Source organism: Oryctolagus cuniculus, chromosome 13 (genome assembly GCF_051225735.1).
Source record: "Oryctolagus cuniculus isolate XC-2025 breed Fujian yellow rabbit chromosome 13, ASM5122573v1, whole genome shotgun sequence".
Taxonomy (NCBI): domain Eukaryota; kingdom Metazoa; phylum Chordata; class Mammalia; order Lagomorpha; family Leporidae; genus Oryctolagus; species Oryctolagus cuniculus.
Genome location: NC_142879.1, coordinates 95,658,898 through 95,730,986, shown reverse-complemented (window position 1 = coordinate 95,730,986; position 72,089 = coordinate 95,658,898). Strand labels below are relative to the sequence as shown.

Sequence of the window (72,089 nt, the reverse complement as noted above, 5' to 3'; positions counted from 1 at the left end):
ACAGCCTCCCGAGTAACACATAACATCCTAGACCAAGCAAGGGACTTACATAGGCATCTGGAATTACAAAATGAGATCTCCAGATGAAGTTTGAGCAAGAAATGAACTCATGACAGCCAAGCCAAAATTATAGGCATTTGTAATTTTGTAACAGTGGCTTCTTGTGAAATAGCAGGACATGGACTGAGTTCAGCCCAGCCAGAAACTCATATGCATTTGCATTTTTTTTAATTGAGCAAGAAAGGAGCCAATCACAGCTGCAAATAATCCACAGGAATTTTTTCTCGAGAATCTTTCCACTTGAATGAAAAGGCCTCCAAAAGCTCCTTGTTAAGGTTGATGATAGGGAATGTTTCCTTTTGGGTAAAGCTAAAAACACACTTGATGTTTTCCATAGCCTTTTTATTTCTAGTTTAAAAATAAGTTTTGGCTTTTGAAGATCTCCTTATGTCTACTCCGTCCAATGCAACAAGTAAATCACGCTTGCTTATGAATATGTTACAGTCGAATTAGAGTTGAATTGCTCTTGCCACCCCAAAAACGCTCCAAGAGACCTTCTCTCATGTAATTAACAAAGGGTAAAGTTTATTGATGTTCCGACATGTCGGGGCCCCCGTCCCAGTACAGGCGAGCGGCCTCGAATAGTCTTGGGTTGGGGTTTTTATACACGTTTAAACAAAATCAATCATTGCGTAGAGCAGACAGTGGTATAGAGTAAACAATTGATACAAGTTAAGTGATTTTACAATCAGTTGATTTATGAACACAGGGAGTATCAAAAAGCCTCCTATTGCCAAAAGGGAGGGCCACACAAGATTGCAGGAACTGCCTTGATGATACCTAGGAATGCAGCCGAATGGCGATAAGGGACACCTGGTGGAGTCAGGGGTCCAGGAGGCAGAGATATATGGTGACTTCTTCTATCGCACTTAGGTGAAACTGAGGTTATGCTCACATTGGGGTAATTTACTGACTAATGGCTATGCAGAGCAAGTCTAACAAGGTCAGGAAAGTTCACCAGAGGAGGTTGGGGGGGAGCAGCTTTTAACTTTTTAACCCTTCAAATACAAGAAACTGGCGTTGAGGGAGCCGAACTAGAGTATCTGTCCAACTCAACAAGTAAATGGTGCTTGCTTGTGAATACAAGAAACGCGTTGAGAGAGCCGACTGAAGTTGCAAAGTAATTTGGCCCTCCCAAGTCAGTATGACCTCAGAGGATTAAATTTACTGAAACAGAATCTAACGGGGTACAAATAACTGATGGAACAGGAAGCATGGGCTCTATGCTGAGTGAGGTTCGTCCTGGTCAATGAAACGCTGGGCTCTCAACACAATACTTCGCCTCTTTCAGACTCCAGTCAAATAACAGTTTGTAGCTGGTTCGTTGTGCCCACCAAGTAAGTTTTTCAAGAAACTTGTCTGAGATTGATAAAATACCTGGTTATCAGACCTGCAACTAGTTTTAGCACCTGATCTTCTACTCCTGACTTGCCATTACCCATGTGCTCAGCGCTCATGTCCCTTTGGCACTGCTCAAAAGCTGCCCTCACTATGCAGGACTATAGTACTCCAGACCCTCAGTCTGCTGTCGCACTAACTCACTAGTGGATCAAATCTTGTCTTCAAACCTTGACCTTGATATTCTGGTTCGGCACCATGGACAAAGACTGGACTTTCAGTAACAAGTGTGGCGTTCGGCCAGCCAGGAGTTGGCTATCACACCTGGTGGTGTGCAGACCACTAGTGACTTCCAATGGATGGTGCGATTGACTGTAACAGCATACCAGGGCTAACCTGTTCATGCTGCCTAAGTGGTGAGGGGATGACCAAGTCTCCATCTGCAGGATTTCTGCCTTCTAGTGGGGAGAATGAGGATAGTCCCAGCAGCAGACTGAGTCATTTTGTCTCTGTGGAGCTGCCTTCTCTTCCTGGTATCAGTAAACATAAGGACATGGTATCCACAGTATCTACACTGCTAAGCTTTTTGACAAAAAGGAAACAGTTTGTGCAAAAGGCAATGACAACAAGGCCATCTGGGTAAGTCCAGTGTGTACAAAATGACCCTTTGTTCCACACTGATGGGGACTAGGGGATGAGGTTGTGAATTACCTGCAGGCCTTCTCCCTTATGGCCCTCTGAGGGGTATCTGTGCTGCCATGTACATGGTAATTGTGGTTAAGAGCGGCTGGGAGCTGAGAATTCTTGGAAATTACAATCAGGTTGGCCTTGGTTGAGCAAAATTTGTGCATTTTAGGGACTGGCAGATTTGTTTCTGCTGTTTGGTTGTGCCTTTCAATATGGGCGTGGATATGGTACCACCTCAGTACTACACGGATGTCCCCATAGGGAGAATTTTTGCTAATTGGGCTACTCATAGCCAAAATCCCACTACTAAGGCAAAAAAATGGTGAATATGGCATGACTTATGTAAATATTACATTCTAATGAATGAGGAGGTGTGAGGACTCCCTTTTATCTCTTGAAGCCAATTGTAATTCACCAAGGAAAACCCTGGAACAATTGACAGGGAGGAATAAGAGTCACAAAGAATAATACAACAAACTTAGAGAAATGTTTTCTTTTCTGTCTCTTGAGGTATGTTATATATGTGTCACATATCTGTACATGTTGTATGTGCTGTGTACAAGGTTAAGTAAATAAGCTTGAGGTTTCTGGGTAAGAGGAAATAAATGCCTTTAATTTTGTTAACACATTTTGTTCCTGGGTTTGCTGGCACAGCAGGATTTGTGTCTTCAATATTTAAGGTCATAAATATATGAATATGACCTGCAGCCAGCTAGAGATGTTGTGTGTATCAAGTATAGCAATTCACCTGTTGAATGATAACTGTACTGGTCTAAGATCTAAGTTTTTTTTAGTATATAAGTTAGCATGAATCAGATAAATGCCAATGAAACCAAATGTTTTAAAGCTTTTCATATCTTTGACAGAATTTTTTTGAGAATCAAGGTTTCAAATTAAGTCCTTTGACCATGGGATTTCCAACTGGGCCTCTGGGAATTCTACAGGTATGTAACTCTTAGTGCGTAGAGAGATGGCTAATTAGACTCAATTGAAATTGAACAGAAACTTTTCTCAGGTTATAAAATTGTAATCTTTAAATTGCATTTATATAGATATGTTATTGATATAAATTTTCTAGAGGTTGTTTAATATTTGAATCTAGTGTTACTGAGTTGATGCCACAAGCTGTAATTGTTGTCTTAATGATTAAAAGCACTGGGGGCCTTCAGCAAGTCTTTAAGAGTGATCCTCAAGTCAATGTCCTGGAAGTTTGAAAGGACAAAATAGTTTGTGAAGCTGAACTGTGCTTTTTAAAATGCAGTACCCAGTCTCCTTGTTAATTGCTAAACTGTCAGCGACCTAGATTTTAATCATGGTAAATTTAAGTCTTTTGTCTTAGAACTTGTCATCCGCGGTTCTGGTTTTTTCCCTGGAAACACAATCAAGGAAGCCTCTAACAGATATTTGGGAACACTGGTTCCTGACAAAGGGTCGATGGACTAACTAAAATTTTCAAGAACTCTGAGAAGGAACCCAAGCAATTCATGAAACTTCTAATGAAGATCAAACAAGGTGAAAGAATAATTACACAAGACTTAAGGAACTAATAAAATTTGTGGGTTTCTATGTCTTTTACTTAAAGCCTTACTGATTCTATATTTAAATGTTTTGTCTTCTAGGCTTAAATATTTTCCAGAGATTTGTAGAGTTTGCAAAACTTTGGCACTATAACATGCCTGCTATTAGATTGTAACTCTCTTCTTGAGATAACAGATCTGATTTGTTGTAATCTAATTGGTTTTGGACTTTATGCTTGCTGTGTCTCAGAATTCTACATCTTATATCAGTACAATATATTTGCCACAATTAATCACATCCACTTTCCCTATTTTTTTTTTTAATATAAACTCCCTCTACCCCTCCCTGCCTCTAGTAATATATATTCTATTTTCATAATGACACTTTTGGGGTTTTTGTTTTGTTTTGCTTCTGTTTTAGCTTCCACATATAAGAGTGAACAAGTGGTATTTGTTGCTGTATCTGACTAATGTGAAGCATTCTAGTTCCATTCATTATGAAGTGAATGACAGATTTCATTCCATTTATGGCTGAATAGTATTCCATTGTGTCTATGTGATCCATTTTCTCTGTCTGTTCACCTAAGTTATATAGTTTTTTTTTTTTGCTGCGCATTAGATTCTACTTGTCCGACTATAAGCGTTTGAAAATAGACATTTTTGTTTGAGTCTCAGCCTTACCACCTGCTGTGTGTTTTAGACATTCCATTACCTCATGAATTTGTGGAAATCAAAGAAGATTGGCCTGAAAGAGTTTTATAAACTGTGAAAGATTGAACAATGTATGCATATGTTGTTTAATCCTTTTATTTTGCATGTATACCATCTGAGAAGTCACAACGATACAACACAGTACATCAGCAGAGAGAAAATCTAACCCCTGGTAGTGGGTAGCAGAGTTCTGAAGCGAGGAGAAAGCCTGCTTTTACTTTTCCCATTGAGTGATCTATTAAAGTCTGAGAATCAGATTTGACTTTTTATTTTTTTCTCTTCCTCAAGCAATTTCTGTTTCTTTTGTCTCATTGCTTAAATTCTCTGTTCCAGAGAATCAGGAGCAGAGGAATTCAGATCCTACAATTCTATATATACTGAAGCATTTAGGAACCTTAGAATGGTATCATTAAGATAAATACATCATTTTACTCACCATGTATTGAGCATCTGCAACATCACCAAGACTTTAGTATGCTTGCTTGTACTCTAACACATCTCTCCCAAAAGAGAAGTTTGTAGAGCCCTTCTTGACACTTGACTGTGGTCTTCCTGCACAGGGAAGGTGGCATTACCTTTGCAGAGGAAGAGTTCTAGGGGGCTACAGACTGCAAGTACTTAAACTATAAAGGCACTTCTTTTATGAATGTTACGAGAGAAACTTCTTTAATCCTATATGGATTTAAAAGAATGAGGTTCATTCAAGAATCACGGAAAATGAAATTAACATTATTTTGCTGCAAAAGCTTTTTAAAATTCATGAACAGATTTTTCATGATACACAATTGTCATTAACTTTCTCAAGATCCCCTTGTATCCATTTTAGCAGCTTTTGTACCAAAGCTAACTTATCTTTTACTTCTAGTTTTCATTCACTTTTTGAAGTATCCTCATCTCTCTCTCTATATATATAAATATAGATGTATAAATATCTGCATTAAACTCAATCAATAGTGATATCGCTGGTTTATAGCACACAGCCAGCAAAGACAAGGCTTCAACTTACTGAACTATTCCCTCCCTCCACCTGCACACTTTCCTATCCTACTGTAGTTTTTATGACAGAACCCAGGGAAGCAGGGGAATTCAGAGGCTGGCTGTGGAGTGGTGGTGGAGCAGGTGATGCTGCCACTGTAGTAGTGGCTGACACTGGGAACTGAGCAAAGTAGGATCCAGAGAAGAGAGAGGCAATGGAAAGTGTTTCTCCTCATGTGTGGTAGAGTTGTCAGCTTGGAGAAATGTCTTCTGGTGTCAAAATAGTTTTTCACTCTTATTTACTTCTTTTGAAACTAGACTGCTCACCTGCCAAACATAATTGTTTGTACTTTTACCCGCAGTGTTGACATCCCATTTGGACACAAGTTTGTGCCTTGGCTGCTCCACTTCTTATTCAGCTCCCTGCTACTGCGCCTGAGAAAGAAGAAGATGGTCCAATATTTGGGCCCCTGGCAGCCCCTGGAAGACCAGATTTGGAGTTCTTGGCTCCTGGTTTCCAAGTGGCCCATTCTGGGCTGAATCAACAGACTCTCTCTCTCTCTCTCTGTCTCTTCTCTCTAACTCATATCATTGTAAAAATTTAAGAAACAATGAGGAAGGAGGAGGAAGGGTAAGGTGGGAAATGTCATGTTTTCTAGACTGTGTATATGAAATTTGTTCCCTTTCAATAAATAAGAAAAAAAGACATTCCCCTGCATAACTTTTAACACAACCTTAAATATAGAAGTTTCAGAACACTAACATTACTACCATCCAATTAACCTCACTTATTTCATCAATTGGACCAATACTCTCCCAATAATAAAATAGTTCATGTCTATATCAAGCATTATTGCTGGGTATGCTTTTTAGTCATTTTTAGTCTGGAATAGAATCCCTTTCTTGACTTTTCATGGCACTGACACTTTTTAGGATTAAATGATAGAGTTTTTTTTTTTTTTCCCTAAAATGTCCCATGATTGGACTTTCCTGATTTTTTTTTTTCATAATTGTCAAGTTTGGAGTCTTTGATAGGAAAAATCACAGCAGTAATGTTGTCATCTCACTGCCTCTTCTCAGGTGACATCCAAATTCAATTATTCCCATTAATGATTGCCACCTGTCACTTCATAAATATGGGGTCTACTAAGGTTTACTGTGAGATTACTCATTTATTCTTGTAATTAATTTTTTGAGGGGAAACACTTCAAACTTTGGGAACTTACCATCCGTCTTTTCATCCATCTGTCCATCCATCCATCCGTTCATGACTCTATAGAATAAAAACTTCCAATGTTTTTAAATGGGAATTTATTTCATTTATAATTTCTTCTTTGATCCCGATTTGTCCAGTAGGATCTCATGTAAGTGATATTTTTCTGTGTTCTTTTCAAAGAACTGATAGCTTTTCATTCTTTCCGGCACAGTGAGAATGTGCTAGGCTTCATGGAGCTGTAGAATGAGACATGATCAAGCAGCTCTGCTTCCAGTCAGAGGCCCGTGTTGGGGTCCAGGTCTCAGTTATTTGGATTTTAGACCTCTTGGGTCCTCTCAGTGTACACTGCCAGACAAGAGTATAATTACACAAACACACATGTGTGTGTCTGTGTGTGCATGCACATTGACACAATCTTGAGTTTGTGACAATTCCACATCTACCTAAATAACACAAGGTGTATTGCTTTCCTCCTTTGCATATCTAAAATTTTTCTTAACAGAAATCTGTCATTGGCAACATATTAGCATATTTTATCAATCCCTATATTTCACCAAACCTCCAGCTCTGTTACAAGTAAATCCCACACCCCCACCTGAACTCATTCCAACCCAATGGTAACATTTCTCATCCTATTCAGGCTGTCATCATTGGCTGCCTGTAGTCATGAGGGTCTGTCTCATTACTCGGTCACAGGGATTTTTATTATGTTAAAGGTCCATGCACACACAAACACACACACGTACACACAGAGAAATCTGCCATCTGATGGTTCATTTCCCAAAAGCACACTGCAGAAGGGATTGAACCAGCTTGAAAGCAGGAGCCAGGAACTCATTCCCGGTCTCCCACGTGAGCTGCTTGAGCATTCATTACCTGGTGCCTCCTAGAGTGTGCCTTGGCTGGAAACTGCAATTGGGAGTGACGCTGGGACTCCAGACCTAAGCACTCTAAGGGCCTGGGATTTTGCACAATACCTGTTGTGAGCAATTGAATGATGATGGCCAAAGCTATGGCTGTGGAACATTAACACAGCTCTCACCTCTGACTCTCCACATGCAAGCACACTGGCCCACACACATTCATGTTCCCACATGTCCTCCCCGCCCTTTCAGAGTCAGAGATGCTACACTGATTATCTCAGTTTCCACCATAACCCCAGCCCTGCTGAACACTGGCACCACAGGTTAGGCCTTCCTAGTCCTTCACCTAATGCTTTAAGTTTTAGCCAATAGTGAAGGGAAAGACAGGCTAAGAGGGGAGTTTTTAACATAAATTTACTTTACTTTTACAGTTGAATAACACTCTATAAACAAACATACACACACACATGGATTTTGTGTACAATTTTTAATAAACCTTGGTATAATTTTTTTTTCTTTTTCAGTATTTTTGTGTGATGTTTTTAAAAAGAAAACTTTAAGTTTAGGTCAAAAGAGTTTTTTTCCCATTTATTTTTGTTTTTAAAGATTTATCTGTTTGAAAGGCAGAGTTGGAGAGAGGTAAGGAAGGAGGGAGACAGACATACACACACACAGAAAGAGAGAGAGAGAGACTGAGAGAGACTGAGAGATAGAACTCTAATCTACTGGCTTGCTGCTGAAGCCAGGAGCCTGGAACTCCGTCTGGGTCTCTTACATGTGTTCAGGGGTCCCAGTACTTGGGCCATCTTCCACTGCTCTCCAGGCCCATTAGCAGGGAGCTGAACTGGCAATTCATCTTCTGGGACTCGAAGCAGTACCCTTGAGGGATGCAAGCATTGCAGATGGCTACTTAACCTGCTGTGCCGCAATGCTGACCCCTGTTTTTAAAATATAGAATACCTGTATATAATTTTTTTGACAGGCAGAGTGGACAGTGAGAGAGAGACAGAGAGAAAGGTCTTCCTTTACCTTTGGTTCACCCTTCAATGGCCACTGCGGCTGGCCCGCTGCGGCCGGCGCACCGCGCTGATCCAAAGCCAGGAGCCAGGTGCTTCTCCTGGTCTCCCATGGGATGCAGGGCCCAAGCACTTGGGCCATCCTCCACTGCACTCCCTGGCCACAACAGAGAGCTGGCCTGGAAGAGAGGCAACTGGGACAGAATCCAGTGCCCCGACCGGGACTAGAATCGGGTGTGCCGGCGCCGCAGGTGGAGGATTAGCCTAGTGAGCCACGGCGCTGGCCCCAATACCTGTATATTTTTAAGATTAAAAAAAGAAACTTGTCTAGGGAACTGATAAATTTATTGTTTATCTTTACTTACTGAGGTAGTTTTGGGGGTATTTTCTAAGGTTGAGAACCAACTATCAAAAATTGATTTATTTTGCCAACAGTAAATGTGAAAAGCCAACCTAAGCCTTTCTGTAGATATGTAATGTGTTTGTGTGCCAGGTAAGGTGTGGATGTTGGTTATGCATGAAGGTTTTAAAACATGTCTTATAGGCTATTATAGGTGAGAAGGAGGAAGAGGAGGAGGAGGGGCAGAGGACAAGGAGGTAGAGTAGGATGAGCAATAAGACAATACAACTATTGAAAACTTGTTATTAAGTGGTTTGTGATGGTAGATTAGTCTGTAACATGAACTTTTCTCCCTTCCTAGGTTTCTTTTGAATTTGCTATGTAACACGGCACAATGTTTGTGCTGGCCCCTGATATTTAATTTGGTAATAATGTGCAAGCTGTCCTCTACCTTGCCAATATATCATTACAAGAGCAGGGTTTCCTCCTGAGGGACTCTTGGCTGCAAATGAGCAAGAACATGAAATATTCAAGTCAGGCTCAGCCCACATAATAAAGGAAGGCAATCAACTATTCAGGCAGATGAGGAAGTAGCAAGGTGGAAAGACAGACGCCTTACGTGGCCCAGGTGATGCTAAATTACCTGTCAACACACTTAGTCCAATAGATAGACACACACACACACACACACACAATCCTCATAAGAAGAAAACTAATCTCTGATGAGAAAGACTTCTAGCTGTAAAATGCTATGAATTAAATAAGTGCGTGTGAAATCAGATATTTGATCCTTTCTTGTTAAGGCCCAGATAATCAGGAATGTGTATGCATACCTCTAGTATTGAAACATTAAAATAATTTGAAATATTCCAGGGTAGGTTTGCAATATTCAATGATGTGCTTTTAGTTCTCATTATTGGGAACATTTTGCTATGAGCAGCTCAAGACAAACTAAAATGATATTTCTTACAGCAAGCATTAGCATACCTGCAATATTTAATGACAATAGGACCCTTGACAGAACTTTATAATAGAATAATATGAATTATTGGAATGTCCTGGAATGTTCTTCTTTTAAAAAATCCATCCATCTTCTAACTAACTAACTAACTATATATATATATATATATATACACACATACAGCTGGACAATTGAATTATGACTCTGACCAAATGCTATACAGAAGAAATGATACACAGGGAGCCAGCTCTATGTTGCAGTGGGTTAAACCATTATCTATCTGGTCTGCAAGGCCAACATCCCATATTGGCCCCAATTTGTGTCCAGCTTATCCATTTCTGATTCAGCCCTCTGCTAATGATCTGGGAAAGCGGCAGAATATGGCCAGGTCTTTGGGCTTCTGCACCTAGATGAGAGATCTGGAAGAAACCCTTTGTTCCTGGCTTTGGCTGTGTTGTGGCCATTTGAGGATGAAACCAGCAGATGGAAGATTTCTCTCCCTCTCTCTCTCTGTAACTCTGACTTTCAAAATGACTAATTTAATTTTTAAAAAGGAAATGATACACGGGCTTTTGATATAAAATATTTTTACCTTACCAGAATTCCATTAGATAAATTATTATAATTATCATAATTTGCACAAGAAATATGGAACGGGCTCATATAAGTTTATATTGGAAATCATTTTCCACCAAAATCTATCTCCAAATAAACTCAAGGGGAACTGTGATGCAGTTTGTAGATATTTGCAAAATATTGTAATTTCATCATTTTAATTCATTTGCTGGACAGGAGGCAGATATCAAGTTATGTTTATAGAAAACCACGATGGTATTTAAAATTAACATCTGAAACAAGGAAAAATGCATGAAGCTACACTATGAGATTTTGGTGAAGTATCACTTGCATAGCCTGCAATACCAGGAATGGGACCTATTTGATTAGCTCCAAGACATTTTGTTGATTAAACCATTTTACAGTAAAGAACTATTTTGCTAAGTCCTAAAATCCAACCATTTCTTTATATTCTCCTAGGGTGTACTTTCTATAATATTAACCCAAAATAAGTAGTTAGATTGAAATTTCTGATATCAATTGGCCATTTATTAGACAGGCACCACACAAACTAAGATTGCAGACAATAACAACTTTCACACAAAAATGGCAGCATAAGCCACAAACTTTGCAATATTTATTTTTATGAGAAAATAAATAGTAACCTTGAGCAAAGGGATGGCAAGCTGACACAATGCAAATATTCTTGAATACCCTTAGCTCCCTTGCTATATTTTTATCTTGTTTCCTGATAAGATGGGTAAATAGTAAAGCTGATAATGCTTAAATTGAAGCTATGAAGTGATGGGCAATGACTGGCAGGATACCCATGCTTAACACCAATTAAGGATAATGAAAATTTATCTGCAGTCGAAACAAGGCAGCACTGCCTGTGACTGTCAAGAAATCTGACTAGCTCTTCCAAATTGAAATATCAGGAGCACAAATTGCCTTGATAATCACAGCTCTCAAGTTCTTGGTTCAGTTTTTGGGCAATTATCCACAGAGTGCTTGCTTACAGTTATTATTTACTTATGGTTCAGAAGTCCTGAGTAGTGACAGTAACCTTTCTATGCATGGAGGTTTATCTTTTGGGAGTGTATGCACCATCATGTATTTCCAAGTAGAAGTTAAAATGTAAGCTTGAAAATTTGACATTTGGGTTCAATTTTTTGTTTCACCAAAAAAGAAAACCAAGGAAGACAACTGGAAACTTAAAATCTATATGTAGGGAGTATAAGACAAAAACTTAATATTAAGAATGATCTGGGGCTGGTGCTGTGGCCTAGTGGGTAAAGCTGCTACCTGCAGTGCTAGCATCCCATATGGGCTCCAGTTCAAGTCCCGGCTACTCCACTTCCGATCCAGCTCTCCCCTATGGCCTGGGAAACAGTAGAAGATGGCCCGAGGTTTTGGGCCCCTGCACCTGCCACATGGAAGACCTGGAGGAAGCTCCTAGCTCCTGGCTTCAGCCCAGCCCAGATCCGGCCATTGTAGCCAACTGGGGAGTGAACCAGCCTCTCCTGTCTCTCCTTCTCTCTCTTCGTAAATCTGACTTTCAAATAAATAAATAAATGTTAAAAAAAAAAAGAATGATCTATGCAGAGTGCCTTACCCAGAGCTAGTTCCTCTGTGCAAGGCAAGGCATTTGCTTGTTTACCCTCAGTTTATGATTTACAGTAAAAGCTAGGATTTCAATGACACCTAATTCTTAAGAGTAATGGGCAATGCATGCTTACTTAGTATTATATTTAAATTTTTCATAGACTGTGTTTTTAGAGCAGTTTTATATTCATAGAAAATCAAGTCCCCTAACTGCACATTCACAGTTTCTCAAGTATAAACATCCCCGACCAGGAAGGTATTTCTTATATCCATGAGTACACACTGATGGATCATTATCACCCAAAGTCAACAGTTTACATTAGGGTTCACTCTTGTTGTTGGACATTGTATTGGTTTGGGCAAATAGATCAAGATTTGTATCTATCATTATAGTGTCATTCAGAGTAGTTTCATTGCCTTTTTTATCCTTTTCTTTCTGTTCATCCCTTTCCCTTCTAGTAGCTGGAAGTCGGGGATATTTTTACTGTCTCCATGATTTTGTATTTTACAGAACATCACATACTTGGAATTAAAGTATATAGGGTTTTCATACTGGCATCTTTCACTTAGTAATAGCCATTTAATCTTTTTCTGTGACTTTGCAGGGCTTGATAGCTCATTTATTTTTAGCTCTGATTAATATAGCCCATTGCCTGGATATTCACCGTTTATGTATTCTTCTACTAAAGGACATAACTGTTGTTTCCAGCTTTCAGCAAGATTATGAATAAAGCTACTGTGAACATCCTTGGATAGGACTGTATGTGTCCATAAGTTTCCACTCATTTGGGTTAATACTCAGTAATGAAATTACTGGATAATACAGAAAAAATGTTTCATTTTATGAGAAACTGTAAAACGTTCTGAAAAAGTCCAAGGTCACGTTTTACATTCCCAGGAGCAATAAATGACAGTTTCTATGACTACCTATTCTTGTTAGCATTTGCTGTTGTTAGTATTCTGAATTGTGACCATTCTCTTAGGTGTGTTGAGGTAACTCATTTTTGCTTTAACGGGCAATTCCCTAATGCCATGTGTTGTTGTCCATCTTTTCACATTTGTCTCCCATCTGTATATCTTCTTTGGTGAAATGTGAGACCATATATGACATTCTTTTTTATTCTCAAGTTTTTTAAAACCTGAAGAGGTAAATACAAATGTTGGAACTAATTCAGGGGTATAAGTTTACATCAATTAGGTTTGGCTAGAGTCCTGGATTAAATAGTGGTTTCTGCAAAAGCAAGTCCAAGATCTAAACCTTGGCACTTGTGAATGTGACCTTATCTGGATCTAGGATCTAGGCCGATGTAATCATATTGAGCATCTGAAGATGAGCTCATCCTAGGTCACCCGGGTAAATGCAGCAACCAGTGTACTTAGGAAAAAGAGGAAGATTTGAGGAGAGACACACAAAAAAAGGAAAGTCCCTATAAAGAAGGAGATAATGGCTGAAATCATGTGTCTATATACTGTACAATAATTACTTTCTGTAAGTTGCCGGACAGTTAAACGCCAGGGGAAAAGAAACAAATCAAAACTAGACTTGAACATTTGGAAGATCAAGATCAGATTGGTGGCTGTCTAGCCTGTGCAGTCACACAGATTCCTCCCCCAGAAGTTCTTCATGTTTGGTGTAGTGTTCTGCTGTTGCTGTCTTGAAATTCTTAACAGGTTTTGAGCAAGGGACTCCAAATTTTCATTTTCCACTGGGTCCTGGAAATTATGTCATCAGTCTTCCTAACGCCAACTGCTGGCAACGTGCTAATAAGAAAAACAAAACAAAGGAAAAATAATCTTGGGGAAGAGGTGTATTTGGACTAGTGGTTCATTGACATCCCCCTTGGGTTACACACATTCCATATAGGAATCTCTGGGTTCTAGTCCCAACTCTGTTTTTGATTAAGCTCCCTGCTTATGTGCATGCTGGGAAACAATGGAGATGGCTCAAGTAGTTGGAGCCTGCCACCCAAGGAAGAGCCTCAGACTGAGTTCCTGGTTCCCAGCTGTATGCTAGTTCTGCTCTGGAGGTTGCAGGAATTTGTAGAGTGAATCACAGATGGTAGATCTCTCTCTCTCTCTCTCTCTCTCCCCCCCCATTTCTCTCTTTCTCTTTGTCTCTGCCTATCAATTTTTTAAAAGAAGTTTTTAAATAAAGAATAAATAAAAGAAAAAATTAAAAATGTAATCCCTCAAAAAAATCTCTAACTTTCATGAAATATTTGAGGTTTTGAATTATTCCCAAATCAAAGAGAAATGAAGTGAGTGTAACATGTATTCCAACTCATACCAGTACAAGCAAAAATATTTTTGGTTACTGCAAAAATATATATTCTACTTCAAGTAATTGTTAATGACTAGAAAATTGGTTTTGTTTTTAAATTTTGTTGCTTTATTCTCAAGGGAATTTAGAGTGGTTCCAGAACTTCTACATACAGAAAGTAGGATAAAGGAAAATAAAGGGGAAAGTCCACTTAGAGAAATACATTCTGAAAAATCTCATACGATTGTTATTGTAGGACTATAAATATAGCTGAGAACATCCTAATACCCAACACGAGAAAAAAGTTTCATTATTCTCACAGCTCACACTGGGGTACGAAGCTGACGGGGTTGCAAGGACGGAAGCCCTGTGAAAGAAGAGGTCTCCTTCTGTGCTGTCCTGTCTGGGATCCTCAGTCAGAGGTAGAACGTGTATTGCTGCCTGATTTCAACAATGATACACTGAAGGAATGGCTGCCCGTGATACAACAGGGATAGCTGCCTTTATATCTCAATATGAAACACAATTCTTGTTTGTAGTCGACCCAACTTTATTTAAAAATTTCCACATCATAAAAGTTTCATCTATGTGATCCTTTCATGAGAAGTTGTACACTTAAAGTTCATGATAGGGTAAAGCACAAAACACAACTCAGTAAAAGGGATTTTTTTTTGTGGACAGACATAATCTATAAGTGACTTTTTCTAACCTTTGAGAACCTGTTAATCCCTTCTCATGGGAGTAACAATTAAATACTTTCAAATCTTACAGAGCATTTTGGGGATGATGCTTCTAACTTAATGTAGATACCCAATTCTGCTTTCTTGCAATAATTTCTGCCTACTACTTGATTTAAACAATGAGATTAACCACAGAGCTTAAAGAAATTCAACAGCTGAAGGCATTTTTACAATCAGTATTCTATTAGAATAGTTTGTAAGGCACATATCTGACTATCATGTTGAACAGGTTGATAGGTGTATTTAATTCATGCTATCCATTAAGAAAAAATCCCTAATGATAAAATTCATTAAATTTAAGATTTGCTATTATCCAACAAATTAATTATATTAATTAACTATATTTTCCAGTCAATACATTGGCTCTGAATTTGGTGGTAATTAAAGAATCTCAATATCTACATAGGCATATGTGTGTGTTTATAGCTACCTAAATATATACCTGTCATATCTCTCATATGACTATCACCTTCATTTTTCAGAAAAAAATTTATGTGATTAAATCAAAGAGCCAGAGGTTACAACTCAATCTCTGTATACTGGTCTTATGTATTTATAAAAGTGCAAGGAGAAATCTTCAAATGGGTGCTAAAATGTTTAGAAAAGTATTCATTCTAAATAGTACTCATTCTAAGAAGCAGTCACTTTTCTTGACTACAGATCAGCATTATCTCTCATCAAAAGCATCATAAATGTGAGTATTAAAGTAAATTTGATTTTATAACTAGAAAAGAGGGGATTATTGTAACCAGTAGCCTTTATTTATTAAATTAATACTCTCATTTTAAAATATGCTAGTTTTATTAACATAATAACTGAAAATATGATGCTTATGCTGTAAGAGCACTCAATATAAGAATTACATTTTCTACTTTATACCTAGGGTGAAAAAGTTTAAAATAGATTACATTTATAATGTCTTCAATTTCTGAGATGATGTGAAACCATTTTACAGGGTCAGAAAATTGATTTGGTCCTCCGCTTTTCCTTAGCCTCAATCATGAAAAATAGGAATTCTGATATATTCAATTCTCATCCCTAGTAGCATTATTCTGCCGGCCTGTAGTGAAAATATCTTATTCTAGCAGAATATTGTGGGCTTTGCCAGTGGGTTCCAATAAGTCAAAGCATTCATGGCATTGGATAAGTAACTCTAAGTGTTGCAATTGGATTTAACTCACACTCCTTAAGTTTGACTGAATTCACAGGTCTAGTTGATGTCATCATTATGTGTCAACTTCGTTCAGGAATGAACAGGACAGATTCATCATATAAATAATATGAAATGTTTCCTATTAATATTATGTATTTGTGATAACTTGAGAGGTGTGTGTGCTTCTTAATATTGAACATTGTCCATATCACATTTATTTTGAATAACAATCACCACAATAGAAATTTACATGTCCAAAGACATTAAATTCATAGTGTCTTTGAGTTTGAATATAAATGCATGTTATTAAAAAGGGGTACTTAGACAGGAAGAACTCTAATTTGGAGTCAGAATTTCTGCGTTCAAGACAAAGTTCTGCCACTATATATATTCATAAGTAACTGATTTATGTTGCTTGTTTGTTAATGAAGAAGAGGCCAGTATTGTGACATAGTTGATTAAACCAGTGCTTGCAACACTAGCATCCCATATCAGAGCACTTGTTCAAGTCTCAGCTCCTCTGCTTCCAGTCCAGCTTCCTGCTAATGCACCTAGAAAAGCATCTTAATTGGCCCAAGTGCTTGGGCGCCTGCCACCCATGTGGGAGACTTGGATGGAGTTCTGGGTTCCTGGCTTCCACTTGGCCCAGGCCTGCACATTGAGAACATCAAGGGAGTGATCCAAAAGATGGAAGATCCATCTCTCTCTCTCTCTCTCTCTCCCTCTCTCTCTCTGTCCCCCCTCCCTTTCTGTCATGCTACCATTCCAATAAAGAAAATAAATCTCAACAAATGTAAAAAGTTTGAGTTTTATTTGTCATGAATGAAGATGAAATAGCAGTAAGTCATCAAATTTAAATTTTTTTTGTTTATTACATAGCTTGAATGGAGCATTTATGTACTTTCATGTTATTTTAGTCAAGATTTTAGACATCAGTTTTTTCCTTTGAATTGAAATTCACCAACCAGTGGTGACCACAAAATGCCTGCAGCCATAGCCTAAAGGTAGGTCCCTTTGCATCATTAAAGTCAAAGATAAAGGGCCTCTGGGCCCCAGTAGGTTAATCCTCTGCGTGCAGTGCTGGCATCCCATACCATGCCGGTTCTAGTCCAGGCTGCTCCTCTTCCAATCCAGCCCTCCACTGTAGCCTGGGAAAGCAGTAGAAGATGGCTCAAGTGCTTGGGACCCTGAACCCCCAAAGAATCTCCTGGCCCGTGGCTTCTGATCTGTGCAGCTCTGGCAGTTGCTGCCACTAGGGGAGTGAATCAGCAGTTGGAAGTCCTCTCTCAGTCTCTTCTCCCTCTCACTCTCTGTAACTCTACCTCTCAAATAAATCAATAAAATCTTTAAAAAAATGATAAAGGGCCTCACAGGAGCCTTAGGAATGAGAGGAATGTGAGGCAGAGTTGTTCTTAGGGTGAATTTGAAGGGAGACTGAAGCAGATGAGGCAGGCTCTGCATTGCAGGTGTTCACAAAGTGAAAGCAATTGGAGGATCTAAGATCTCAATAATCTGGTTTTCTAGGAGTTGAGAATAGTAATGCAGGGCTGGAGTTTCATTAGTAAGAGAACACCAATCACCCAGCAACGACATATCAATTGCTTCCACAGTTGTCTATATTCGACAACAGTAGAATAATAAAAAAAAAAAAGTTATACCTGGCAAAAGAGGACGGGAACCTTTTAGAGGAGGAAGTAGACAAATTTCTGTTCTCCTGTCTGGATGTTTTTCTTTAACTCACAGGGGCAATGTTTTAGAGCCAGTGACGTGCATTAGATTACTAGAGCAGTAAGACATTTTTGCTGCAAATCGCTGTCACCACCTCAGTCCAATTAAGGTCGAAGAAGAGACTTCTTAAAATATTTTTCTAAGGTGTGCAAATTTCATATATATAGATATAGGGACACTTCCCACCATTCCATCCCTCCCACCCATGCTCCTACACTTCTGCCTCCTTCCTCTCTCATTCTCTCCCTTAAGTCTAGCAATGATCTATTCTCAGTTTACTTTATACCCATAAGATGAACTCGACACTAAGTGAAGAGTTTAACAGATAGTAAGAAGAAGAAAAAAAAAAAAAAACACTAGAACAAGAGATTTTTGAAAGAACTTTAAGGAGACCTTTAATTTTGCTGAAGAAATTTTTTAAAATATTTATTTCTTTATTTGAAAGGCAGAGCCACAGAGAGGCAGAGGCAGACAGACAGACACAGAGAGAGGTCTTCCATCTGCTGGCCCACTCCCCAGATGGCCACAACAGCTGGAGTTGCGCCAATCTGAAGCAAGGAGCCAGGAGCCTCTTCTGGGTCTCCCACAGGGGGCGCAGAGGCCTAAGCACTTGGGCCATCTTCCACTGCTTTCCCAGGCCACAGCAGAGAGCTGGATTGGAAGTGGAGCAACTGGGACTCGAAGTGGAGCAACTGGGACTCACATAGGATGCCGGCACAGCAGGCAGTGGCTTCACCTGCTAAGTCAAAGCGCTGGCCCCCATCTTACCTTTTCTGTTCACTTGCTCACTCTACCTGGAGGATATCGGGGTGCCTTCACCTCTCTTCCAAGTTACAACAGCTGATCTAACCTCATATTCTTGTATTTTTATCACACTCAGACACACATGCACACATGCAAATAGAGAGGGAAACAAATGCAAACACTGAAACTGAAGCGCTCAGGAAAGAGGCCTCCAGACTGTTAACCCACTGACAGGTGTATCAGGCTGAAACCTCCTTCATGAGAGCACTCATTCTTTGTTCTCTGCCTCACGTCAACAGTTCTCAAGGTGCAGTACCTTTTCGATCAGCATCAGAGTCCTTAGGGCTGTGATTAAAGAAGGCAACTCTGGAGCACCGCTTCCAACCCCAGAATCAGAGTGTCTGGGAGAACCTCAACAACCTGGCTTGAGCAAGTTCTCTGGGCAGTTCTGACTCAGGTTCATGTGCGAGTCACTGCTGCCAACGAGCAGCAGACAGACACCGAGGCCTGCCATCTTCTCGGCCTTTATTTGATGCCCTTCCCAAGTCCTGCGGGTGTTCTGTTTCTCTGTCCAGTTCAGCACGTTCTTCAACAGGACTGGCTAGGAAATTTATAGGCCCCAATGCAAAATGTGTACAAAATGACAGGACTTTCATACAAAAAAACAAATGGAAGGATGCCAAAAATATGCAAAATACAGTTAATTTTTTTCTTCTGTTGTCTCTCTGCTGGCTTAGCAGTCATGTAGTTATGCGTCAATTTATGCAATGTGAAGCTATATTCACTGATATTATAACAAGAGTGTCATATAAGCCCACAAACTAAATACTTTAATAACTTTGTTCCTACAGGGGTGGGCACTGTGGAGTAGCAGGTAAAGCTGAGGCCTGCAGTGCCAGCATCCCATATGGGCGCAGATTTGAGTCCCTGCTGCTCCATTTCCTATCCAATTCTCTGGGAAGGCTGTGGAAGATGGGCAAGTCCTTGGGCCCCTGCACCTGCATGGGAGACCTGGAAGAAGCTCCTGGCTCCTGGCTTTGGGTCAGTGCTGCTCCAGCCATGTGGCCATCTGTGGAGTGGAAGATCTCTCTCTCTCTCTGCCTCACTTACTCTCTCTGTATAACTCTGATTTTCAAATAAATAAATAAATCTTTAAAAAAAACTTTGTTCCTATAATTTATTCAACAACTATAACATTCTTTTATTAAATTTTTATTTATATAAAGGGAACAATTTTCATATATATAGTTTTAAGGTTATGGTACTTCCCACCATCCTCACTCCCACCATACCTCCTTCTTTTTATATTTCTTTTAATTTTTGCAATGACATACTTTCAATTTACTTGGTAATAACAAGCTTAACTCTCCACTATTAACGAATTCAACAAGTGGTAAGCATGGGCAAGGTCTGTAAACAACAATCAAATCTCAAAATGTAAATAATGGAACTCATATACATTATTTTCTATACTCAATATTTATTACTACAAATCAGGGATCACCTATGATATTTGTCTTTTGGGGACTGACTTATTTCACCAAGTATGGATTTTGTTTAATGACACTTTCCATAAACTATTTTTAAGCTACATTTATTTATTTATTTGAAAGACAGAGTTATGGAGGAAGAAAGAAAGAAAGAGAGAGAGAAACAGAGAGAGAGAGAGAATGAATCTTCTCTCCACTTGTTCACTTCCCAAGTGGCCAGGACAGCAGGGGCTGGACCAGGCCAAAGTCAAGAGCTAAAAGTCTCATCTGGTTCTTCTATGTGGAGGCAGGAGCCTAATAGGTGGGTCATCTTCTATTGCTTTTCCAGACACATTAACAAGGTACTGGATTAGAAGTGGAGCATTCAGGACTTGAATCAGCACCCATATGGGGTGCCAGAGCTGCAGGTGGCACTATAGCTCCCAGATGTTAACATTCAATTCTGTGGAGTACAATAGGCAATAAGCCAAAGCTCTCTGTAAACCCTATTCCTGAAGTTGGGCTTAGATGTGCAATTCTGGAGTATTCTAATGGTAGATAAACTAACAACCTTCCAATGTCTGATTTCCTATTTTGTATTTATGAAGGTCAATTAATTATTGCAATTAATCCAACTGAAATAATATATTACTCAGACTTGATTATTGGTAGATGCAGTTTTATAATTAAATTTTTACATATAATTTAGGAGAAAATGCCCTCCAATATATTAAGAAAAACCCCTTCAAGTGAGGGATATAGGGTATATACAACGCTGCCCCTCTAGAATCCTAATACATAAAAATGAATGTAATTTGCAAGCATCCTGGCTATCAAGACTGTGGCCACATGTTAGAAACCATAGAATGGAGTTCAGGAAGGATTCATTAGATATCATTGAACTACCACAGTGTCCCTGGCAGACATTCTTCTTGACTCGCTCTGGATGGGAGATAAAGCTCTGGTGCTGGTTTGGGTTTCCAATAACATGCAGCTGTATTGATGGTACACATCCTGAGACATTATTCTTAACTGCCACGGTTCTCCAGAACACACAACTTGTTCTGAACATTTTCAGATCAGTTGCAGATGAAAATACCTTTGAACGGCAAAGCTCAATAAAACCAAGCAGAAGAGGGATTTGACTAGCTTAGTCATTCCTTCTAATCGTGTTATGGGGGGTAATTGTGGGAATAATATGTGACTACTATTTTTTCCTTTCCTTGAGACAGTAGGAGCTAAATCTATATTTAAAAACAGGTGGGCTCTTATATAGAAATTTAACTTCTTGAGAGTTAGATAAAGGATTGAAGCATGTGACTTTATTACAACTTGAGTAAAAGATGCCTCTGATCATTTACTTGTAGATATCTGAAGTGAAGGACCTGTGCTGTGGCACAGCAGATTAAGCTGTGGGCTTTGGTGCTGGCTTCCTATATAGGTGCTGGTTTGAGTCCCAGCTGCTCTGCTTCTGATCTAGCTCCCTGCTAATGCACCTGGGAAAGCAGTACAAGAAGGCCAAGTCCCTGGACCCCTGCCACCCACATGGGAGACACAGAGGAAGCTCTTGGTTCCTGGATTCCACCAGGCCCTACCCCAGTCGTCGCGACCATTTGGGGAGTGAACCAGCAGTTGGAAGATCTCTCTCTCACTGTCTCTCCTTCTCTCTCTTTGTAACTCTAACTTTCAAAATCAATAAATCAATCTTAAAACAAAGAAATCTGAAGAAATTGGTTACTCTGATTTTCTTAGTTGTATAGGTACATACAATATCATTGAAACTCCCTAATATTCTTCAAGATTGAAATTGTCATCATTTTTCTTAAAAGTTATAAAACTTGAATTCAGGAGACAATTGAGATTTTTGGGGTGGGGGTGTAGTTCACAAGTTATCCTGTGTTTCATGTAGATATTTGCCAAGATTTATTTGTTTTGACAGGCAGAGTTAGACAGTGAGAGAGAGAGAGACAGAGAGAAAGGTCTTCCTTCCATTGGTTCAACCCCCAAATGGCTGCCATGGCCAGTGTGCTGTTCCAATCCAAAGCCAGGAGCCAGGTGCTTCTTCCTGGTCTCCCATGTGGGTGCAGGGACCCAAGCACTTGGGCCATCCTCCACTGCACTCCCGGGCCACAGCAGAGAGCTGGACAGGTAGAGGAGCAACCGGGCAACTGGGACAGAATCTGGCGTCCCAACCAAGACTAAAACCCGGGATGCCATCGCTGCAGGCGGAGGATTAGCCTAGTGCGCCGTGGTGCCATCCAAAATTTGTTGTAATTCATATTAATATTCAGTTCTTAATTCATTTTATATTTTGATGAATAAATTTAGTTGTGTACTATTTTTAGTGTTATTGCTTATTAGTGTAATCATGTTGGTCTTAGTTTTACAGACTGAAATAGCAGTATCCATCCATGCTTTAATGTTCATTTATAATTTAAAAATCTGTGATTCATACTGTTTAGACAAGAAATTCAGTCAAGCCTTTTTTAGAATGCCTATTGGAAATGTTGATTCTATATTGTCGATTTCATTATCGTGTTAGAGACACTTTTGCCCCAAGTGCTTCTCCTGGTCCTGATTCTTAATTGTTGTTATTTTGCAGTGTAAAATATTGATGACATTGGTCAAAAAGATTGACAGCTGCGTGAATTGTTATTAACCAGACCGTTGGTTGCAGCTCACATTTCAATACACAGTAAGATGAAGCACAAGCCCTCAGGGAGTCTCTTTTTCATTCTCTTTTCCACATAGGCAGATATTAACCCATTTGTAACTATCTTTGTAGCTTTTTTCTCGCCTTCCTTTTCCTTTGAGTAATGAAAATGATGTCTATAGATTTCAACTATGACACTTCAAAGGACGAATCATTTATCAAGTTATAATTGGAAATTATCGAGAAAGCTGCAAGTAACAAAGGACTCGATAGCTCTCATTTAAGGATCTACGCGTAAGACTATAACACTACCTGGACAGCACATATATAGCTCCTCAAACCTTAAGAAAGATCAAAAAAGAAAATCATAGTCGTAGAAAGAAAGACTGCTTCAACATGCAAAGGATGCTCTCGTTCCACACACGAACAGATAGATAGATGCAGACACCAAGATGCACATCCTTGTTTAGCAGAATGAATCTGATGACTAGAGCTTCTTGTGAATGATGTTGTCATGCATGGCTAATACAAAAAGTTCATCTATCTGATTTATTTATTTATAAAGATTTGTTTATAAAGATTTATTCATTTGAAAGAGTTACGCAGAAAGAGGAGAGGCAGAGACAAAGAGGTCTTCCATCTGCTCGTTCTCTCCCCAATTGGCTGCAATAGTCGGAGCTCTGCCACTCCAAAGCCAAGAGCCAGGAGCTTCCTCTGGGTTTTCCCATGTGGGTGCAGGGGCCCAAGGACTTGGACCATCTTCTACTGCTTTCCCTGGCCATGGCAGAGAGCTGGATAGGAAGTGGAGCAGCCGGGTCTCGAACCGGAGCCTCTGTGGGATGCTGGCACTGCTGGCAGTGGCTTTACCTGCTACGCCACAGCGCTGGCCCCTGGTTTATTTACTTTTTAAACTTTATTCATTTTTCATTTATTTGAAAGGGAGACTGGCAGAGGGCAAAAGTGAGAATTTTCATTCACTGGTTCATTCTTCAAATGGTCACAAAATCTTTAGCTGGGCTAGGAAAAAGCCAGGATCCTGTAACTCAATCCAGGTCTCCCACATGTGTGTCAGCGACCCAAATACTTGAGTCATCACCTGCTTCTTCCAAAGATACCTTTGAGTAGAAAGCTACAATTAGAAGCAAAGCTGGTTGAACCTGTGCCCTCCAGTGTGCGATGCCAGTATCCTAAGCAGCTTCTTAATCACTGTGATAACTCCCTGCTCCAGAACATGGTGATTTTTTGAGCTGCTTACTTTCTTAGTGAATATTAAAGTTTTCATCTAGTTGGAATTGTAGGTGGAAAACACTTCACATGGTTATTGGTACAAATTGGGCAGTAAAATAATCTCTAAAGTATGTTTTAAAATGCAAATTCCCATGGCCCGCATTGTGGCAAAGCAAAGCTATCACCTGCAATACCAGCATCCTAAAGTGGTGGCATTTCATGTCCCAGCTGATCCACTTCTGATTCAGCTCCCTGCTAATGGCCTGAGAACAGCAGTGGAGATGGCCCAAGTGTTTGGGCGCCTGCTACCCGTGTAAGACCTGGAAGATGGGGCCGGCATGGTGGCGCACTAGGTTAACCCTCTGCCTGCTGCGCTGGCATCCCATATGGGTGCTGGGTTCCAGTCCTGGTTGCTCCTCTTCCAGTCCAGCTCTCTGCTGTGGCCTGGGAGTGCAGTGGAGGATGGCCCAAGTGCTTGGGCCCTGTACCTGCATGGGAGACCAGGAGGGAGCACCTGGCTTCTGGCTTCATATTGGCACAGAGCATCAGCCGTGGTGGCCATTTGTGGGGTGAACCAATGGAAGGAAGACCTTTCTCTCTGTCTCTCTCTCTCACTATCTGTAACTCTACCTGTCAAATAAATAAATAATAAATCTTTAAAAAAAAGACCTGGAAGAAGCTCCCAGATCCTATCTTAATACTGACCCAACCCTTGCTGTTGTGGCCATCTGGGGAGTGAATCAGCAGATGGAAGATTTCTCTCTCTTTCTCTCTCTCTCCCCTCATCTCAAATAATTTTATATTTTTTAAAAAATAATTTCCTAAGAATGTGTGACTGTGACATTTTCTAATTCTTCACACTTAGTTCACTCTTACACTGGTTCATGTTGATATTTAATGCCCTTAGCTTTACTGGCTGAGATGTATCTTCCTTCCTCGGAGATAGCTGATACTTCTTATTGGATACAGTTTCTAATGATAGTTCTATACATCCTGTGACTGTCTTTGTTAGGGTAGTTCTAAAGGATCTCTGTATAGCAAACATTCTGGGAGGAGAGATAGTTTCTTCTTCCAAGCAGAAAGCTGACTTGTTCACTGCCTAGTAAAATAAAGACAATGTCTTGTTAGTGCGGAAAGCTTCAACAGGTTCAGTAGCGACTCCTTTTGAATCTGCACGCCGCTAAGCTTGAGGTTTCTCAGCTGGGTCACAGAACTTTTGCAGGTGTGGCATCCACCTGGTTACCCCCCAAAGCTCATATTGCACTGGAAGAGCAAAGGTAACCTCTTTGAGCAAAAGATCATGCTGCGTCTACATCAAGAATAATACAACTTTTTGAATATGACTCAGAAGTTTCCTGTCATTCTATCCCCCATGGGAACGATGGTAGGCTATCACATTATACTGCAAATAAGATGACCTTGGTAGGGACTTCCACCCTCATGTCAAATCAGGGTTAGGGTCAGTGTTGGAGTTAGGGTTAGGGTTGCAGTTAGGGCTAGGGTTAGGGTTCCACCCTGATTTGGCACTTCTAACCCTGATTTGCTGATTTGGTGCAATTTAAATATATTGAAGATTCTTCATTTCCTCATTCTGCACCACACTGAATTACATGAGATTTCAGGTTCCAGCTAGGTATGAGTATTTTTTTTTTCCTGATTACCCCTAATACTATTATTCCTAATCCTATTTCAGTAGAGTCTCTTATACAGAATTCTATTTACAAAAGTACTCTTTCCTCAGAACTTCGAGTGCATTTTTTATTGTCTCCTAGGACTAATTCTGCTTATGAGAGTGTGATTCCAGACATCTGACTTTTTTTTTCTGATGTCCTTTTTGTTTGTTAATGTTTTTGCTGATTTTCCTCCTAGCTGTTGTTCTGGTCTTCTGTTTTATACATTGTTTAATAAAATCTGCAAGTGATGTATCCATGTGTTAGACCATGGTCAGCTCTGATCCCTGTACAGCTTTGGATAAAACTCTCCTGCTACATACAGAATGGTCTTACTGTAAGGAATCTTAGGCTGCTGCGAATGTTCTTCCTACAAGAAACTAAGGGCTTTGGCAGGTACAGGATGCATAAACTGTTGGGCGTCAAAGGTACTGGTGTCAAGAAATAAGTGATGTGGCTTCTTAAAATTAGGGGAATAAAAGATGAAGAAAATTTTCAGAGTTCTTCTGATCTAGCATGATACTTCCCATTTACTAATGATTCCAATGAAAGCTGGGAAGAGCAGTGGGGAAGGCAGGTTCTACGATCCTTGTGGACTTTGATAATAGCTCTTGCTTGCCTTTTCTTATTGCAACAAACTGTGCATCTAAAAACCTCTCAGCCTAGGTGTGGGTCTTTCATTCATCCCACCCCACAATCTAACATTCTTGTGGTAACTTATGATATCACCAAGTCTTCTAACTCTGGTTTTAGTTGTAAGCACTGATCCCACACTGCATTTTCAGAAGTCGGACTGTTATGAAATATTCTTTCACCCAAGAGCCAAGGATGACCCATTTTATAATTCTAAAAGACACAGAATGATTTTCTAGAGCCAAAGTTCCCCAAAGAGTTGGGGGTCTATCATCAGCAGTCTTTTTCACTTGCAGTCGTATGCCCTGTTCTCTCTCCTTGTATGCCCATCGGAGTAAACGTAAAGAATAGAATCATGTGTCAAGAAGAATTGCCAAGTAATTTATTTGAACAATGCTTACAATTGTGCTTTCTCCATTTGTGTGTCTCTAGCAATTTAACCTACAGCATTTCATTCATGACATTTAATCAATACATGCAAATCACCTCAGGGACCTATTATGTCCTGAATTCATTAATCTACACAGGCAAGACACAAGCATGTAAGTAGGTTTCCTTGGTTGAGGTCAAAGAGGAGGATGGATACTATCAAGTTTCACAATCTTAAGTCCTTCTGAGACTGTAATACCCCAAAGGGTATGTGTTCCATTTGACACATTTTCTTTTTTTTTTCTTAAATTCAAGCAATTTTCAATAAGTTACATGAGACATAACTCGAGCACATCTGTTAGTGTTTATTGTTAGTGGTACTGTTGGCATTTCAAACACTAAATTATGATAAGAAATTCAAAACTAAGCATATTTATCAATTTTAGGGGTCCAAATGTTTTATTTATCATCAGATAAAAGGCTGAAAGAATGGCAGTAAAAGTTCACTTGTTTCAGTCATAAATAGGAATTTAGTTTATGATTGCAGTGTAAGAAATCAGTAGGATCAGGTATTCTCTTATTATGTATCATAAAACAAACCTTAATATTTCAGCTTTTGTGAAGAGCTGATTTGTCAGAAGTCTGAGACAAAAGCAAATTAACTTTATCATAATGTGATGCAAGTCAATCAGACTGCAACTGGATTCAGTTGACATATGTTTCAAATATTTTGTTTTTATTAATAGTAGAAAAAAATGCAGTGAGACATTTTATGATTTTCAATTTTTTTGCTACTTGATGCCTAGTTCGTCTATTGGACTATTTTAAATTTCATAAAGGTTTTAACATTAGTTCCTTAATAAATAAAATTAAAATATGAATTTTCATGGATATGCCTAAATCACATGTATCTGATTTCAAAACATGCAGTTAATGTAGTCAGCATATTAATACTTTGCATATATTATGAGCTTACTTCATTTACCTGCCGCTTCACTAACAGGTCTCTGCTAAAGCAAAACTACATAGCACGTTCAAATGAAGGTGGTTCTACTAACCTGGATGAATTCATCTCTCTTAATGAGTGTCTAGGAAGAGATTATTGTCTGGATGATTTATGCTTTATTGAGACGGTGCTGTGGTGTTAAACCAGCCAATTTTAGCACTGGCACCAGTTCATGTCCTGGCCACTCCACTTTTGAGCCAGTTTCCTTCTGATGCTCCCAGGAAAGCAGTGGATGAAGGTGCAAGTGCTAGGTCCCTGCTCCCACATGGAAGGCCTGGATGAGGCTCCTGGTTCCTGGCTTTGTCTTGGCCCATCTCTGGCTGTTGTGGTAATTTAGGAAGTGAACCAGAGGATAGAAGACCTCTCTCCCTGTTTCTGTCTCGGTCTCTCTCTCTCTCTCTACCTTTCCCTCTCTCTTGGTAACTCTGCCTTCCAAATAAATAAATAAAGTTTTTGAAAAAAAAATGATGTTTCATCAGCACAATGAATTTCTATACAAGTGAAATAATTTGGAGGATATCAATGTGTTAATAAGCACAGACTTCTAATACATAAAATAAGTGAGAAAACAATGAACTATGTATTCTTAAATACACATTATTGTAGATTGTGCATATATGAAAAGCACAGAATACAATACATAGATATTTTCTTATTATATAAAGAAATTTGGGAGGAAAAAGAAACAATAAAACCGATAAGAGTAAAACACTCAAAAATATGGTGAGCGTTTAACTTAGTGACTAAGAAATTGGTAAGGAAACACAACCCATATCGGAGTCCAGTTCTGGCTCCTGATTCCAGATTCCTGCTATTTCCTACCTTGGAACTCATAAATGATTGCTCAACCAGTTGGATTTCTGCACCTGCATGGGAAATCTCTATTGAGTTTTCAGTTTCTTGTTTCAATCTGACTTAGTCCCGACTGAGACAAGCATTCAGGGAGTGAACTAGAGGATGGGACACTTTATCTCTGTCTGCCTCTCTGTGTCTCTGTCTCTCAATAAATTAAAAAAAATAAAAACAAAAATAAATGGAATATCTTTGGAAAGGGGAATAAATGAAACTTACTAGTCAATTTTTTGAAATATCCCCTTTATATTTAGACCCTATAAACATGTACTGTTTCTACAAAAGCAACGTGCCATGAATTCTGTACCAAATGTTTTAGTGACCTGCCCTGATCCCCTCCAAGTGGTCTGCACTTCAGCCCTCCTCTGCCATGAGTTTTGGGTGCTAATCACTCATAATTCCATCATCATCATCATCATTATTATTTTTAAGAGAAAGTTACACTCAACTTACCTTGGACCATCTCCGCAGAAATGTCTGAGAGTTATGTCCTTTTCCAGTCAGAAGTGTTCCATATCTCATAATTATCTGCGGTGGAAGTAAAAGTCTCCCTTCCTTCCAAGTGAGACAGCTCTGTGATGCTGTGTTTCTCCAGGAATCCCTGTGGGACAGGCTCAGGCTAGAATATAATCCATACCACATGGTAACTATTGCCTTCCATGATCTATCCTACGTCACTGCCTTCCTTGTAGGTTTGTCCTAGGAGCACTCCTACAATCCAACATTTATATAAGGACCTCCATGTCAAACTCTGCTTCTTAGGAATCTGTCCTAAGCCAAATTTTATGGAGCAAAATAAAGAATCAGAGCATAGAGAAGTAGCCTTAAAATTAAAGGACCTCCACTGGAGTTAAATTGTTAACAATCCTTTTAAATGTATTCCACTATTCTCACCAGATCATCTAGTTTCTAAATTACCACATTTTATTCCTAATTTTCTAAGGAAACCCAAGGAAAGCATGTGAGTAGAATAATGCCATGAGTTCCTCCTCATTGGCAAGGGATAAAATGATGACTATGCATAGATCTATTTGAAGTCCACATATTTCTATTTACCTTAACTGTGACAATAAATTATATGGCAATTTATTTTATATACTGCTTGCCTTTCGAATTTAAATACCATTTTCCAGCAATGAGAATTGTCTTGAACAATAATAATGTTGTGGGGCTAACTCAAATTAAAGAATTTCCCTAAATAAATGAAACATCAACACTTGATTATTTTCAGGGTATGCAGGAGAGTTCAAGATCAATGACTCTATCTCTTAGTGTTGTCAGGGAAAGGAGATGACTGTCGGCGTTTTGAGCAGTGAGGACTCTAATATAGGAAATGTAGTGCCTAGCAAACCAGCAGAAGAGATTGGAAATCTCACAGGAAGAAAGGCACTGCCTTCCGCACACTGATCACTTGCAGACAGTCAGGAAATCGCAGAAGCTGCACCAGAAGGGCAGAGATCGTTTTCCCTCCGAAAGCGAAGTCTGAACTTGCTCCAGAATCATATGTCTGTGGAATTTCATCTTTTTTTTTTTTTTCTCCCGAGGAGAAACAGGATGGCTTCTGATTCTCTTAGCTTTTAAAATTTCTGACAATCTTCTCATTGGTGAGCTGTAATCATTACCTCAATGGCCAATGGATTCAGAAGAAGCAGTTCCTATTTCTCCAACCCTTTTACTGCAGGGGAGATTATAGAAATGAGTTCCTTAGGCCACACTCATAACTAAGCCCCTAAAGACAGACGGCCTCTCTTATGCAAATCAAGAAAACACATCATAGTCCTCAGATATAATGTCCCAGAATCCACCACACCCACTTGGAATTTGAGTAGCTATGTCTCTAGAGGGTTTAATAGACAGGTCCTCAAGTTCAGAATTTTATTGATGTGCATCCTTGAGATCTGATTTGATTGCATTTAGTGGCATGGAATTGACTGTTCTTCTGTTGATGACTGTGATTGCTTCTTTAAAAAGTACTTAACATTTTCCCTCTGCTGTAGAGTGCTTCACACCTTTAAATTAAGTCCTGAATGTCCTGTTTCCCATGTAAAATGTTTATTGATTTAATTTTATTCAGATGGTTACACTATCTCTTATCCAGAATCCAATGCTTTACAGAGTGAACTCTCAGAAACTGATAGGATGGGATTGGTGCTGTGGCACAGTGGGTTAACGCCCTGGCCTGAAGCGTCTGCATCTCATATAGGGGCCAGTTCGAGTCCTGGCTGCTCCACCTCCGATCCAGCTCTCTGCTATGGCCTGGGAAAGTAGTAGAAGATGTCCAAGTCCTTAGGCCCCTGCACCCAAGGGGGGGACCTGGAAGAAGTTCCTGGTTCCTGGCTGTGGATCAGCATAGCTCAGGCCATTGGGGAGTGAACTATCGAACAGAAGACCTTTCTCTCTCTCTTTCTCTCTCTGCTTCTCCTCTCTCTGTGTAACTCTTTCAAATATATAAATAAATCTTTTTAAAAAAAGAAACTGATAGGATGGCACTTATTTCCAATTAAGTGGAATATACCCCACTTTATGAGGTACTGTTTGGGGATTATTATCATGGATTTGTGCCTAAAAATACCTCTAAAAGTATTAAAGTAATTGAGATTCACTTAATTTTAAAGACACATTATTTAAAATATCTACATGTAATAGTGAACCACTTTGCCTTAACATTTTAGTAACAAAATAATATGCTTTTGTAATGGCAAGAGAATCCCAAGAAGCAACACAAATAAAATATGACAAAACGAATTTGATAACTGAGGTAGGAGTAAAGTGTTCTGTAGAGGAGGTAGGGAATTTCAAAGAATATTTTATGACTTTTTTTTTTGACAGGCAGATTTAGACAGTGAAAGAGAGAGAGACAGAGAAAAAGATATTCAATTTGTATATTACAAATAGAGTCTCAATTGCAATGCACTCTTCCAAGTTTGTTCTACTTTTTATCTAGGGTTGGTTTCTTGTCAGCTATTAACTATTGGAAAAATATGTTACAACATAATATGCTGTCATTTGGAAAGAACTGTTCCTGTTAAACCTAGTCAATTCTCCATTTTAGGCTTTCTATTTTTTTCCAGAATCCCTGAAACGTCCTAACACTTATGACATTATAAGAAGCTAGAGGGGCTGGAACTGTGACTCAGTAGGTTAATCCTCTGCTTGCGGTGCCAGCATCCCTTGTGGGTGCCAATCCTAGTCCCAGCTGCTCCTCTCTGCTCTGCTAAGGCTTGGGGAAGCAGTAGAAGATGGCCCAAGTGCTTGGGTCCCTGCACACACGTGGGAGACCCAGAAAAAGCCTCTTGCTCTTGGTTTCGGGTCGACCCAGCTGTGACCATTGTGGCCATTTGGGGAGTGAACCAGTAGATGGAAGACTTTTCTCTCTGTCTCTTCCTCTCACTCTATCTCTGAAACACATAAATTAAAAAAATAATTTTTTAAAAGGAGTCTAGAATCTTTTAAATGTGCTAATATCATGAGAAAAGGCAGTTCTGGGAAAGATCTACATGGTTTCCATTTTCTAAATTTATTTATGCTTGTGAAAATCAACAAGACATTGTAATAGATAGAGCACTAGCTACATCTAAGAAATAGTTGCCATAAAAAATATGGTGCTTTATTGTCATAATTTGCTGTGGTTCTTGGGAAAGAAGTCTCAGTCTCAAATGAGACAGCATTCTCTGTGTAATCATCACTGAATTAGCTTCTCCTAAAGTAGAATCCATGTAAATAAAGTTGTTATAGGGACAAAAACAGGATGAGTTATGGTATAAAACTCTATGGGCAGTTCAAAAGACATGAAAAGTTGAATGTGCTTATTTTATTAAATATATGAAAAGTTGAGTGTGTTTGTTTTACTAAATAGAGATTTATTCACTCCTTGAGCCATAAGGAGATTGATCTATAGATAAAATGTCAATAGAGAGCTATTCATTTTAAACAATGCTATACCCAGTGTTAGCCATGCTGTGATATTAAGGCCACATTTCTCCAGATTACCAAGTCTGCCTGAGACTTCCAACACATACACATTTCTGAAGTTTCTCAAAACCACCCTGAAGTTCAATAATTTGCTAGAAAAAATGTTCAGTTCTCACCAACAGCTATTATGATCACGCTCTACTTATTACAAAGATAGAATACAAATTAGAACTAGCCAAGTGCAGATGCACTTGCAGCAGAGTCTAATAGAGTTCCCAACATGACACATTACCCTCTCAAATTTCCTTACAGGCACTGGGTGTGTGCTTGCCTGTGGGACAGCATGCATAGGGCACGCATAGATCACCTATGCAGGCTGGTGCCGCGGCTCACTTGGCTAATCCTCCACCTGCGGTGCTGGCACCCCAGGTTCTGGTCCCGGTTGGGGCACTGGATTCTGTCCCGGTTGCTCCTCTTCCAGTCCAGCTCTCTGTTGTGGCCCGGGAAGGCAGTGGAGGATGGCCCAGGTGCTTGGACCCAGTACCCGCATGGGAGACCAGGAGAAGCACCTGGCTCCTGGCTTCGGATCAATGCAGCGCCGGCCATAGCAGCCATTTGGGGGTTGAACCAACGGAAAGAAAGACCTTTCTCTCTCTCTCTCTTTCTCTCTCTCTCTCACTGTCTAAATCTGCCTTTAAAAAAAATATCACCTATGCATTGACATCCAGGCCTTTAGTAATGCTTCATTTTTTGGAGTATGATCCATTGATTGATAGCCCAAGAGGTTGAACTCAGTCTCTAAGTCAAGAGACACCACATAAATCCAAATCATCATTGTGAATCATATGCTAGCTCTTTTTTGGCACTCCCAGCTCTCTCCCTCAGTATTCACTTAGCTTAAATTATCAGGTGTGGTCACAGTACTCAACTGTGTACAACAAAGGCAGTACTATAATCTGAGAAACTCCAAGGGCTTAGAGTAAAGCTGGCAGAAGACAAGGACAGTGGTAGACCTTCCCTTGGACACACTTAAATTCTTTACTACATAGTTAGCCTTTAAAAATATGAAGTCTTGAAATACAGAGGAGATTTAAGAAAGAATTACTCTATCATTCTACTCCAAATGCATGTGGATCACATTTAATCTTTAACATGAGTAAGCCAGGCTAAACAGAATGTCCATTTACACAACATTTTCTTCCCCAAGATGGTTCTGAAAGTTAGCTGGGTTATCACACAACTGTGGCTAATCAAAGATGAAAGGAGAATTTGACCTGAAGAAGGTGATGGGTATCGGGTGGAAACGAGCCTCCTTTCTGTTTGTCAGGCATAATACGAAAATGAACAATGCTCTAACAGTCCTCATGGTGGATGGCAGGTAGTACCGTGGGTAAAGCAGAAGTGAGGATGCACCCCAACAGGGACTGTCTGAAATGGAGATGGTATGCTTATGGAAGGAGAAAACTTTTCTTTGTCTTACCTATTATTTTAGTGAATTTCCGATTGCACTATTTACATAACATCTCTAGCCATATTTCTCTTTTAGTTTCATATGTGACAGAATCAGTCACCTGCAACCATAAAGCTATCTTTGCCAGCTTAATTCAGATCAACATAGAAAAATATTGATTTTAACATTAAAGAAACGACATCAAAAAACATTCCCGAACACCTTGCTTAGAATTCTTATTGGAAATCTCGCTTAAAATTCTTTTTGGAAAACTAAATTGTAATTCTAAATGTTCTCTTTCAAAACCAGTTTAAAAATGTGAAATTAGGAATTTTCCAGCCTCATATTATCTCCCAGACTTATAAACATAATTTCCATTGTTTTTCTATTTGTTTTCTATTTAAAATGAATGCAAATTAATTTTGGTGTATTTTCTTAAAAAATGTATTCCAGAGACAGGCATTGTGCCAAGCAGGTTAAGGTGCCACTTGGGAAACCTGTTTTCCCTATTAGAGTGACTGAGTTCGAGCCCCAGCTCTGCTTCCTATCCTGCTTCCCAGTAATGCACACTCTGGAAGTCGTCAGGTGATTGCTCAAGTACTTGGATTCCTGCCACTCATGTGGGAGATATGGATAGACTTATTGACTCCTGGCTTTGGGCCAGCCCAGCAGCAGCTGTTGCAGGCATTTGGGGAGTAAATAAGCAGAGGAGAGATCCCTCCCTCTCTCTTTCTGTGTGTGTGTGTGTTTCTGTCTCTCTTTCCCCATTTCAATTTTTTTTTAAGGGAAAGGGTTTATTGGGGAACACCCAACAGACCGGAGTGAAGGGGCAGCGAAGGGAAAGAGAGAAAAGGAGACTGTAAGAGAGAGAGACAGAGAGGAGAGAGAAGAGGGATGAGAGGAGGAGAGGAGCCAAGAGAGCAGAGAGAATCCAAGAGAGAAGAACCAAGAGAGCGCAGGAGAGAAGGGCCAAGAGAGCACGTGTTCAGGAACAGGCCCTTTTAACACTGCCCGAGGGTGGGCAGGGAAGCAGGATGGGGGTGGAGCTGGACCACAGAGGTTGGGCCATGTGACCACCTGGCTAAAACTGCACCAGTTTCCTAACATTCCCTCCTTTTGTTTTTTATAAAGCAGGATTTGTATGGGATTACATTAGTCCCAAAAGTCCAGAAGGGGTAGAGGGACAATGATCTGTCTTTAGAGCTACTTACTGCTGACATAGGGCAACGAGGTACTCTTTGCTGGCATGGAGTGATGTCTCAGGCACTGTCTCCTGGGTGGGAGCCAAGTATATTCCCGTAGCAGCATTTGGTTGACCGCCTGGTTGCTGAAGGCCTTGGTTCATTCCATTATCACCTGCTGTAAACACTTACACACTTTAGTATAAAAGACAGGGTTGAGAATAGTAACCAATGATCCTAAGAGTAGCATTAACCAGGTAATGAGAGGATTTTATAGAGGAGAGGAAATGGAGGGGGGGCGGTCTCTGGACCCTTATGGGGACAGTTTGATGGATGTGGTTTAAGCTGATTCCAGCCAAGACTGGGAAAAAAGGCCACTCAACTTTTGCAGGTAATAGGGTTTGTCTGTAGAGAAATTCTGAACAATCATACAACATTAAGTGGGGGAGAGGACCATCAGTACACACAGGTTGGGAGTAGGGCCATTGGTGGTAGAGTAGAGGTTATGATTACAAAGGAATGAAGCCCAAGTGGGCCAGACAGGGTCTAGAACAAAGGACAGAGTCATTATTAGAGGAGCTAAGAAAGGTGCTGTCTAAGCTACAGATAAATTTTCTGATTGAGAGACAAATAGAACCTGACAGAAGGGGCTTGATAATAATCAGGAGGGCTTTAAAGCCTTGTAAATTATGAGGCCCAGACTTATCTATCTCTTCATATGGTACATCCTAAGGGAGGTGTGAACCTCCTTGGGGAAGGCACCCTGTTGACTTCCATTACCTAGCTGGCCTGGGAGGAGAGCTGGCCAGGTAAAGGCAGGTGGCATCTCTAACAGGAAATTTACAGTTCTGCCTGCAATGTTACTGACCCTACTTGGCCATTTCCTCAGTTGCAGTGGTTACTTTGGAAGCCGGGCTGAGTGAAGGGCTTTTCAGCTTAGAGTCAATAAAATCTGTGGCTCTGACCTGGGCAACCTTCGACTCCAGGGCAGGTCCATTTCCAGTGATCCAACTCTTGCCAGAGCTGCCAGAGCTCTCCACAAGCTGACTTCTGCTGAAGCCCAGGCTTGCCACGTTGAAAGCCACTGCAGTGGACTGGCCTGTTGGGTCTCCTTGAGGGCAGATCACTGTACAGGGCAGCCTGTAATAGGCCTGCCACCTATCTTTACATTGCTTCTGATGCCTAGCTTTCTTTTCCTCCTGGTTTTTGTTAAAGCAGACCAGAGGATGCAAGTCAAGGGGGTGCTCAAGTCCCATCTCTAATCTTTGTGGCCTAAACTAGAAGCCTACAGTCACAGGCATGTTCTGTAGTAGTTTTTCTGTGGTAGACAATGCCCATGAGGAAAGCTATGTCCTTATTTTAAAACTTACTTTTCCTTTGGTCTGAAAGGGAGGTCTTTTCTATTTACTGTTTACTTCACTGATACCGAAGTAAATCTAGCTATAAAATTATAATTTAAACTCTTATTTTGGCTCTGCTATTACAGAAAAATGTTAGCCATCTCTTTTATAAGATCTAAAATCAAATTTTGAATCTTGGAGATTCCTGCATAATAGAATGAGTTTCCTACCTCGAAGAGAATAGAGAAATGAGAGAACAAGTCGGGCTTAGAATAGAGAAATGAGGAAGAAAGTCCTAGATTGCCTACTGACAATAGCAATATCAAATGAAAACTTAGAAAGCAGTGTCAACCATTAGTTAACAATTTAACATTTACCAAAAGGTCCAATGCCTTTTATAAATTTTAAGAATACATGTATTTGGAAACATCTCTTAAATATCTAACATGGCATAACTTGTTTAACCAGCAAATTCAAGCACAAGCATATAAAATGTCTTTAGTTTCTTTCCACCAACAAAATTAAAACATCAGATACAGAGATTCAGGTCACATGAATTAAAATATATCTGAACAATTTTAACTGTTTAAATTTATGGACAATCTTTTATCTATAAGCCAATTAAAATTCTTAATAAATTTTCCCATGTAGACATACAATATGTACACATATATAATAGCACATAGCAGTGTTTTTTTTTTTTTTTTTGACAGGCAGAGTGGACAGTGAGCGAGAGAGACAGAGAGAAAGGTCTTCCTTTACCTATGGTTCACCCTTCAATGGGCGCTGCAGCTGGCGCGCTGCTGCCAGCGCACCACGCCAATCTGATGGCAGGAGCCAGGTACTTCTCCTGGTCTCCCATGGGGTGCAGGGCCCAAGCACTTGGGCCATCCTCCACTGCACTCCCGGGCCATAGCAGAGAGCTGGCCTGGAAGAGGGGCAACCGGGACAGAATCCGGTGCCCCAACTGGGACTAGAACCCGGTGTGCCAGTGCCGCAAGGTGGAGGATTAGCCTAGAGAGCTGTGGTGACAGCCACATAGCAGTTTTAATAACAGCTTTTTAAAAAAAAATCTAACTCCTGTTTGTAAATTACCAATTGATTTGAATTACTTTTTGTTTTTAGTAACCTCAGTAAACCATACTTTTTCTCTCAGTGGGTACCTTTAATATATTATTGGCTTCATCTGTTTACAGAGCCATCCCAAAGTACTGAATACAATAGAAGTGGCTGGAAAAAGTTCATCAGAACTTATAGGAGGACAGCTAAACACAGAACCAACAATGTTCTAGTTTTATGAGCAACAAATCTTGATATATAAAACTGTGGATGACAAAAGACTAAGTTACCATGTTTAAAATTACAAACTCATTACCAACAAGAAGCATTTGCTTACTGCACACAGTATTGTTGAAAGCCCCTGTAGGATTTTACAAAGCACGTAACTCTTTTAGGCCTCTGGGACTTTCTCATGTCTAGTAGCACAAGATCATTAGACTTTTTTTTTTCTTTTTACAGGCAGAGTGCACAGTAAGAGAGAGAGAGACAGAGAGAAAGGTCTTCCTTTGCGGTTGGTTCACCCTCCAATGGCCGCCGTGGTGGGCACAATGAGCTGATCTGAAGGCAGGAGCCAAGTGCTTCTGGTCTCCCATGGGGTGCAGGGCCCAAGCACTTGAGCCATCCTCCACTGCACTCCCGGGCCATAGCAGAGAGCTGGCCTGGAAGAGGGGCAACCGGGACAGGATCCTGCGCCCCGACCGGGACTAGAACCTGGTGTGCCGGCGCCGCTAGGCAGAGGATTAGCCCATTGAGCCGCAGCGCTGGCAAGATCATTAGACTTTTTAGTTCTCAGACATTTGTATTAATGCCATTTTATATTATAGAAACTTAAAATTTAGCACCACTTCACATCTTGACAGTACTTCTAATATAAACCAAATAGCCTGATTAGTTGATGTCTCTATAAGTGAGAGACATAGGTCCTTTGATTTTTTCAGTTGGGCCTGAACTGGAAAAACCAAAGTCCAGAATTTACTGGAAATTTCAGAGTCCAAATTATTTGAAACTTTGATTTTTTGAATGCCTGTCAAGAATGCCAAGAAGGCTCAAAATTCAAAATATCTGGTTGAAATAAGTACTCTATAGAATACTATACAGCAGTCAAAAACAATGAAATCTGGTCATTTGCAACAAAATGGAGGAATCTGGAAAACATCATGTTGAGTGAAATAAGCCAGTCCCAAAGGGACAAATATCATATGTTCTCCCTGATCGGTGACAATTAACCAAGCACCAAAAAGGAACCCTGTTGAAGTGAAATGGACACTATGAGAAACAGTGACTTGATCAGCCTTTGTCCTGACTGTTGATGTACAATTTAATACTTTATCCTTTTTAGGCATTTGGATCTGGCTAAAAAGCCCATGGGAGTATTTTAGGCACGGAAAGCCAAGACACCCTGGCAAAACAAACAAACAAACAAAAAAAAAACAAGCCAACCACAAAACCTAAATGAAAGATCTCTGTGAATGAGATCCCAGTAGAAAGAACAGGGGCATCAAAGAAGGAAGTACCTTTCTCTGAAGGGAGGAGAGAACTTCCACTTTGACCATGGCCTTGTCTGAATAAGATCGAAGTCTGGAAACTCAAAAGGTTTCCATAGCCTTGGCAACTCATGACAAGAGCCTAGGGAGATTACTGACGCCTTAAACAAGAGTGTCAATTTGCTAAGTCAACACAGGAGTCACTGTGTACTTACTCCTCATGTAGGAACTCTGTCCTTAATGTGTTGTCCAATGTGAATTAATGCTATAATTAGTACTCAAACAGTATTTTACACTTTATATTCTGTATGAGAAAAAACTGATGAAATCTTTACTTAATATATACTAAATTGATCTTCTGTATATAAAAATAATTAAAAATAAATCTTGATGTGAATGGAATGGGAGACGAGTGGGAGATGGAAGGGGTGCGAGTGGGAGGGAAGTTATGGGGGAGGGAAGCCGTTGTAATCCATAAACTATACTTTGGAAATTTATATTTACTAAATAAAAGTTAAAAAAACCTGCATTCCACAAATCTGAAAGATCTGATTGACAGAGATACACTTATTTCTAGTTTAATTTTAATTCTTTATCTCACCCTATCCATTCACAGAAGGAATGTCAAAGGTTGGTATAACATTCAATAGATTTTCGCAAAAAGGTTTTCATGACTGATTCTCTTGAGATCCTATTTTTGGTACATTATTTGATTGCTATTGGAATCAAAACCAATAATTGGTACCCTTTGTCAATATACTCTGCTTCACATATGTTAATTTCTGATGATTTGATCCATAAGTGAGTCATTACATTAAAATTAAAATTCAATCTCTTATTGCATCCCCAAACACTTCATTAGCACAATCAAAAATATTATATTGCTTTTTGCTTAGTCTATGACCCCATGGATTGTATACTTTATTTCAGTCAGTGATTATGTTTGACTGTGAGAAGCAAAGAGTAAATTAAGTGTATCTGGTAATTTTTTTGAGCAATAAGAAATCCGCAGATGGTTTATTGCTAATAAAATATCATCAACTCATCTGGAGGCCCCTTTTATTCACTCAATGGTCTGTCATGCCTTAACAGTAGGAATGTAGTCCCACTGTTTACATCTTTGCCATTGAAAGAAGAAGATGCAATTAAAGGACAAGGCAACTTTTGTGTCCAGAAGGCGATGTAAATTCTGCCCATGCACCTGCATCTAGAGATAGGGAACACGGCTATGAATAACTGCAAAAGAAGATAGAAAAAATAATTTCTGACATTCCCACTATGCTGCAGTGGACAGAGTTAGGATTCTGAATGGTAAAAAGGAAAGTGGATATTCAGTAATCAGCTGACTGAAGATTTTGTAAGACACAACAGAGTCCTAACACAGATAATTTATTTTATTTATATATGGCAGGGTGAGTTCCTTGTCAGACAGAATATTATATTGGGGGATAAAATGTGACATTGGTCTGTTTTCTTTACTAAATCCCTGCTATATATTTTTTCATCCTTTTCTTTGAAGAACCTTCCTATTTTTAAGACACAATTAATAAATTTCCTTTAACATATTTTTCTTTAACATCAATTTGTAAAATAGATTTATTTACATGTGATTTTGTAAGCATCTGTCTACCAATATTTCAATTATGACATTCTGCAAAAGCTAAGATACTTGGAGTGACCAGGATAACAAATTGATTCAAAGAGGTGACAGGAAACAAGGGTGCTGAAGTATACATAACAATATTGTGATATTCTGGCCCTTGCTTAAGTAATCGAGAATCACTGGAGGTTTGGGATGAGGACGGAAGTGAAATGGGACATAAATTTTAGAAGATTAAGATTATTGTTACAGATAATTTGCAAGAGGAAAGGTCTTCAAGCCCAGGGAGCCACTAAAAGTGATTATGATATTCTCAGTGTGTAATGATGAAAAACTATAATTTTGGCAGGAAGAATGAAGAGGTTATGCACCTGGTCCTCAACTTATGATAGAATTATATCTGGATAAGCTCACTCTAAATTGAAAATATCATAAGTTGAAGATTCATTCACTCTGCCTTTCCAATTCACCATTTTAGTCTATTCACTTAGTGTAGCCTGCTCCAATAGTGCTCAGAATATCACACCAGTCTACAGTAAGCAAAATCATCTAACACAAAGCCTAATTTATAGTAAAGTGTTGCAAAGCTCATGCAATTTAGAGAACACCTGAATCCAATTGGGAGTTGACACTCTCTTTTGCTTCCCAGTGCTTCAAAAAAGCATTGTGCCACATATCCCTAGACTGAGAAAAGATCAGAATTCAAAGTATAGAGCTGGTCTTACTGCATGTGCATTGCTCTTGTTCCACTTCAGTACCTAAAAATTGTAGGTTGAACCTCTTAATTCCAGGGTGATCTCTATTCAAGAAACACATGTAATCACATTTTGATTACATTGTTGACAGTATGCATATCTGGTTTCATTAGATTATAGGCATCAATGGCAGAAGATAATATACTCACTGTTTTTTTTTCCTCTATAACATCCTGCATACCTAGATTATGCATGACATTTGATTGAACTTACTCTTTTCTATTGAATGATATGAACAATTTAAGTCATCAAAACAAATAAACCTGTATCTCTCATCAGTATTTGAGCTACAGTACACTATGGAACTACAAGTCAGTGATTTGAGCATAATCAGGTATTCAGACACAATTCACATCATATAAAAACTGGCCAAATTAAATGTAACAGCAGAACTGCCTGGCTTCCTTCCAGCTCTTTCTGCAGATGGTTTGTCCCTGTACACCTAGAGGTCTGAAAATGAAAAGTGATCATGCTAGCGTCTCTATGCCACACAAAATTATTTACAGATTTCTTTCAAACTGAAAAAGAACATAATCATTCAACAAAGAGGAGTTTTATTTAAAAGACTGCGAATGAGGCTTATCCAAAGACTATATCAAAGCTAAAGGGGCTCTGTGGGAGCTGGCATTGTGGTCCAGTGGGTTAAGACACTGCTGGGATGCCCAAATCCCATGTCGTTCAAGTCCTAGCTACACCACTTCTAACTCAGCTCCTTGCTAATAGGTACCGTGGAAGACAGCACAGGCTGCAGCCTAGCCCAGCCCTGGCTTTTGTCGGCATTTGAGGAATCAACTGTTGGATGCAACAAACCTCTCTTTAGTTCTAATCCTGCCAATCAACAAACACATATGTAAATAACTAAGTTCTGAATATTCCCACTTTTCTTCCTCTCCTCTTTCTCTCTTGTGGTCCTTACAAGTTACCAATCAAATCAACTCTCAGTAGTAAGATCCCCTGCCATGAACTAATACATTTCCTCTCAGGATGGTTACCGTGCAAATAAAATGTTTAAACTTGCCATTGAAAGAAACAGAAATAGAAGAAAGGAAGTCTTTCTGGTTTAGTCCAGTCATAAAACCCAATTAATATTGTCTATATCATGGGGAATGTATAGTTCTATAGAACACTAACTCTCAGTACAAGGTTAATGTGTTTGTTTAACTGAGTGTTTCCAGGCTCATTAGACAATGTTTAGACCCTATGCATTGCAATTATTAATTATATCTCAATGGGAGAAAGAATTGTATTCCACAAAACAACTTCAAATTAGTATTCATCATAGTCTCTATTAATTTTGCAAGTGGAAAAACTAATGATGTACTGTAAGATATTATGTATGTGTGTGTAGTTACTATTCATCTAAATTCATATGTGGTTTTTAAAATAAATTTTCCAAATGGCTTAGAAAAAAGGAGAAGTTGTATTTATTTAATTATCAGATTCTTACCAGAACTTATAATAATAGCTGAATACTGTGTAAAACTATTGATTTTCGTTACTTTCTTGTATCCAGTAAGCACAGACTATCATAAAAATTCAATGCGGCCTTATTTTTTCAGCTTGCATTTAAAGATTCACAAGCGTTAAAAGATATTAATCATCTGTCTCCTTGTGCATTTATGTTTGAATCTATAGCACTATAATCTTCTTAGGAGTTTGGACTCATAATTTTCTCTTAGAACTTTTATTGAAATGGGCCTACTTTATCATCGAGCTTGAATCTTAAATAGTGTCTATTTCAAATACTAACCATGGGTTATTAACTTAAATGTTCCCTCTGTGGTTCCTTCGATGAGGCCTTATAGGTATGATTTGTAATTACATCATAAGGTTGTTAATGCTTTTATATGAGAAATACAATCAAATAAAATAAGTCAAGCTTTACATCTTATGTTTAATTTAAAATATCAGTAGGGAAGGCAATATTTCATTAATCAGATTAGATTTTTTATTTTAAAACAAATTCATAATAGATAAAATATATATGTTTAAAGCACAATGTTTTACTGAAGGAAAGGAGGAAATATATTTAGATCTCAGATTATCTACTCATTATATAACTATTTAAATTAAGTCATTTTCTTCCTCCAGATTACATTCCTCTACTCCTTTACTTAGAGTAGTCAGGAAAAAAAACCTGCATATTTCATTTCAGAGTTAAGTAAGAAGGCCGGCACTGCGGCTCACTAGGCTAATCCTCTGCCTTGCGGCGCCGGCACACTGGGTTCTAGTCCCGGTCGGGGCGCCAGATTCTGTCCCGGTTGCCCCTCTTCCAGGCCAGCTCTGTGCAGTGGAGGATGGCCCAAGTGCTTGGGCCCTGCACCCCATGGGAGACCAGGATAAGCACCTGGCTCCTGCCTTCGGATCAGTGCAGTGTGCCGGCTGCAGGGCGGCCATTGGAGGGTGAACCAATGGAAAAAGGAAGACCTTTCTCTCTGTCTCTCTCTCTCACTGTCCACTCTGCCTGTCAAAAAAAAAAAAAAGAGTTAAGTAAGAATGCAAACATAGGCTTATGTAATTTTAAAAATGTTTATGGGAACCAGCACAGCGGGTTAATGTCCTGGCCTGCAGTGCCGGCATCCCATATGGGTGCTGGTTTGAGACCTGGCTGCTCCACTTCCAATCCAGCTCTCTGCTATGGCCTGGGAAAGCAGTAGCAGATGGCCCAAGTCCTTGGGCCCCTGCACCCACGTGAGAGATCTGGAAGAAAATCCTGGCTCCTGGCTTCAAATCGGCACAGCTCCAGCCATTGTGGCCAATTGGGGAGTGAACCATCGGATAAAGACCTCTCTCTCTCTCTCTTTCTCTCTGCCTCTCCTCTCTCTGTATCACTCTGACTTTCAAATAAATGAATAAAAATATTTTAAAAAGGTTTATGTATTTATTTATTTACTTACTTATTTACTTATTTATTTATTTTAAAGGCAGAGTGACACACAGAGAGGGAAAGACAAAGAGATCTTCCATCTGCTGGTTCACTTCCCAAATGGCTGCAACAGCCAAGTCTGGGCCAGACCAAAGCCAGTACTCAGGAATTCTATCCTTGTCTCCCAGATAGTTGGTAGAGCTTCAAGCACTTGAGCCATTAACCAATACCTTCCAGGATATAACAGCAGAGGGATGGATTAGAAGCAGAGTAGCTTGAACTCAAACCTGCGCTTTGATATGGGATGCTGATGTCCTAAGGGGAGTTTAACCTGCTGCACCACAAATCAGTGCACCTTTGGTGTTTTTAAATATAAGCTTAACTCAGGATCACTAGCCACTGGGGAATTGCAATTAAAAACCACACTGAGGTATCCCTTCACCCCTATTAGAATGGCTATCATTTAAAAATCAAAAAACAATACATGCTGGTGAGGATGTGGGGAAAAACGTCCCCTAATATACTGTAGTATAACCATTATGAAAGACAGTATGGAGATTTCTCAGGTATCTGAAAATATATCAACCGTATGACCCAGCCATCCCACTCCTGGGAATTTACCCAAATGAAATAAAATCAGCATATGAAACAGTTATCTGTTCCCCCTTGTACATTGTAGCTCAACTCATAATAGCTAAGATATAGAGTCAATGCAGATGCTCATCAAATGATGTTTGTAAAGAGAAAATGTGGTACACTATGGAACACTACTCAGCCATGAAAAATATGAAATCCTATATTTTTCAAGAAAACGAATGCTTAGTGACATAAACCAGTTCCTAAAATACAAATATCAAAGCTTTTCTCTGATATGTGGTAGCTCATATAGAATACCAAAATATGTATAGGGATGAAATAGATGCCTTGTTATATGAAGGTTGTTTTTAGTCATTAGTTATACTCTTGTGGATCTATATGGTCTTCCTACATTTTACTTGTTGAATATTATGGTTAGTGGTGAATTAAGCCTGTGATTATAATGTGGGTAGAAAGTATAACTTTGCAAAAATTAAAGAACAAAAAAGAAAGGAAGGAAAAAAGAGGTTTGGGGGGGGAAGTATGATTATCTTTTTAGAGCTATATCTGTGAAATACATGAAATCTGTCTATACTAATAAAAATTTGGAAAAGCCTAGAATTGTCTAGAACTTGTAGAAGTTACTCAAAACAAATATCACCCTTATTATATAGTATTAAGACTTAAATGATGCTTTTAATAACATAAATACAACTAGATGAAATAAGCTTGTCAAATCTTTGAAATGATAGAATCTAAAGTTTTGTCCTTGTCGTAAATGAAATAGTGCTTCTGAATCCAAGTCATGCTTTTTGCCTTTAATCTGATACTACATAATTATCTTAAAACAGCTATATTTCAAATGTTCTGCTTTCAAATATGAACAAATAAGAGTCTACTTCATTTGAGAGAAGGCATCTGGAACTTGATTTACTTTTTTTTTGTTTGAAAGAACTATAAAACAAACTGTATGAAGCAAGAGAATTCAATTATTGGGTAGAAAAGGGCAGTGGTCCCTGAGACAGAAAGCAGATGAGTTGAGCCCTGTGCTTGCCCAAGTTTAAAGCTTGGAGACAAGTTACTACCATAGCTCAGGAAGGCAGATTCCTGGAACTGGAGGGTATCAAGGTAGATAGATTCCACATAGACGAGTACTGGAAACACACACACACACAGAGAGGCAGCTGGTAATGTGCAGTCTCCCCTCTACCCTGTACCTGGATTTGAATCACTGTATCAAGAAAGAACTATTTGAAAGGATTGAAAGAAACCTTAGTCATGAATCTCTCCAGCCTGGGGGTAATTCATATTTCTTTTATTTTAAAGACCATTTATATTGATTTGTTTGAAAGGCAAAGAGAGAGAGAGAGAGAGAATCTTCCATCTGCTGGTTCACTACCCAAATGGCTGCAACAATTAGGGTTGGACCAAGCCAAAGCCAGGAGTCAGGAGCTTCTGGGTCTCCCACGTGGGTGCAGAAGCCCAAGTACCTGGGTCATCTACTGCTGCTTTCCCAGGTGCATTAGCATGGAGCTGCACATGAAGTGGAGCATCAGGGACCCAAACCAGGCTGCATTGCAGGCAGCAGCTTAACCCACCACACCACAAGGCGGGCCCCTGATAGTTCACATTTCTATCAGTAAGCAGGACTGAAAAATCTTCTGTTCCAAAAAGTATTGAAATTCAGAAAGGTTTTTCCTCAGAGGTAGGTAAAATTAATGCTAGACTGAATAGTGGTCGTCTCCCCTAGAAAATCAAAAAAGCAAAACATGGTAGGAAAATAATTTATAAAGCACTTTACCATGTACCAGAACAAAACTCTAAAGTATTTACTAAAGCATAAAATATCTAACAACCACAAAGTCATGTTCAAAATGTCTGGTGTTCAAAGTATCTTGCAAGGTATTGGCAAATAGACTTCAATAAATACTTTCGGAGAGAAAGAATGGATAAACTAATAACTAGCTAAAAAACCAAACAAATGTATTCATTAAAGAAAATGCTCTTATAGTTTAATGTTTTCTTCTTTTGCACTGTTATCATATGTCATAGTTTCAACATTTTTTGTTGTTACAAATAGATCATAATTCCCTACTAGTTAAGGCCTCTAGCATAATTACCAATCCTTAATATTAATGGGTAAGGCAAACCACACTCTCTGTATCCCAGTTCTATCAACTCTGAAGCATTCAGGTCTAGAAAGATCCCTGAGGTGATGTTTATTTATGCTGTCTTTAGAGTTGATTTTTTTTTTTTAAAATAACAATACATCTTTTTTAAAGCAATCTCTAATGAAAATAACTTTACTTGATTACCAGAACATTTCAAAAAACTCATGTTATAAGGCACAAAATATGTATAATATAAGAAATAGAAGAAGGATACAAAATATATTTGAATTACTAACAGCTGAGTCTTTAAAAAATTAATGACAGAGATTAAACCATAGATCCAGGAAGCTGAAAGACTACCAGGCAACATAAGCATCAACAAAACTACATCTAGTCATCAGATGCAAACTGTAGGAAACAAAAGATGAAAATAAAATCTAGAAGGAAGTTGAGGTAGGGATTGAGAATGGAGAGACAGCTTAGGAGACCCGCATCCCCTGTGGGCATTCCTGGGTTTGACACTTGTATTTGCTCCTGACTGTAGCTTCCTGCTGATGTAGCCTCTGGGAGGCAATGGTGATGGTTCAAGTGACTGAGTCCTTGTCGCCCCTCTATGGGAAACCTGGATTGGGTTCCTGAACCCTAGCTCAAGCCCTAGTCAATGACCATTGTGAGTCTTTGATAAGTGAAGCAGTTGATGGAAACTCTCTTTCTCTATGTCTGTCAAATAAAATAAGCAAAAAGGGGGGATTTATCACCAATTGGCATGCTCTTTAAGAAATATTTTTTAAAAAGCAGTTTCTTAGAAGAAAAATTACATGGATTAAGAAAAAAAAAACTCTATAAAAAAGTCAAATAAAGTTCATCATAAAAAGACTAAGTGAGGAATCAGAGTTATAGCATAGTGATTAAGCCACTGCCTACAAGGCCAGCATCCCCTATTGAAGCATGTTAGAATCCTGGATGCTCTGCTTCCAACCCAGTTCCCTGTTAATGTGCCTAGAAAGTGAGTAGATGATGGCCCAAGTACTTGGGTCCTGTTAGTCACATGGGAGACCCAGATGGGATTCCAGGTTCCTTGCTTTGACATGGCCCAGTCCTGTGGCCATTTAGGGAATGACCAGCAGATGAAAGGTCTGTTTCTCTCATTCTGTCTCCCTCTTTATTTCTTTGGAACTCTGCCTTTCAATAAATAAAATAAATCATTTGAAAAAATAAAGAATAGAGAATGGCATTGTGGCATGCAGTAGCATCTCATGTGGGTGCTCATTTTAGTCCCATCTGCTCTACTGCTGATCCAGCTCCCTGCGAATGGCCTAGAAAAAAAACAGCAGAGGATGGTTCAAGTGTTTGAGCTTCTTCTATCTATGTGGGAGACCCAGATGAAGATCTTGGTTTCTGGTTTTGGACTGGCTCAGCCATAGCTATTATGCCATGTGAGAAATGAACCAGCAAATGGAAGGTTTCTCTCCCTCTGTCTCTCCCTCTCTCTTTGTAACTATGATTTCAAGTAAACATGTGACTGGGAAAGCAGCCGATGACCGACCAAGTACTTGGACCCCTGCACCTTTGTGGGAAACCTGAAAGAAGCCCCTGGCTCTTGTCTTTCTGCCTGGCCCATCCCCTGGCAGTGCAACCACTAGGAAGTAAAACAGAGGGTGGAAGAATTCTCCCTGTGTCTCTCCCTCTCTCTTGAACTTGCCTTTGACATAACAAATATTAAAAAAAGATATATTATCTTCCTATTTAATTGGCAGAAAATATAGAGAAAATTAAAATAACAATATATTTGCTTGATAGCTTGCACACATGAAAGCAAGAACAGGGGTGTCACGAAGTGTAGGGAGCGCTGTGGTATTATAACTGCCCTGCACATGAAGTTGTCTTTTAAAGAGAACTTGGATTAGTTAAAATCTACATTGGAAAATCCAAGGTACCTAATAAAAATTAAAAAGAAATGTGCTAACTAATGCTGAGAGGAGAGAAAGTAAGAAACGCTCAATAAAATCAGAAAAGGCAATATAAAGACAACAAAGACCACATGAAATAAACAGAAAAGAGTTACTAAAATGGTAGATATTAGTCCATCTGTACTAATCAATCATCTGCCACCTTGTATGGATGTTTAAACATGTCAATTAAAAGAGAAAGAGTACCAGTTTTGGTAAACACCAATAGCCAAACCTATGTATCATAAAGAAACCCACTGAATATATGAAGCCTCAGATAAGATAATTAAAAGGAAAGGTGGACTAAATACTATGTAACATCAACCAAAATAATCTAGACAGTTTATATGAATTTCCAAGAAGGCAAATTCCAGACCAAGGAAGATTGAAAGAAACAAAAGAAAATATTACCTAAAGATGAAGTTTCAATGCTGCAATCACTGTAGAGTTAACATCTCAACAATGAGAAATTGATGCTTTCCCAATAGAAACAGGGACAAGGCAGCCATGTCTTCAAAGCACCATAGATCCTCAGCTTGTACAAGGCAATGAAGAGAGTGGTGGGAAAGGGAAAGGGAAAAGAAGGGATAAGGATATCAGAGAGGAAGAGAAATTCTCATTCTTTGCAGATGACAAGACTGCTTTTTTAAACAAACAAACAAACAAACAAACAAAATAATTTCCCTAACACTTTCTGAATACTATGGGAACTAAAAATAAATATGAAAATGTCTCATGCTAGGTTACTATACAGAATCCAAGCCCCTACATTTTATCAACAAAAAAACCCATAACTCAAAACTTAGAAGAATATTACATTATCATCAAAAAATGTACAAATCAGATAAAATGAAATGTGGATCATGGGAGAAATATTAAAAATATGGAAACAAATGAAGATGATAATACAACATATCAAAACTTATGAGATATTGCAAAATAGTTGTTAAGAGAAAAGTTTATAGCTATTGGTGCCTACAACAAGAAATTGGAAAGGCAACAAATGAATTAGCTATCAATGTGTCTCAAGGATCTAGAAAAAAACAACAAAAATCCAAAGCCAAAATTAGTAGGAGAAAAGAAATAATTTAAATTAGAGAAGAAACAAGCAAAATTAAAGCAAAAAAAATCACAAAAGATCTGTGAAATGAAGAGTTGGTATCTTGAAAAAATAAAATTGATACACCATTGGCCTAACTAATAAAAAAAAGAGATAGAGATCAATAAAATCAATGGTAAAAAAGGAAATTAACTGCAGATACCACAGAAACAACAAAAAAAAAAATCGTCAGGAATTACTTCACAGAGCAACATGCCAACAAATCAGGAAACAAAGTCGGGAGCCGAAAGCCTCATCCAGGTCCCCCGTTGACGGCAGGGGCCAAGCACTTGGGATAATTCCCATTAGTTTTCCCAGGTTGCTTGTAGGGATCTGGATGGGAAGTGGAGCAGCCAGGATAAGCACCGGCACCCCTATGGGATGCAGGTTTTGTAGGCAGCAGCTTTACCCTCTTTGCCACAATGCCAATGCCATAGCTGAAGACGTTTAAGTAGCTACGTTTTTGTTGTTGTTTCATTGTTTCTAAGAGAAACAGAGATTCTCTTTAAAAAGAAAAAAAAAAAAAACTTTCAGAATTCTGGCTAATTCCTGCTTAAAAGTAGGGAACAAAAAGAGCAGTCGGGAGCAGAGGACAGCAAGCTGCAAACATCCGGTGTACCATGTATCATCTGCAGAAGGGCCGAGTTTGTATGTATTTGCAGAGCCCGTCAGCCCTGGAGAGTCCATTCTCAGCTTTCAGGTGATCGGTTCTGCTAAATACAGGTCCCAGCCATGGATCATGTGACTGACGGCCCAGTTACGATCCATCATATGCTCTGTGCACAGTAGGAGAAGTATTTAACGTTCACCTCATTTCATTGTAGTACATAAATATAAGGGTAGTAGTGGGCCTTGAGACAGACACCTTGATTGTGACCCACCCACAATTCTCCAAAAGAGTCGTTCCACATGAAGGCAAGTGCATCTTACTTATTTACAGCCCTGACAGCTGTGCAAATGAGGATTCCTAATGGAGTGCAGTCTAGTGCTGAGTCAGCCCAGCTAAACAGCACATGCAAAACAGGCACTGACCAATTTGCTGGCTTCATTTAACACACATCAGAAAGCGTGTGACATAAATATGTTGTTCACAGACAAAGCATGGATTTTTGTGGACATTTTCCCAGCTGGGGAAAAATATAAAATTATTGTTTTTTCCATATGTACATATCTCCAAAGGAATTAGTTTCAGGAGAACTATGAGAAACTCGTATCCACATTCTTTCTGGGAAAGCAGAATACTCATCCCCCGACACTGCCACAGAACATGGCTCTACAGAATTTGGACTAAGCCTATGACTTCATAAGATGAGAACTCAGTCATAGCATTGTGAATTATTTTATTTTATTGATCATATAAGTAGAGAAATACACTGACTACAAGATTTTTTCTGGGCATTTTTCTCAAACTGCTGTCTTGGTGCAGACTAGTTTTCTGTTTGATTCTTGTTGTCATAGTTTTTTTTTTTTTAACATTGTGCTATTATTTGTATTATAAGAACTTTCCTAATTGGAATGCAATTCCAGTTGAAGATACCCAGATATTTCCTTTATGTCTCAAATATTCGGTGCAGTTCCTTACAAACCATAAAGAAAAAATAAATATTCTCATATGTGTGCAAAGTAAAGCAACTACAACCAATTATAGACAAGCCAATGTTCTTTGACAGACTTATTTTATAACATAATGGACATTAAAGCAGCTCAAGACAGTAACTACTTCAGTCAAAGTCATAAAAGAATGAGGCAGGAGTGTAAACTGATGATACAAGACCTCCCTCAATGGCAACTAAATTAAATAAGCATTGCAATTTACACTGCATCTATAACATAAATAATCTTTAAACCTCATCCATATATGAGCACACATAGTATAATGTTGGTTGGCTGGTTCAAGTTCACTCAGCATGACGAAGCTAGGAAAACCAAAAGGTTTTGACATTTTGCCCGGACTTTGACAGGAGATTATGTAGCTCCAAACTATTTTGTTAGTTACCTTCTAGTTGAAAACAAGAAGTCTGCTGTAGGTGCTCTTGGGCTCATCACTGTCCAATCTGAACTTGGTGTTGGCACTTGTGCCGTTTCCTTGCTTTTGGCTATCAACGTTGTTAAAACATATTTTTGATAAGTGAAACCTGTCATATTTTAGTACCACATGTGGCAATCTGTCAGGTGCTGCAGAGAGTTTATGCTTTAAGTTATTACTTCAAGGGTGAAGGTAGAAAATAGGAAATGTGAAAAGGATGCTCGAAAAAATTAGTAAGGATGTGGTCCTAGTCACTGGTGAAGACAGATGGTCGGTTTTAGGAGACACTTGGGTTGAAAATGGACAGGGAGTCATGGCAGATCTGGAGGGGATGAATCTGATGACCCTGCGACACAGGCAACATTGACAAGAGGCCATTGCTCTCTCCAGCCACTCACTCTGTCCATGCTGGTCTTCTGTCCCTGGGAATGTGTTTGACAATTGACAAAGTCAACTTTATTCTCTGCTTGCGTCCTGCTCAGAACCTACGTGTCTACCACAAGTGAAAGTAAATAAAAGGATGAGCAGGGTCTGCAAATTTTTGCTATTGACCAGAAATATATACTTGTTGAATAAATAAATATGAAAGAGTTATAAGGAAAAAGGGAAGGAGAGAGAGAGAGAAGAGGAGAGAGAGAGATGAGAAAAGATAAATGAGAGAGACAGGCTTCCATTTCCTGCTTTACTCCCAAAATAGCTGCAAAAGCTAGGATTTAACCAGGCCATAGCCAGGAGCCAGGCACGTCATTCAGATCTCCAAAGTGAGTGGCATGAGCTCAAGCATTAGTAACTTCTTCCACTGCTTCCCCAAGTGAGTTATCAGGGAACTGGATCAGAAGTGGAGTAGCTAGGACTTGAACTGATATCTATATGGAATTCCAGCATTGCAGGCAGTAGCACAATGACCTCAGAAATATATGCTTTTTTTTGGACAGGCAGAGTTAGACAGTGAGAGAGAGAAAGACAGAGAGAAAGGTCTTCCTTCCATTGGTTCACCCCCAAAATGGCCGCTATGGCCAGTGTGATGTGGCCGGTGCCTATCTGAAGCCAGGAGCCAGGTGCTTCTCCTGGTCTCCCATGTGGGTGCAGGGCCCAAGCACTTGGGTCATCCTCCACTGCCTTCCCGGGCCACTGTAGAGAGCTGGACTGGAAGAGGAGCAACCGGAGCAGAATCTGGTGCCCCAACTGGGATTAGAACCTGGTGTGCCGGCGCTGCAGGCGGAGGATTAGCCTAGTGAGCTGCAGTGCCTGCCACTTTTTTCTTTTTCTTTTTTTTTTTTTTTTTAAATCAAGGTAATTGAAACAATGACAATCCAGAAAAGGGGTATCTCTAAAATTTATTAAATAGTACTTAGTTCAGATAAACTTTACTAAATTCTCTCATGGAAGGATTTTTAAAATCAGTTTTATTAAAGTGTGATTTATATGCAATGATGTAAACAGATTTTAAGAACATAACTTGAGGCCGGCACTGTGGAGTAGTGCATAAGGCCACTGCCTGCAGTGCTGGCATCCAATATAAGTGCCAGTTCGAGACCCAGCTGCTCCACTAACTACCAAGCTCTCAGCTATGGCCTTGGAAAGCAGAAGATGGCCCAAATCCTTGGGCCTGTGCACCCACATGGGAGACCCAGAGAAAGCTCCTGGCTCCTGGCCTCAGATCAATGAAACTCCAGCCGTTGTGGCCAATTGGAGAGTGAACCAGCGGATGGAAGACCTCACGCTCTCCCTCTCCTCCCTCTCTGTGTAACTCTGACTTTCAAAGTAAAATAAATAAATCTTTAAAAAAGAGAATACAATTTGACATTTTTAAACTTTTATTTAATAAATATAAATTTCCAAAGTACAACCTTTGAATTATAGCAGATTTCCCCCCCATAACCTCCCTCCCACCTGCAACCATCCCATCTCCCATTCCCTCTCCCATCCCATTCACATCAAGATTCATTTTCAATTCTCTTTATATACAGAAGATCAGTTTATATATACTAAGTAAAGGTTTCAACAGCTTGCACCCAGCAGAAACGCAAAGTGTAAAATACTGTTTGAGTACTAGTTATAGCATTAATTCACATTGTACAACACATTAAGGACAGAGATCCTACATGGGGAGTAAGTGCACAGTGACTCCTGTTGTTGATTTAACAATTGACACTCTTGTTTATGACGTCAGAAATCACCCGAGGCTCTTGTCATGAGCTGCCAAGGCTATGGAAGACTCTTGAGTTCACCAGCTCCAATCTTATTTAGACAAGGCCATGGTCAAAGTGGAAGTTCTCGCCTCCCTTCAGAGAAAGGTACCTGCTTCTTTGATGGCCCATTCTTTCCACTGGGATCTTACTCACAGAGAGCTTTCATTTAGTTCTTTTTTTTTTGCCACAGTGTCTTGGCTTTCCATGCCTAAGAAGCTTTCGTGGGCTTTTTAGCTGGATCCAAATGCCTTAAGGGTTGATTCTGAGGCCAGAGTGCTATTTAGGACATTCGCCATTCTATGAGTCTGCTGTGTATCCTGCTTCCCATGTTGAATTGCTTTCCTCTTTTTAATTCTATCAGTATTAGCAGATACTGGTATTATTTATGTGATCCCTTTGACAGTTAATGCTAACATTATGATCAATTATGGACTGAAACTGATCACTTGGACTAGTGAGATGGCATTGGTACATGCCACCTTGATGGGATTGAATTGGAATCCCCTGGCACATTTCTAACTCTACCATTTGGGGCAAGTTCAATTGTGCATGTCCCAAACTGTACATCTCCTCCCTCTCTTATTCCCACTCATATATTTAACAGGGATCACTTTTCAGTTAAACACCTAAGAATAGTTGTCTGTTAATTAAAGAGTTCAAAAAATGGTATTAACTAGAACAAAAACATTATCAAAGGAATAAAATAGTAAGTGGTTCCACAACAGTCAGGACAAAGGCTGATCACGTCCATGTTTCTCATAGTGTCCATTTCACTTCAACAGATTTCCTTTTTGGTGCTTGGTTAGTTGTCACAGATCAGGGAGAACATATGATATTTGTCCCTATGGGACTGGCTTTTGAAGGGCATTTTCATTGATTCCATGTCATAGCTATTGTGAATTGAGCTGCAATAAACATTGAGATGAAGACAGTTCTTTTATTTGCCAATTTAATTTCCTCTGGGTAAATTCCAAGGAGTGGGATGGCTGAGTTGTATGGTAGGGCTATATTCAGGTTTCTGAGGAATCTCCAGACTGACTTCCATAGTGGCTTTACCAGGTTGCATTCCCACCAACAGTGGGTTAGTGTGCCTTTTTCCCCACATCCTATGCAGCATCTGTTGTTAGTTGATTTCTGTATGTGAGCCATTCTAACCAGGGTGAGGGGAAACCTCATTGTGGTTTTGATTTGCATTTCCCTCGTTGCTAGTGATCTTGAACATTTTTTCATGTGTCTGTTGGCCATTTGGATTTCCTCTTATGAAAAATGTCTATTGAGGTCCTTGGCCCATCTCTTAAGTGGTTTGTTTGTTTTCTTGTGGAGTTTCTTGATCTCTTTGTAGATTCTGGTTATTAATCCTTTATCGGTTGTATAGTTTGCAAATATTTTTTCCCATTCTGTTGATTGCCTCTTCAATTTCCTGATTGTTTATTTGTAGTACAGAAACTTCTCAGTTTGATGCAATCCCAGATGTTAATTTCGGCCTTGACTGCCTGTGCCTCCGAGGTCTTTTCCAAGATGTCTTTGCCTGTGCCTATATCATGTAGGGTTTCTCTGATATTCTCTAAAAATTTGAGGTTATTGGGTCAGAGATTTAGATCTTTAACCCGTGTTGAGTGGATTTTTGTGTAAGGTGTAAGGTATGTGTCTTTCTTCATGCTTCTGCATGTGGAAATCCAGTTTTCCAGGCACCATTTGTTGAATAAACTGTCCTTACTCCAGGAATTGGTTTTAGACGCTTGGTCAAATAAAAGTTGTCTGTAGATGTTTGGATTGATTTCTGGTGTTTCTATTCTGTTCCATTTATCTATCTATCTGTTTCTGTACCAGTACCATGCTGTTTTGATTATAACTACCCTGTAGTACGTCTGGAAAAATAGTATTGTGATGCCTCCAGCTTTGTTTTTTTGTAGAAGATTGCTTTAGCTATTTGAGGTCTCCTGTGACTCCATATGAATTTCAGCATCATTTTTTCCAGATCTGAGAAGAATATCTTTGGTATTTTGATTGGTATAGCATTGAATCTATAAACTGCTTTTGGTAGAATGGACATTTTGATGATATTGATTCTTCCAATCCATGAGTATGGAATATTTTTCCATTTTTTGGTATCTTCTTCTATTTCTTTATTTAAGATTTTGTAATCCTCATCATGAAGATCTTTAACATCCTTGGTTAAGTTTATTCCAAGGTATTTGATTGTTTTTGTAACTATTGTGAATGGGATTGATCTTAGAAGTTCTCTTAGTAGTGTTCATTGAATCCCCTAAATAAAGAATCATATCGTCTGCAAAGAGAGATGGTTTAACTTCTTCCTTCCCAATTTGTATCCCTTTAATTTCTTTTTCTTGCCTAATGGCTCTGGCTAAAACTTCTATTACTATATTGAATAGCAATGGTGAGAGTGGGCATCCCTGTCTGGTACCAGATATCAGTTGTAATGCTTCCAACTTTTCCCCATTCAATAGGATGCTGACTGTGGGTTTTTCATTGTATTGAGGAATGTTCCTTCTATACCTAATTTTCTTAGAGTTTTCATCATGAAAGGGTGTTGTATTTTATCAAATGGTTTCTCTGCATCTATTGAGATAATCCTATGGCTTTTCTTCTGTAGTTTGTTAATGTGGTGTATCCCATTGATTGATTTATGAAGATTGAACAATCCCTGGATACCAGAGATAAATTAACTTGGTCTGGGTGGATATCTTTCTGATGTGTTGTTGCATTCTATTGGCCAGAATTTTATTGAGGATTTTGGCGTCTATGTTCATGAGGGAAATTGGTCTCTGTCTCTGCTGCATCTTTTTCAGGTTTAGGAATTAAGGTGATGCTGGCTTCATAATAAGAATTTGGGAGGGTTCTCTTTTTTTGATTGTTCTGAAAAGTTGAGAAGAATTGGAGTTAGTTCTTCTTTAAATGTCTGGTAGAATTCCACAGTGAATCCATCTGGTCCTGGGCTTTTCTTTGTTGGGAGGGCCCTTATTACTGATTCATTTTCTGTCTCACTTATAGGTCTGTTTAAGTTTTCAATGTCTTTATGGTTCAATTTAGGTAGGTTGTATGTGTTCAGGAATCTATCCATTTCTGATAGATTTCCCTGTTTGCTGGCATACAACTCTTTGTAGTAATTTCTGATAATTCTTTTTAATTCTGTGGTGTCTGTTGTTACATTTCCTTTTTCATCTCTGATTTTATTGATTTGGGTCTTTTATTTTTTTAGTTAGTTGAGACAATGGTGTGTAATTTTGTTTATGTTTTTCAAAAAAACAGCTCTTCATTTAGCTAATCTTTTGTAATGTTTTTTTTTTTTTGGATTCAATTCTGTTGATTTCTTCTCTGATTTTAGTTATTTCTCTTCTCCTACTAGTTTTTGGTCTGGTTTACTGCAGTTTTTCTAGACCCTTGAGATGCATTGATAGCTCATTAGTTTGGTGCCTTTCCGATTTCTTGATGTAGGCACTTATTGATATGAACTTTCCTCTTAACACTGCTTTTGCTGTATCCCATAAGTTTCGATACATTGTGTGGTTATCCTCATTTACTTCCAGAAAGCTTTTGATTTCTCTTTTGATTTCTTCTATGACACATTGTTCATTCAGGAGCATGTTGTTCAGTCTCCATTTATTTGCATAAGCTCTTTGGATTCCTGAGTTGCTAATTTCCAGCTGCATTCCACTATGGTCTTACAGCATGCATGGTATGATTTCAATTCTTTTCAATTTGCTGATACTTGCTTTATGGCCTAGTATGTGGTCAGTCCTAGAGTAGGTTTCATGTACTGCTGAGAAGAATGTAAATTTTCTCTCTTGCACATTTTAGGATCTTTTCTTTATGTTTCACTGTGGTGAGTTTGATTATAATGTGTCATGGTGAGGATCTCTGTTAGTCATGTTTATTGGGGGTTCTATGTGTTTTCTGTACTTGGATGTCTCTTTCTTTCTCCAAACCTGGTAAGTTTTCTGCTAGTATCTCACTAAAAAGGCCTTCTAATCCTTTCTCTCTCTCTATGCCTCCAGGAACTCATAGAACCCAAATGTTGTGTTTTTTAATAGTATCCTCTAAATTCCCAACAATATTTTTTAGATTTCTAATTTCCTCTTCTTTTCTTTGGTTTGACTGTATACTTTCCTGTGCTCTGTCTTCTAAGTCTGATATTCTTTTTTCTGCCTCACTGATTCTGTTTTTATGGCTTTCAAATGCATTTTTCATTTGTTCTATCGAATTTTTCATTTCATTTTTATTTTTCTTCAATATCAGAATTTCATGTTCTGCGAAATTCCTCATTTCATTTTGATTCCTCCTTAAGATTTCATTTTCATGAGAGATTTTCTGTCCTTTCCTGTATGGATTTCTGTAGTTCATGCATTTGTCTTTGGTAACTTCTAAATGTTCTTATCATAAATTTTTGAAATGCATATCTCGCATTTCTTCTATCTCATCTTCTTCAAAATCTTGTGTTGGAGTGTCATGTTCATTTGGGAGCATCATGATGTCTTCCTTGTTCTTGTTTCCTCGGTTTTTGTGTTTGTTCTTTGGCATTGTGGAGATATTCTTTGGTTTCTTCTTTTTTTCTCACTGTGGTGGCTTTTCTCATTATACTATGACTCTAGATTAAGTGGGTTGTCTGCTTTTGGTGAACCTCTAGAGGCTTGTGGTGGGTATGGTCAGAGAGCTCTGTTCAGTTCATCAGGGTTAAGGGTGTGCCAAAGGTGACACGCCCAGGTTTGGGGTGGTAAATCTTCTCTCTTGCTATGTTTTTTTTTTTTCAGAAGGGAAGTAATTCTGCTCAGCTGAGCTATTCTCCTCAATGGCAGTCAGTGCCTGCGCACTAGCCCCAGTGGGTATAATATTTGTCTGCTCTGTCCCAACAACCACACAAAGGATCTGTGCAGTCCTCAGTGTAAGTTCAGATTCCCCTGCAATGTCTGTAACTGATTAGCCAAAGTCACCCCAATTTGTGACGTCTCCCAGTGAGGCTACTCCCATCTCAGCCACTGAGTTCTTCCCACATACCCTCAGTTGTGTTTTTTTTTTTTTTTTCACAGTCCAGGTTCATAAGCTCCACACAATCACTAGGTCTTAGTCTCCTGTTGTTTCTCCCCATCAGATTCAGGTTTTTTTGCTTGGCTGAGGGCAGGCACAGCCCTGAGCCAGCACAGCTGTTATGTATGTCCAAAATTGTGCCTGCTCTATTGTCTTGCTCGCCTTTGTAAGGTGAGTGGAGAGAGAGAATCGTGTCCTTACCAGTCCCTTTTATTTATTGCTCTTATCTCCTCTAGTTAGCCTGGTGAAATTTCCCCCACGGGGCTTCAAGCCTTGTTCCCTCTGGGCTTTTCCTGCCACTTTTCTGCCAGTGTCAGGCTACTGTGGTTTTGCCTCACCTCGCTTTCCAGTGCTGGTGCATAGACTCAGTGGCAGGGGTCCCGAGCCGTGGGCGCTCATGCTTTCCACGTAGGTCCACTGTGTCCCCCTAATCCCAGAAGAGTTTCCTCTGTAGTATTTTCCCTAACTCTTCCCTGAGACTACAGTATCTCCACTTTTATTAAAGTATCTTTTCCTGGACTATCACTGAGCTCCCTTTCTATTCCACCATCTTGGAGCCCTCCCCTAATTTGACATTTTCATGAAAATATATACTTGCTGCTACTTATTTTGTTAGGGTTTTATATTTTTATTATACTTATAGCTTATATGTTATGAGCAAAGCCCCAAAATCATATGTTGAGGTTTTAACCCACCATACCTCAGAATGCCATTTTATTTGGAGAAGAGAATATTTAAAATGATACCTGTGGTAATATGAAGTATTTAGGGTGGTCCTTAATCCTATATGATTGATGTCATTATAAAACAAGGGGATTGGGACACAGATCCCCCTCAGAGGGAGGTCGATGGAGGACACAAGGAAAAAGTGGCATCTAAATCCCAATAAAGAAAATGTAAGAGGAAATGAGCCTGCCAATTCCTTGATCCTGAACTTTGGCTTCTAAAATTCTCAAAATATAAAAGGATGTTGTTTAAGCCACCCAATCCAGAGTGCCTGATATATTAGCCCTGGAAAGCAAATCTAGCTAAATTTAAAGAAACAAATAGCACCACCAAGTTCATAACACAAAGCGACAAGATCTGTCCAACCTCGACCTATATTCAGATAATGATTCTGTAGGGTTTTCAGCACTTTTTCTATGATTTATCCCCATATATCTTTTCACTTTTCAGTTAATCATTAATAAACATTTTCTATTATAAATTGTATTATGCAAAAGGGAGATTTATCATATTCCACCTCTGCTTACCTCACTAATTGTAATATAGGGCAATATAAGCAACTCTCAATCTCTTTCTCCCAAGTTGACTATTTCACCATTCAGAGCTAAGAACAATGGTTACTTTTTTTACTGTGAGCATTTTATTTATTCTGGAGCTCACAAAATTTTTGTTCACATTTTTTTTCCTTTCATGGCTTCATGTTTTTCAGTCAGTCATCATATGGAGCCTTGGTGTGCAGCTTCATTTGGGAAAATGTGGTATTTCAGTTTGGGGAATGTTTTCTGAGTTTGACAAGAATTGTTAAATTCTGATTGCTATTTCTTGGATCTCTGATTCTGGAAATCATGATAATGTGATATATGTCTCCCTTGATTGAATTATACATTTCTTATTGGGAGATTATGTTTAAGTCAATCAATCATTATTATTTGGAAGAGGGAGACAAAGAGGGAAACAGAGAGGTAGATCTTCCTTCTGCAAGCACTTTCAAATGCCCAAAATAATCAGGTTAGACAAGGCCTAACTCAGAAATTTGAAACACACTCTGAGAATCCCATGTGGGTGGTAGAAATGCAAATACTTAAGCCATCAACTGGGCCAGGCTGCAGCTGGGAGATAGAAGTTTTCTTATCACGGCTACCTTCCAGGATTCCCATTAGTAGCAAGGTAGACTGGGAGCTGAGCCAGAACTCAAACCCAAGCCCTCTGATTTGGAAAGTTTTTTTGTACCAACCTGCATCTCATAGCACACCAAGTTAGGAGAGTATTCTATTATTCTATGTTTGAAGCAAGGAAAGGAAAGGAATGCAGATGACTTCAGAAGAGGGATGGGTCATTTATCCTTTTTTTTTATTTGACAGGTAGAGTTATAGAGAGTGAGAGAGACAAAGAGAAAGGTCTTCCTTCCGTTGGTTCACTATGGCCACTATGGCAAGTGCTGCACCCATCCAAAGCCAGGAGCCAGGAGCTTATTCCTGGTCTCCCATGCACAGAGCCCAAGCACTTGGGCCATCCTCCACTGCCCTCCCAGGCCACAGCAGAGAGCTGGACTGGAAGAGGAGCAAACGGGACTAGAACCCAGTGCCCATATGGAATGCCGGCGCCACAGGCAGAGGATTAACCAAGTGAGCCGCGGTGCCGGCCCCCATCCTTTTCTTAGAAAGATGATCAGGCAACTGAAATAAGAGACAAAGTGTTTTTCTGATTTTATGTGAAGATCCCAGACAACTGATGAGTAGCTGTGGACACCTTGTTATGCTCTTACATATGAAGAGAGACAATACTTTTCTACTAGGAACCAGTCATATAGTGAAGAGAATCAAGTTAAACCAGCACAATTTGTTTATGAAGACAAAGAAAGCCAGAAGGGCAAACACAGAATGAAAGTTGGTAGTAGAAACAGAAACCATATCATGTAAATGGTTCAGAACATTGATGAAGTTTTGTGGTAACACAGGCAGCTTATCAGTGAAGATAGTAAAACCAAAACTCAACCGTCCATCTGTGTGTGGCTGCCTTATAAACACAGAAACCATTGGGAATTAAAAATCACATTGGCATTGAAAAAGATGTGAATTAGGAACAATGAGATGCCATTTACTATTAATATGATTTATAATAAAGAATGACGGACATAGTGAGTGTTGACAAAAGAATATGGCAAAGTGGCCCAAAATTGGCTGAAAGTAAGGCAACTTTGTAAGACCACCTGGTAGAGCAATTCTCTGACACAATTAAAATTGGATGATAGGGAAAATTCACTTCTGTGCTTCTGGAAACTTCTAGATACTATATGGCATCAATAGAACAGAGTTATATAAAGATAGTCACTAACTTTGTTTATAATAAGGAATAAGAGAGTATAGAATAAGCTGTGAATTTCCATGTCACCATTATAAATTAGAATTAACTGGTTGGATTTATCCATTTATCTAACTAAGGATAAAGTTCACATGCATAATAGTTATGGAGAGAAGGATGACAAAAATAAATGAGGTGTTTAGCCTTTCAATGAAGATACTGGTTAGGACACCCACATCCCACAAAGAAATACCTTGGTTTGTTTGTTTGTTTCCAGGCTCCTGCTTCTTGCTAGCATGCATGCTGGGAGTAAGGGTATTGGGTCCAGTAATTTGATATCTGTCACCAATGTGAGAGACCTGGATTGAGTTCCTGACTGTAGGCCACAGTCCTGGCCCAGCCCTGACTCTGTTGGGTATTTGGAGAACAAGCCAGCAGCCAGCATTTAGAGTTTTCTGTCAGCCTACCTCTAAAATAAATATAATAAATAATTTTAAATAACATATTTTTACAAATGCCCTTTGCTTTTGGGTGACATTACATTCCAAAAAATCTATTATATGTTGAAAATACCATAAGTCAAAAATACATTTAATACATCTAACCATCTACACAACATAGCTTAAGCTTGCTTACGTTAAATGTACTCAGAACACCTACAAGAGCCCACAGAAGGGGAAAATCACCTAACAAAATCCAATTTTATAGCAGAATGTTGAATATCTCATGTGCATACACACAAAGTAGGTATTTTGCAGATATGATAGGATATCCCCAAACACTGGCAACACTGAAGCACATACTGTTTGCCCAATGACTGCATGACTGACAGGGAGCTGCAGCTCCCTAGGTGCAGCTGCTGCCTAGTATCCCAAGAGAGTATTATGTCACACACTGCTAGCCCAAGGAAAGATCAACATTCAAACTTCCAAATATTGTTTCTACTAAATGCCTATCAGTTTTGTACCACCATAGAATTAAAAAAGAAAACATTAATTTAAATCTCTTTAATTTGGGGCCACCTATAGTATATCTATGTTTTTATTCCATTTTTACAACTTGTATGTATATACACACCCATGTAAAGTATTAATTCTGTGTATGTGCTTGCAGAAGGAGAAAAACTGTATTCATGGTAACTTACATTAATGTCAAAATGGAGTTCATCTCTGGGAAAGGAGGAATAGAAAGCAATACAAAAATTCTAGGAAGTTTTATCTAGAAGGTTTTAGATCTTTAAAAATTAAGAGATAAGCAGCATATATTCATTTATATGAAGCAAATAATATTCAACATAGTTAAATATTAACATATATTTAACTATTAGTAGTGGCTATAGAGACATCTGTTGCTTAATTTGTTTTGAAAAGATACATACTACATTTAAAGAAATTTTACATGATTCATTCATTGATATTTTCATGCACGATTTTCTAGTTATGTAAGTAATGGTATTTTAGGGTCATACATTGGAAGATAAGTACCTGTAAAATTCAGCTAATGTGACGGGAATGTTGACTAAATTAACAGTATTTTTCCTGTCTGTACTTTTCAACTATTAGATTGAGTAATTTATATGATATTTATTGAGTACCATACACTTTCCCTTCAAAGCTAGACTGATGTGGATAATACCTGATGAATAGCACACTTTTTTTTAAGATTTATTTATTTATTTGAGAGGTAATGTTACAGACAGAAAAAGGGAGAGACAGAGAGAACGGTCTTGCATCTGCTAGTTCACTCCTCAAATGGCTGCAATGACTGGACCTGTGCTGATCTTAAGCCAGGAGCCAGGAGCTTCTTCTGGGTTTCCCATGCCATTACAGGGGCTCAAACAATTTGGGCCATCTTTCACTGATTTCCCAGGCCATAGCAGAGACCTGGATTGGAAGAGGAGCCACCAGGATACAAACAGGCACACACATGGATGCCAGCGCCACAGGCATTGTCTTTGCCAACTATGCTATAGCACTGGTCCCTCAGCACTCTATTTTTTTTAAGTTTTATTTATGTGTATATTTGAAAGTCAAAGTAACGCAGATAGAGGAGAGGAGAGAGAGAGAGAGAGAGGGAGAGAGAGAGAGAGGTCTTCCATCTGATTGTTCAATCTCCAATTGAAGTGCAATGGTGCAATGGCCAGAGCTGTGCTGATCCAAAGCCAGGAGCCAGGACCATCCTCTACTGCTTTCCCAGGCCACAGCAGAGAGCTGGATGGGAAGTGGAGCAGCTGAACTCAAACCAGCGCCCATATGGGATGCTGGCACTGCAGGTGGTGGCTTTACCCACTATGCCACAACGCTGGCTCCATGCTATTCTTAAGATTCAAATCTATATCCAGTTTCTGATAAGATGATAACCAGGTCCCCTTCACCTCAAGTGAATGTGAATTCCTGTCATCAGTTTCTGTGGAATAAAGTCTTGGTCAACATCCTTTCAGTTTCTTCAAAAATCCTAAATGGGGATGATGTTGTGGCTCATCAGGCTAAAACCCTGCTTGGGACATGGGCATCTCATATTGGAGAACACGTTTGAGTCCAGGTTGCTCTTCTTCCAATCCAACTGTCTCCTAATAAGCCTGGGAAAGAGGAGAAAGATGGCTTAGGAATTTGGGCCTCCTCCACCCATGTGAGAGACCTGGATGGAATGCAGAATGAACTAGTGGATGGAAGATGTGTGTGTTTCCCTTTCTCTGTGTCACCCTGCCTTTTGAATAAATAAATAAATCCTTAATAAACAAGCTAACCATTCATTAAAGACATGATTTACATATTCTTCATCAGTTGAAACATTTTCATACAGAATGATTTTTAAAATCCTCCACATAAGCAGTTTTTATAAGTGATGCCTACTTCACAACATCTTGTCATCATTCCATCTTAGCCAATCGGAGTCTATCATGTCCCCTTTCATATCAGCCTACACATTTCTGCCACTGAAGGCTATTTTTGAAGATTACAGCCCAAAGATTTCTTACTAATGTAGCACAAAGCACCTGGCTGCAATGGATTTGGTTAGAACGCTTCCCATTCTGTTAATCACATAAGGCAGACCAATTCAATAGGCTAAAATATTGTGTGGTTTGAACTCAGTTTCATAAAGACAGAACATAAAGATTTTAAATGTTTAATGAACGTTAGCATCTGTCTTTCTGTTTCTCCTTTGTTCACTCCTCCCGCCTTTCTCTTCTCTTCATTCCTTCCTTCCCTTCCTCCTCTTCTTCCATTAATGCATTTTTTCTCACTCTTTTCCTCTATCCTACCCTTCTCCTCCTTTGCTTTCCCTCTTTCTTCCCATTTTTAAAATATTTATTGAGCAGCTATGAGGCAGCTGGCCCTATAAAAAGAGCTTACAATAGAACAATGAACAAAACAGACTAAGTCATATTTTTCTTGGGGCTTATTTCTAGTGAAAAGCCTCAAGGCACTAAAAGAAAACCAAGACACACAAATAAAATAAAATGTGAGCAGAATAAAAAAAATGTTCAGGGTCACTAGTCATCAGGGAAATGCAAATCAAAACCACAATGAGGTTTCACCTCACCCTGGTTAGAATGGCTCACATACAGAAATCTACCAACAATAGATGCCGGCGAGGATGTGGGGAAAAGGGGACAGTAATCCATTCTTGGTGGGAATGCAAACTGGTAAAGCCACTATGGAAGTCAGCTTGGAGATTCCTCAGAAGCCTGAATATAACCCAACCATACAACCCAACCCTCCCACTCCTTGGAATTTATCCAAAGGAATTTAAATTGGCAAATAAAAGAGCTGTCTGCTGTCTGCACTTCAATGTTTATTGCAGCTCAATTCACAATATCTAATACCTGGAATCAAACTAAACCCCATCAGCAATAGCCTGGATAAAGAAATTATGGGATACGTACTATATAGAACACTGTGCCGCTATAAAAACAAAGAAATCTGGTCATTTACAACAAAATGGAGCCATCTGGAAAACATCGTGCTGAGTGAAATAAGCCAGTCCCAAAAAGAAAAATATCATATGTTCTCCGTGATCGGTGACAACTGAGCAACTAAAAGGAAACCTGTTGAAATGAAATGGACACTATGAGAAACAATGATATGATCAGCCCTTGTCCTGACTGTCGAGGAACAACTTATTGCTTTATCCCTTTTAGTATTTTTTTGTTCTATTAATACCATTTGTTGAACTCTGTAATTAACACACAATTATTCTTAGGTATTTAACTTTAACTGAAAAGTGATCCCTGTTAAATATAAGAGTGGGAATGAGAGAGGGAGGAGATGTACAATATGGGGGATGCTCAATCGTGAAAAACATGCCACGGGATTCCAATTCAATCCCATCAAGGTGGCATGTACCAATGCCATCTCACTAGTCCAAGTGATCAGTTTCAGTCCATAATTGATCATAATGATAGGATTAAGAGTCAAAAGGCTCACATAAACAAGACTAGTGTCTGCTAATACTGATAGAATTAAAAAGAAGAGAATGATCCAACATGGGAAGCAGGATACACAGCAGACTCCTAGAATGACAGATGTCCTAAACAGCACTCTGACCTCAGAATCAGCCCTTAAGGCATTTGGATCAGGCTAAAAAGCCCATGGGAGTTTTTCAGATATGGAAAGCCAAGGCCCTGTGGCAAGAAAAAAAAATGACCTAAATGAAAGATCTCTGTAAGTGAGATGCCAGCAGAAAGAATGGGCCATCAAACAAGGAGGTATCTTTCTCTGAAGGCAGGAGAGAACTTCCACTTTGACTTTGACCTTGTCTAAATAAGATTGGAGTTGGCAAACTCAAAAGGCTTCCATAGCCTTGGCAACTCTTGACAAGAGGCTCGGGTGATTACTGATGCCATAAACAAGAATGTCAATTGTTAAATCAACAACAGGAGTCACTATGCACTTACTCCACATGTAGGATCTCTGTCCTTAATGTGTTGTACTATGTGATCTAACGATATAACTAGTACTCAAACAGTACTTTATACTTTGTGTTTCTGTGTGGGTGCGAACTATTGAAATCTTTACTTAGTATATACTAAATTGATCTCCTTATATAAAGAGAATTGAAAATGAATCTTGATGTGAATGGGATGGGAGATGGAGTGGGAGGTGGGATGGTTGTGGGTGGGAGGGAGGTTATGGGGGACCACTATAATTGAAAAGTTTTATTTTGGAAATTTATATTTATTAAATAGAAGTTAAAAATGTGAGGGGATTTTCAAAATAGTTTATGGAAATGTTACATCATCTATTAATTCTATTTTTCTACTTGAGATTGTCTTGTAATAATGTGGTAGAATGTAATAGCTATGAAAAAACTAGAATAAGGCAAAAAGAATGGCAAGGACTCATTGACAAGACAAAACTCAGAGTAGGATACCATGAGGCCGCATGTCTCCAGGTCGGTGAGAAAAAGAGAGTCACAGAGGACAAACAGGCTGATAAATGGGATCAGACTGTGGGAACTTGTGGACTGGTACTTGGATATTATTCTCAATAGAAAGGGGGGATTTTGGACAGAAGTGACTCAGTATAACTTATGCATTAATAATATCCCTGTGGCCCTACCATGAGGCCTCACTGGTAGTTACCCCTCCAAGGCATGGGTCCCTGGGCTTCTTGCCTTGAAAGCTCAGCAACAGGCTTCAGGCAAAGGGAAAGAGCTTCCCAAGGATGATACCTACAAGCCTGTCTGTCTCATGGCCTTCCTGGGCTACAACGCTGGCATGACTCACATTGAGAAGTCACGTAATATGCCCAGACCCAAGGAGAACCAGAAGGAAGTGGTGGGAGCTGTGACCATTGTGGGGATAGCGTGGTGACTGTAGGCAATGTGGGCTTAGTGGAAATCTCTCAAGACTTCTGGAACTTCAGGGCCATCTTTGCCAAGTATGCTAGTGACGTGTGTAACAGGTGCTTTTATAAGGACTAGACTAAGTCAAAGAAGAAGGCTTTTAACAAACATTTCAACAAATGGCAGGATGATATTGGCCAGAAGCAACTATAGAGGGATTTCCACAGCTTGAAAAAATACTTTCAGGTCATCCACATCCAGATGCACCTATTTCCTCTATGCTGGGATATAGTACCACATGGAGGAGAGCAGGGACACTGTGGAAACACACACACACACACACACACACACACACACTGGATTGGTCTCAGGTGAAACAAGTGTTCAGTCAGGATGAGATTATTGATGTCATTGGGGTGACTGAGGGTAAAGGATATAAAAGTGCCGCCAGTCACTGACACAAGAAACTGCCCTGCAAGACTCACTGAGAGCTGGGCAAGGTTGTCAGTACTGGGGCTTGGCAGTCTTTGTGGCTGTCTCTGTGGCATGTGCTGATCCGAAAGGCTACCGACATTTTGTGGAGATCAACAAGAAGACCTACAGGACTGGGCAGGGCTACCTGAATAGGGACAGCAAACTGACCAAGAGCAATGCCTCCACTGACTCTGGTGTGTCTGCCAAGAGCATCAGTCTTCTGGGTGGCTTTGTGAAGTGTCCAATAATTTTGCTATGCAGCTATCAAGGCTGTGAGGTGGGAAACAAGAAATGAGTGCTCACCTTGCTCAAGCCCTTTCTAGTCCAGACCAGATGCCAGGCTCTGGAGAAGAAGTACTTAAGTTCACTGTTACCCCTCCATGTTTGGCCATGACTGCTTTCAAACTGTGGAGGAGGAGAAGGTGCTCATGGGACCACTTCAGAAAGATCTAATCACAAAGAAGAAGGAGCTGAGTGTCAGGCACAGATTGCACGACTGGTGGGACTCTCCATAAAAGCTACTTTGGAAGTGGGAGATAAAAAGATAGTATTCCTCTGGCAGCTGTGTTGAGCACAGAGTGCATATGCACATGTATCAAAGACAAGTCTGCTTGGAGACTACTGTGATGGTTCAGGAGTGGGATATGTTTGTACGTGTCAGGTTATGGTAGGAGTATTAGAATTCTGAGCATATTTGAAAAGTTGAGTACGTGGTATTTGATACTGGATTGGAAAGGTACTGTGATAGGGGAAGAGGAACCATGGATAGTTTCAAGATTTTTGCTCTGAGTAAACGAGGGGCTGAAGTTGTCCCTAACTGAGATGAAGAAAACTAAAGAACAGATACAGATGTCTTGACTGTAGCTCTGGGAATACAAGCTTGACCTCTATTTGGTATTGACATATACTTGAATATCAACATTATCCTTTATTTGAGGTGGATACATAACTCTGGGCTTTGTGACAAAGATTAAAATAGAAGTCCAGATATTTGGGGGAATTATTAGTATATAGATGCTAAAAAATACACACAAGACTGGATGTGATTATTAACCCACTGCGTATAACAGAAGCTCTCCAGGGTGAGCTCAGTTCATTCTACATCAACAATATAGAAGAAAATCGGGGGGAGGAGGGGAGAGTGTCTTCCTGGAATTAAGAGAAGAAAGTATTGATGAAGAAAATGAGTTATCAACAATGTAAATATTATTTATAGGTCAATACAATAGGTTGATGTTTAGTTTTACAGAAGTGTAAGCCGTTGGTGACTTTGACAAAGCACATGATTTTGGAGTTCACAGAGGCAGTAATCTATAGGCATAGTTTGATGACAATAGAAGACCCTGTGATAGCATTTGCCTCTGAAGAGAGAAAAGAAATGTGGTGATTGGGGCTGGCATTTTGGCTCAGCAGGTTAACGCCCTGGTCTGAAGCGCCGGCTACCCATATGGGCACTGGTTCGAGACCCGGGTGCTCCACTTCTGATCCAGCTCTCTTCTTTGGCCTGGAAAAGCAGTGGAGGATGACCCAAGTCCTTGGGCCCCTGCTCCCATGTGGGAGGCCTGGAAGAAGCTCCTGGCTTCAGATCGGCACAGCTCCAGCCATTGCAGCCAATTGGGAGTGAACCATTGGATGGAAGACTTTCTCTCTCTCTCTCTGTCCCCCTCTCCTCTCTCTCTCTCTCTGCGTAACTCTTTCAAACAAATAAATAAATCTTTTTTTTTTTTTTAAAGAAATGTGGTGGTGATAGAGACAGCGGGGATTGTGTGGATTGTAAGAGATATGATTGTTGCTTTTTCCCTCCTTACCCCTGCCATGATTCCTATGCTTGAGTGACTTTAAAAGAAGGAGAGGGAGGAGGAGAAGAGGGAGAGGGAGGAGGAGAAGAGGGAGAGGGAGGAGGAGAAGAAGAGGGAGAGGGAGGAGGAGAAGAGAGAAGAGAAGGAGGAGGGGGAGAGGGAGGAGATGGAGGAGGGGGAGGGGGAGGAGGAAAGAGGGAGGAGGAGAAGGGGGAGGGGGAAGTAGAAGGATCACATTATAGATTTTATTTTAGGGGAGATTTCACTCAAAAATTTTCAATTGTCAGGAATTGTGAGATCAATGCAAATTTGAAAGTAAGGCACAGTATGTAGAAAATGCATGAAATACCTCTTAGATACAGATTCACCTGTATAGACATGACTCATGATAATTTCTGATTATCCAGTTATTAAACTACAGAGGAATACCTAATAAATATTATAGATTTAAATATATTTGAAGTATTTGAAAAAAATGATATATTAATGTACATAAGTTATTGTATTCTTTGCAATATAATAATGATGGCTTCAAATTGGAATGAATCACATAAAATATAACATAGCTCTTCATAGTATTTAAGAACGACTAATTTTAAAGCTTTTCTTCACCAACATATATAAATTAAATTCCTTGATGAGATCAGAATAAGATAGGGGAGGGAAATTATTTGAATCTGAAAATACATGAACATATCTGAAACTCAGAGAGAGAGAGAAAGAGAAAGAAAGAAACTTCAGGCTCTCAAATTTCAAATAAGACTATAAACTGTAAACTAATGTTTAAATCACCTGCCAAAGACAGTGTTAATAGTCAATATTACTATCCCTTGATGGACTTTCAATTTTTATTAATTTAGAAAGTGACAGTTACAGAGAGAAAGGAGGGAGGAGGGGGGAGAGAAAGACATGGGGAGAGAGAGGGAGAAGAGAGAGAGAAAGAGAGAGAGAGAGATATCCTGCATCCACTGGTTCACTACCTGGATGGTCACAATGGCCAGTGCTGGGCCCAGCAGCAGCTAGGAGCCAGGAACTTCATCAAGGTCTCCCACAAGGGTGGCAGAGGCCCACACATTTGGGCCATCTTCACTGCTTTTCCCAGACCATTTACAAGGAGCTGGATCGGAAGTGGAGCAGCCAGCACAGGAACCAGCACCCTTTTATGGGATGTCAGCATCAAACATGGAGGGTTAACCTGCTACACCACAAAACCAGACCATTTTGAGGTTAAGGATACATTTTATATCATTTAAGGAATTTTTACAATGATGGAATTTTAAATCACTTTAATTGTGGTTTCCAAACACGTATCCAAAAATACAACAGAAACAGCACTCCAATTTCTTAGTTATTGTGAAACAGTACCACGGAGTAATCAGTAATGAACTTGATCTAATTCTCTAGTTCATCTGACTAACTGGAAAAAGAAAAAAAATGAGAATATATTAATTTATTATATAAAATCTGAAAATTCCATATACTCATACTAAGACATCATTTTATAATGTTTTATGTAAAGAAGCTATATTCTTTGATTCCATTTAATTGATACAAATATGTTTTTAATTAAACTTGTTTAAATAGTTAAATTAAGTGAAACTAAAAATCCATACTTTGTTCATTAATAGTAATATATATATTGAGATAGATTAGAAGAAGCAGATACATATTTTAAAAAGGAACTTAAATAATATAAGCAAACTACTAAAACGAAGAGAGTTAATGTTTTCCCTTCAGTTACACATTTTACCAGTATTAGATACAAACTCAGGCAATGTCAAAATTGACCTTTCTGTTTACTTTATTTTGTCTACAGATTCACTTAGGATTGAAATCATTTTATTTTGGGGAAGTGTTCAATCTAAAAGAAGTACATGTGATATGAAAGTACTATGGAGATGTGGATATACATAATATATGCATACCGCAGCTTCAGTCTTGAGCTAATGTAATTAGCTATTCTCATAAGTTTAGCTACTAGAAACTATTTTACTTACTGGTAACCAACTAA

The 72,089-nt window shown here is 39.2% G+C and overlaps 1 long non-coding RNA gene and 1 pseudogene across 1 annotated transcript; both read left to right on the top strand.

Annotated features, from left to right (window-relative positions):
- The first annotated feature begins 1,640 nt into the window (after window positions 1–1,640).
- LOC103352173 (uncharacterized) lies at window positions 1,641–6,133 on the top strand. The gene is made up of 4 exons (XR_519678.5): window positions 1,641–2,037; window positions 2,952–3,029; window positions 3,425–3,597; window positions 5,651–6,133. It is a non-coding gene; the product is annotated as an uncharacterized LOC103352173 (long non-coding RNA).
- A 27,383-nt stretch (window positions 6,134–33,516) lies between these two features.
- LOC149122762 (large ribosomal subunit protein uL3-like) lies at window positions 33,517–68,794 on the top strand (annotated as a pseudogene).
- Window positions 68,795–72,089: the final 3,295 nt, after the last annotated feature.